A 72,089-nucleotide genomic window follows, 5' to 3' on the forward strand; every position below is an offset into this window, starting at 1 on the left:
CTTCGGATGCCATTTGAATTTGATTGTAGCCTGCAAAAGCATCTATAAAACTCAAAAGTCAATGTCTCGATGTCACATCGATTAGTTGGTCAATTTTTGAGAAGAGAAAGCTATCCTTTGGACAAGCCTCGTTCAGGTTAGTGTAGTCGATGCAATTCATCATTTTTCATTGACTTTTCTCACCATCATGATATTGGTGAGCCAATCGAGATAGTTGGCCTCTCTTATAAAACTAGCTGCGAGGAGCTTATCAACTTCTTTGTCGATGACCTTCTATCTTTCAGGGATAAAAGATCTTTTCTTTTGCCTCATCAGTTTAATTTTGAGGTCAATGTTTAACTGATGAGTTATCACTTCCGGAGGAATCCCTGGCATGTCGATCGCCGACCAAGCAAAAATGTTGATGTTTGCTCTTAGTAAGTCCTCCAGTTGTTTTTACTCCGGATCATGTAATTGCGACCCAATTTGAATTATCTTTGTAAGATCATCTTCCCTTAACAGGATCAAAATCAGTTGTTCAGTTGGCTCACCTCTTTCTTCATTTTTTTTTGATCCAGTTTATCAACTGACAGAGGGTCTTCAGGCTTACTGCTTTCGATAGAAATCATAAAGCAACATCAGACCAGTTGTTGATCTCCACATATTTCTCTGACTCCGCTCTTTGTCAGGAATCAAACCAGTAGATAATATGTCGGCAACACCACTCTCAATGCATTAAGTCTCAATCGTCCGAGTATTGCATTGTAAGCTGAAGGAATTTGAACAACTGTGAATATCAAGAGGATGGTGTTTTATTGTGAATTTATTCTGATGGTTAGTGGGAGAGTAATTTTTTCTTCCATACTAACTGCATCTCCAGTAAAATTGACTAACGGTATTGAGACTTTTCTAAGTTGATCAGTCAGTAGTCGCATTCGAGAGAAAGTCAAGTAAAACAAAATATCATTTGAACTTTCATTATCTATCAATATTCTTTTTACATCATAGTTTGCTATCATCACTGAGACACGACAGCATTATCATGGAGAATCTATATTCTCCGAGTATCATCATCCGAAAAAAAATTATATTATTATCAAGTCATTACTTTTTTATAAACTCTTCTTCGAAAGTTGCCCCCCAGTTTTTTGGTCGCCCAGAAATCATGTTGATAACTCTCACCGTTGGTCGATTATCGATCGTTTCCTCAGATTGTGGCTGAGGTTGTTAGTCGGCAAGAGGTTGAGTCGGACGGTCTCATCGAAATTTTTCAAGGTAGCCTCGTCGAATTAATACTTCTATATCATTCCTGAGTTGAATTTATTATTTGATATCGTGACCATAATCATGGTAGAAGCGACAATACTTTTTCTTATCGCGGCTCCTCGGTGGTGCCTTCATTGGGGGGTGATGGAGGTACTCCTTTCTCTCAATCTCTATCAGAATCTATACATGGGAAGCAGAAAGAGGAGTGTAGGAGTCATACCTGCTACCATAATTGTTTGGCTTTGGACTCCATCGGCAGGGTAAAGCTCCCTTGTTGGTTGTTGGCGACTTGGTTCGACCAGAGCTCTACTTTTTTTATTTTTTTTTCTGATCTTTTTCTTTTGTTTGATGCGGGTCAATAGTGCCTTCATCCGTGCGAATGTATTTGTATGTGTGCTCGAAAAGTTCAGCATAAGTTCGAAGGAGAATTTTATCCAGGGAGTAAGTGAATCTGGATCTCCTCAGACCTCTCTTCAAGGTCGAGATGGCCATATCTTCATTGAGGTCCTGAACCTCAAGTATGACGGTGTTAAATCGCGCCATAAAATCTCTCAGTGTCTCTCCTTCACTTTGCTTGATAGAGAAGAGACTATCGAATATTCGTGGTACCTTACGGCTGGTGCTGAAGTAAGCTATGAATGATTGTTCTAGCTGCTGAAAAGAGTAGATGCTTTTCGACTGAAGCCCAAAGTATCATGCTCGAGCAGCTTTCCGAATGATAGCCGGAAAGTCAATGTATAAAAAGATGTCGATTGCCCCCTAGATCATCATGAGAGCCTTATAGCTCTCCATATAATCAATCGGATCGGTGGAGCAATCATATGGCTCCATCTGCGGCATCTTAAATCTTAATGGAATCGGCTCATTCAAGATGCACTGGGAGAAAATTGGAACGGTATGGATGCCAAGGTCGTTGGAAGACCCTCGGCCATCCATTTGAAGTCGGATGAGTTATCGATCGATTTCTTTAAATTTGCACTCATAGTCGTTGAGCCGCAATTGTTGTGATAATCTAGGAATAGAGTCTCCTGAAGAACTCGAGGATTGAGAAGTCGAAGGTGAGCATGGTCTCTTTTCTTTCTTGATGCTATGTCGGCACGAAAGAGAAGGAGACCATCGCGAGTGGCAGGCAGCACGGTGAGAATGCCAAGAAGGTGGTGGCTCGATATGGTGAGAATATCGAGAAGGTCTTCATTTTGGGGACGGAGAAAGAGATCATCGTGGAGCATGACAGTTGTGCCTGGATGGCACTGTATGCGCCGCTGGCTCCTCTGCCATTGATTGCTGCTGCTACTGTGTTTGTTGCTATTGGAAGCTATGCACTACCTCCGTTAGCACTTTCATTTACTGTATTAAAGCAGTGAGTCGGACGTCCGTTGTGATAACGGGATGTGAAGAACTGGGCTCTGCCATTGAAGGTAGAGGAGGGAGGTCTTTTTGACGGGAAGATTGTTTGGCGAAACCGATGAAATTGTTTTGAGCTCTTATTTTCACCATTATTGGATTCGTTTTTTCCTACCTAGCACGCCAATCTGTTATGATCAATCTCTTGTTGCACCTAGCTCCGATAAAGAGCAATCTGTAAAAGAAGTCCATAGATCGAAATTGTCTGACGAAGACCCTCCAATATTTAAGTTAGTGGGGAGTGGTGAACAGCAGATAGAATATTCATAATAAAAACTCAGTCCAGAAGCGTCTTACCAATGTTGTTCGTTTACCTCCCTTTTATAGACGAGTTATTGGTAACCGTTTGTAACGGTTAGGCACGTGGATCTCACTTATTCCAAAATTATGTGTTCGTGGGATGGATGCTTAGTATCCACTGATAATCGTGTATGTAGCCATTATGCGCCTTCCATACTGATAGTTTCCAATATGTTGACTATATATTGGTACATATGGTATATCGGCTGATCGTCGGTTGGTTATTCTGACATACCGACTAGTCAGCGGTCATCGTAGTTGACTTGATTCTAGATGGAAGTTGATCGAGAATCTCCGACTATGTATCGATGTAATCGATTGATAGTCGAATGTTCCACTTATTATACCGATTGAGAGTCAGGTGACATGTTGTGATCGATCCGAAACTCATTCCATGGTATGGTTTTGATGGTCTATTGCCGGTTATCGATATATGATTTGTTAGCCAACTATGAATTGAATTTGCCGATTATAAACCGGGGGGAATAGATTCAATTACCCCAACAAGCCTAATTCTCTGGAGGTCGTGGTCCAAGCTCCCATAAACATTATACCCTCGCTCCAGCTCTTCGTTCCACGACGCAATCCCAGGTGCTATTGGACATCTATGGCGTGTGCGCGTGCCTCTGCGTGTGCTTGTAAGTGCATGCCCGCATGCACACAGACGTTGCGCCCATGTGGCGTGTTTGTTTGTTTGTTATGCATGTATATGAGCCTAACACCTGAACTGATTCTGGTTTTAGCTTTCATGCAAAAGAATGATCGATCATTTCTTTGCGACACGCACAGCTCTCAAAGCATTTTGAACTTTCTTTTGTATCTATCTGCATAGCTATTGTGTGATCTAACAATGCATATCGGAAAAATAAATAAATAAATAAATCATTTTCTCACATAAAAAAAAAAATACAATCCCCACACCACCTGAAGAGCACCCTGATTCAACCTTTTCCCATGAGGTTCTTCTATCCGTCGTTTGAAGACACTGCGAAATGCTTTTCGATGATGGACTACGTCAAGGTCGTCTATGCTTTCAGAGAAGCCGATCAACCAATTGATCTACTTGCTGCGACGTCCACTAGAATGGTGTTTCATTTCTTGTCTCTATTTCCTCCCTTTGCCCATATGGCGGCTCTTGTCGACATGGTAGATTTGTTCTTCCTACATCCTTAGTTTACTGTTTGTTTTTCTTCTTGGGAGTTACGGCCCCCTCTATAACAAAAAAATAAAAATAAAAATAAAAGCATATCCCCAAAGGATATGCCATTGATAGTCCACTCCATCAGCATGCAATGCAAAAATTCCAAACCACTAAAACCGGTGGAACCCATTAACGGAGCATGCACTTGGAACGCACAAACTATGAGTTCAAGACATCGTCGTCACAAATAGCCACATAATTTTAATTATTTCGATTTTAATCAGGGTATATCAAATTCTCTGATTATAAGATAAGGAAGTGGGGATATTTCTTTTTCAAAAATAAAACAACCCTTGAAACATATTGAGATCCTGTAACCTGTATCCCGTTACAGGCTCCGTGTACAAACCTGCTCCTTATATGACGTAATCCGACCACGAGGTGTGGTCCATCGTCAGAGAGGCCCTCCTCCCGAGACGGACCGGGTTCTCTTTTCCACCGACCAGCCTCGCCGGGTTCCCCACCGCCGTCGTCCTCGCCGGCACCGCCCGCAGCACCACCGACCCCGCCCCGATCTTCGCCCCCTCTCCGACCTCCACGTTCCCCAGTATCTGCGTCCCCGCACCCACCAAGACCCCGTCGCCGATCTTCGGATGCCGGTCGCCTCTCTCCTTCCCGGTGCCACCCAGCGTCACGCCGTGGAGGATCGACACGTCGTCGCCGACCACCGCCGTCTCGCCGATGACCACCCCTGTCGCATGGTCCAGCAGCACACCTGACCCAATCCTCGCCCCCGGGTGGATGTCGACGGCGAACACCTCCGACGTCCGGCTCTGCAGCAGCAGCGCCGCCGCCGCCCGCCCCTCCGCCCACAGCCGGTGCGCCACCCGGTGGGCCTGCAACGCCAAGAACCCTTTGTAGTAAAGAAAGCAGTGAACCATCTTCGCGCACGCCGGATCCCGGTCCCTCGCCGCCCGAAGATCGGCCCTCACCGACCAGCCGATCTCGGGATCCTTGGAAAAGATGCTCAAGAGCAATTCTTGGAGACTGTTGGTCGGCATGAGATTTGAAAGACTTAGCCTGTTAGCAAGATGCGCTGCGAGGGCAGACTCGAGGGAATTGTGGGAGAGGATGAGATCAACATAGTAATTCTGGAGGACTGGCTCTTCTTCAACGTCCGACCGGGCTTCTTCTTGGATCCTTGCCCAAACGTCGTCGCCGGCGGCATCGCTGGAGTCGTTGGCAGGGATGGTGCAGTTAGAACGGTTAGCGACATCAGGCTGGGGGATGTTGATTACATACTTGGAGAAGAGAGCTCTGGCTCGGCAATTCTCGACGCAGGTGGCCATGTTTGATTACCTTTGAGTACACCAAAAGGTAAGGGACGAAGAAGGAACAACAGATGCTCGGAATTGGTGTTAGATGGCTGAGTGAAGAGTGGTTATATACACTTATAAGGCTTGAGAGTAGAAGGATCCGCGAAAAATGAGAGAAGAGGTGGTGTGTGAGGGAGGTTTTTCTTTATCTATTAATTGTTTTTTTATTTGGAAATATATTCCATGGGAAATGGCTGGTCTTTACGAGGGGCACGGTGGAGGGAGCATATGGTCAGAAATTGATGTATTTTTGGTGCACTCATTCAAAAGGAATAGGATAGAAAAAACCAGAGAATTTTAGGGACTTGGGATTCCCTGCGGCCAAGTTTGGTGCACAGCTTGGGACCCACAGCTTGGCAGATCTTGTGTGGCCACGGGGTTTTGCTTGCAGAGGATCCAGAAGGGATTAGAATGGTGACGTTTAGAGTGACGCCGCGGTCATATAATTAATCATTAGAATATTGTTGACTCAACGGAGGAGTTGCTGCTTGGAGTCTTGTCAAAAAAGTAACTAGTGTTTTGACTTGGAACTTGTTCTAAACTTTAGCTCTAAGAAAGAGCGAAGGGACATAACCGACAAACAGATCAGAATCTAATCACAAGTCTTTAATCTAATAGAAAAACGCTTAAACAACAACTCAATAATACTTAAATGCATGGCTAGGGAGTTATCCAAAAAAAAAGAAACATAGTTAAGGTTAGGCAAACGTAAAAGTTACCTTTGCCATCTCATAGTTCAACCAACATTTCTGCACCATAACTTTCGTCCGAAGTATTGAAACATTCAACGTTCTCGCTACACACATTTCTTCGATCCACCGTTTAGTAATCTCAAAGAATGTTATAATTAACAATAGCTCCTAGTATAACTTTCTACTCATAGTACAATCACAAAAAAGAATAAGAAAATAGTTTCAAAATCTGAAGGCCCTGAACAAAAAACCAGGCTGCACAAAAGGGCTTGGATCGTATAACAGGACTAACCCACGTATTCTTAGCCATGCAATAGTTGAAAGAGCAATTCTTTATGCACCGCACATGGTGATTCGCTCACGCACGAACCTGAAGATGTCGGCAAGAAAAAAAAAAAAAAAACTTAATTAACCCTATGCGAAAGCGAATCACCGCACGCAGTGCACAAAGAATTTCGCTAGTTGAAATACCAACCTGAGACTCAAGAAGGTGACATCCAAAGATCCGTTAAGCCAACAGAAAACACATTAACCAAAATTAAGAACCAGATACATCTCAAATCCAACTACTCAAGTGAATGGCGTGCTTTGCATTGTCACTTGCCTGTCATCTCTAGTGAGAACAGAGTGACAAACCCAAGTATAAAAAAAATTTACATTCTCCCTATAGATTTTACATTCAATTTAAAATGGAAAAAGAACTGGTCCTTTAGTTTCTAAAGAGGTTTCTGCTAGATGCAAATTAAAATCATTACCGAAAGCATAGAAGATAAAGAAGGCAAATGTATAATACAAGTACAACTGATATCAAAGCATGACCTCCACATCAACGCCTGCAGGAAGATCAAGCTGCATCAGTGAATGGCAGTAGGATACAAGATATCAATCAGCCGCTGGTGGGTCTGGATCTCAAAATGGAAGCGTGCGTCCTCATGCACATGTGGTGAATTGAGAATGCAATAGACTCGTCGCTTGGTGGGTGGAGGGACAGGACCTATTGTTTTGGCAATGGTGGTTCAAGCAGCTTCCAGCATCTGCTTGCATGAGTCCTCAATCAGGGGGTACCCAACAGGACCGTAGCTTGATTCTTATTTTCTGCTTTGGTGGCATCTGATAGTAAAAATATCTGAGTTAATGCTAAAGACTGAACACCAGAAAGCATTTAAGGCACAAACATGCATGCGCACTTGAGTTTCTGAGACTCTGAAAATTGCCAACTGAGTCCCTCCTTAAATGCATAAAAGGTGTACAAAACACATGCGCGCACGCGTGCGCGCACCCACGCACACATGCATGCACACACACACACACAGGAGTGCTATCTAAACAAATTATAACACGAACAAACCAAATCTTCCAGTGATTATGTTTATATATGATAGACCACTAAAAAGACCTAGCAAGGTGTAAACAGATACAAGAAATTCATGGACATCGCAGACCGAAACCAGCATTATTCAAAAATAATGATGCATCTTTTGTGTTATTTACTTTACCATATATTACACAAGGAATCACTGAATCAACAACAAACTCATTATTTATGCCAGCAGCTGCACATCACTGGGAATAGTATTGGGAATGCTGGTGCGCTAAAGAATCTAAACTACCAGATGCACAGGAAAAAAACAATTAAATGGATCAGAATTTATCCATTCAAATGACTTGCTAAAGAGATAAATATAAAGATAAATAATAATTATCTTCATATATGGTCACTACAATATACACTTCACAAGGTGGAAAGATGCTAGAGGCTGCCGAGAAAAGAGAAGGGGGAACAGGCATAGAATTTGTACTGTTGTAATTAGCCCAAGCAGGATTAAGGCTGACAATCCAAAAGGGCATACAATTTCTACTGCCCATGCATTCAAATTATAATTTCTGCTTACCACAAGGTAGTAATATGGTCCTGAATCTGACATGCTCTGTGATCCCCCAGCCATTAAATAAATCTTACAAGTTCCATTGAAACAGGTGGGACAGATATCTATGGTCAGCTCCTAAAATATGCAATCTGTAATTAGTTATCAACTTGGCAAAATCCAGAGCATCTTTAGATGGTACAATTTCATCCTCTGAACCATGAACAGTCAAGATCCTGCAGTTTTGGTCAATTGAAAGGTATGCAGCATGCATATCAGTTCCTATGTGATCCAATAGACATTTTCAGTCACACGGTGAATTATTCTCCCCATTTTGTCCCTTACATCAATGAACCATCCTCTTTTAATCTATGCATAAAGTCCTTTTCTAGGCATTGTTCAATGCCTCTTTCCGCATAAAAGTGACCAGAGATACTAATTACTTTTGATATATCATGATATTTAGAAGCATATAGAAGGACCAGCTTGATCCCTTCACAACGCCCAATAATAGCTCCCGTTTCATGCTTCTGCCTGAAAAAATAAAAAATCATAGCAAACAAGTCCTCATCATCTCTCAAATAATTACCATTATCAGATAATCCTTCACTGTCTCATTTCAAGCAAAATCAAAATGAAAGACACTGATATTTCCAATTGTTAGTACATCAGACAAATTCAATATGGTTTTGCTTTCCTTAGATGATTGGAATGTGAAGTTCCCACCAGATTCTCAAGTGTTCCTTATTACTATATTCTGTTGAGAAATACTGGAATTTGTGTGTGGGGATGAACATATCTGGGTAATAGGCCTTCTAAGCAGGACAGGTGAATAGAAGATGTTCAAGGAATATAAGAATCTGAATGGAATTGTATTGTGGCAAGCAGAAAGAGGGAAATGATGCAGTAGTCACATTTAGCGATTCTAAATAGCATGGCTTAGTTAATGAAAGATTCCTTGATGAATAATTGCAGGATGTGTTTCAGCTGGAAGCCCAACCATTGGTGCTATGAAGCCAAGGTATCGGCCCATGAAAGATTGCTGTTACATATTAACACTGCCTTCTCCAAGGTGCTACAGATCATTCAGAGACTTAGCTAGATTCTTGGAGTAGATAAGTTGCTTAAGGCAAAATACCAAGTTGAAATTTTAAGCATGATCGATGTCTACTTGCAAAATATAAAATAGTCTCCAAGGAGGCATCTTTAAGCTACAGAGATTAATATGAGACATACAACTTTAGAAGAAAATGTAGCCACTTATGCTTCAAGCAAGCAGCAACAGTAGAAAGCTTACAATTTGAAAGATCATTACGACAAATCTTACACCTGCCAACCATTTTTCTTGTTTTCTTTTATGAAACGAAAGGGGAAAAGATATAATTTGTCTATAATTCCACTACAATATATAAACCAAAGGGTTTGAGTCTGGTCATGCATGGAATCAAATGCTGTCACAAATTTAATTTTTAAAGAAGCATTAATGCTAAAGCCTTTTGCAGGTGCTCTTTCTTTTGAAGCCAGACTCCCTTCCATTGATCGACTCCCCAGAACAGTGGGAGTGCCAGTCATCCTGGAAAATTGCAGCAAAAACATATGTGTGTATATATATATGTATATAGGAATTATGAGTCTGGGTCCTGCCATGCATGTTGTTGGATGTTTCTCCTATTTCAGATTTTAAATAAATACTTAAATTCCAATGCCTCTTATAGGTGGACTCTATCTTCTGCAGCTGCTACCCTTCATAGATGGACTTCAAGGAAAAGCAGGACTGTCGGTTGTCCTTAAAAATTGTATAGAACAATGGAGATTAAAGGAACTATGTGGTAACAGTAGGAATGAAAGTCCATCCTTCTCTCCCTGTGAGATGATTGCATCTATCTTTATGTATTATTCCCCAATCTTTAATAAACGAATAGATCTTTGCCCTGCTCTCTTTTAAGATGGAAGCAAAAGAGGTGCTAGGGGGGTGCAAGGGGGTCCAACCTCCTTGTGTAGGGATCCCATGTGTCAAACAAGTGGTACACACGATCGCAATGATTTGGATGCTAGTATTTCGATGTAGTTCAAAATTATCCTACACAATGCAGTTTTCATTATATCAAAAGGCCCAAGAAAAAGTATATACTGATGCATCTATGGGTCGCAGATCATCAAAATCAAGAATAGTATATCTAGTTTTTTTTTTCTGTAGTTTCTGATATATTTAATCATTTATTGGTCTTTGTAGTCTATAGCTGAGTTAAAAGATCTGAAGACTTGGTAGATAATTAAAATAAGTCTAGATGCTGTGGCAGTAACACTCCACTACTCTTCATATAGTACCCATGAATAGTAACTGGGTGCTTATGGAGTGTATCATGAAGATTTAAGTTTAGGTTAGAGTTTCTTTATCATAAATAGGGTCCTTTGAGTCAATGTAATGAGTTTTTGTTATTTGGGAGGAAAAAAAAAGAGATTTTCTTCTTCTCCCATGAAAGTTGGTGAGCTATTCCCCCTCCCCCCTCTCTCTTCCTTATTTCTTGTCCTTCCTCTTCATTCTGTTTTATTATTTTACATATTTATATTGATTTGATTGACTGCTAACATAGTTGTAAAAACTGGCCCATGGCCAACTTGGCCAAGGGCTCGAGTCGCCGAGTCATTAATCCAACCACTATGTCAATCAATCAAACTAGCTTATGATTTGAAAATATTTAAAAAACTAGCTTATAACCCTATGCCATGCATGGGATGCAATTTTCTTTCTTGAAAAAATATTTTATTTTATTGATTTATTAATACCTTCTATTTATATTTCAAAAATAATTAAAATAATGAGAAAAAAGTATTTTGTGCATAATATAATTTATATTTTATATATAAATCAAATAGAGTCTCAACTTCGCTTTGGAGGCCCGCATCATCTCTGAGGGCATGATCAGCCAACAGTCCGACCACAAAGCCTCTGATCTCATCCTCCAGCTCATCCGCGAGGGCAAGATTGCAGGTTGCACCATCCTCCTCGCCAGCCAGTCCAACATCGCTAAGACCGTCATTACCATGGGCCTCACCAAGTCTCTTGGCCAGGAGACCTTCTTTGCCACCATCTCCGACTCCGAGCTCTTCTCCCTCGAAATGTCCACGATCGAGGCCCACACCCCGCAACAGTAGAAAGCTTACAATTTGAAAGATCATTAGCGACAAATCTTACACCTGCCAACCATTTTTCTTGTTTTCTTCTATGAAATGAAAGGGGAAAAGATATAATTTGTCTATAATTCCACTACAATATATAAACCAAAGGGTTTGAGTCTGGTCATGCATGGAATCGAATGCTGTCACAAATTTAATTTTTAAAGAAGCATTAATGCTAAAGCCTTTTGCAAGTGCTCTTTCTTTTGAAGCCAGACTCCCTTCCATGATCGACTCCCCAGAACAGTAGGAGTGCCAGTCATCCTGGAAAATTGCAGCAAAAACATGTGTGTGTGTATATATATATATAGGAATAATGAGTCTGGGTCCTGCCATGCATGTTGTTGGATGTTTCTCCTATTTCAGATTTTAAATAAATACTTAAATTCCAATGCCTCTTATAGGTGGACTCTATCTTCTGCAGCTGCTACCCTTCATAGATGGACTTCAAGGAAAAGCAGGACTGTCGGTTGTCCTTAAAAATTGTATAGAACAATGGAGATTAAAGGAACTATGTGGTAACAGTAGGAATGAAAGTCCATCCTTCTCTCCCTGTGAGATGATTGCATCTATCTTTATGTATTATTCCCCAATCTTTAATAAACGAATAGATCTTTGCCCTGCTCTCTTTTAAGATGGAAGCAAAAGAGTGCAAGAGGGGTGCAAGGGGGTCCAATCTCCTTGTGTAGGGATCCCATGTGTCAAACAAGTAGTACACATGATCGCAATGATTTGGATGCTAGCATTTCGATGTAGTTCAAAATTATCCTACATAATGCAGTTTTCATTATATCAAAAGGCCCAAGAAAAAGTATATACTGATGCATCTATGGGTCACAGATCATCAAAATCAAGAATAGTATATCTAGTTTTTTTTTTTCTGTAATTTCTGATATATTTAATCATTTATTGGTTTTTGTAGTCTATAGCTGAGTTAAAAGATCTGAAGACTTGGTAGATAATTAAAATAAGTCTAGATGCTGTGGCAGTAACACTCACACTACTCTTCATATAGTACCCATGAATAGTAACTGGGTGCTTATGGAGTGTATCATGAAGATTTAAGTTTAGGTTAGAGTTTCTTTATCATAAATAGGGTCCTTTGAGTCAATGTAATGAGTTTTTGTTATTTGGGAGGAAAAAAAAAAGATTTTCTTCTTCTCCCATGAAAGTTGGTGAGCTATATTCCCCCTCCCCCCTCCCTCTTCCTATTTCTTGTCCTTCCTCTTCATTCTGTTTTATTATTTTACATATCTATATTGATTTGATTGACTGCTAGCATAGTTGTAAAAACTGGCCCATGGCGGCCAAGGGCTCGAGTCGCCGAGTCATTAATCCAACCACTATGTCAATCAATCAAACTAGCTTATGATTTGAAAATATTTAAAAAACTAGCTTATAACCCCATGCCATGCATGGGATGCAATTTTTTTTCTTGAAAAAATATTTTATTTTATTGATTTATTAATACCTTCTATTTGTATTTCAAAAATAATTAAAATAATGAGAAAAAAGTATTTTGTGCATAGTATGATTTATATTTTATTTATAAATCAAATAGAGTCTCAACTTCGCTCTGGAGGCCCGCGTCATCTCTGAGGGCATGATCAGCCAACAGTTCGACCACAAAGCCTCTGACCTCATCCTCCAGCTCATCCGCGAGGGCAAGATTGCAAGTTGCACCTAGGGATGGCAAAATTAACCCGACCCGATGGGTATACACCCTACCCGAATCCGGTCAAACCCGAAAAATAGGGTTTGACTGGGTTTGGGTTCGGGTTTGGGTAAAACCCGAAAACTATAGTACGGGTATGGGTAGGGTATGGGTAGTGCTATTTTCTACCCGAACCCGACCCGAACCTATGGATATGGATAATATCCGAACCCATATCCGAATATATATATATATATATATATATATATATATATATATATATATATATATATATATATATACATATATATATATATATATACATATACATATATACATATCCGAATATATATATACATATACATATACATATATACATATCGGAATATATATACATATACATATACATATACATATATATATATATATATATATATATATATACACACACACACACATATATACACACACACACACATATACACACACACATATATATGATCTCTCTCTCTTTCTCTCTCTCTCTCTATATATATATATAATTATATATATGTATGTATGTATATGTATGCATGCATATATGTATGCATGTATGTATGTGTGTGTGTGTTAGAAGTGTGTATGTGCGTATGTATGTATGTATATATATATAATTGGTAATTCTATTTTTGATTGATAATATGCATAAAATTATTTTATTTTTTTTTTGGTATAGAATGGATGGGTATGGGTTGGGTATGGGGTGGGTATGGATTGGGTATGGGAAAATGGGTTATCCACGGGTATCCCCGAACCCGTTGGGTATGGGGATGGGTATTTCTTTTCTTACCCGATTGGGTATCGGGTAGGGTTTGGGTATAGAGTATTAAGTTCGGGTTTGGGGATGGGTAGTATACTACCCGACCCAAACCCTACCCATTGCCATCCCTAGTTGCACCATCCTCCTCGCCAGCCAGCCCGACACCGGTAAGACCGTCATTACCATGGGCCTCACCAAGTCTCTTGGTCAGGAGACCCTCTTCGCCACCATCTCCAACTCCGAGCTCTTCTCCCTCGAAATATCCACGATCGAGGCCCACACCCAAGCTTTCCGCCTGCTTTGCTCTTCTCCTCCGGAGCTTGCCTCCTCTTCTCCTTTTTCACTATCATGGCAGAACTCAAGATGCTCTCAAAGAACCGGGATCTCATCCAGATCAAGCATATCAACACCTACTCACGCATCCACGATATGGGCGTCGATTCCGCTTTGGAGGCTCATGCCATCCCCAAGGGTATGGTCAGCTAGCAGTCCGCCTACAAAGCCACTGACTGCATCCTTCAACTCATCCGCAAAATAAATACACATGTCACTCATCAAGAAAATAATAATATTATGATTTAAAAATTATTTATCCTCCTAAGCAACATCCCTTTTTTCAAGCAAATAAATCCCATGCCCAAGCACTCCCACATCCCTTGGTTTTCATGGTGGGGCCTAGCCACATAAAGTGCACCCAATTACCCATTGTTTTCCTCATAAACAAAGAAATCCCTCCCGCTTCCTTGTAAATAAAGATCCCTCCCGCTTGGACACATGTCAAATAGAGATTTTTGCATTTTAACACATGTCAAATGGAGGCTAGAGCCTCTATTTATATATATATATATATATTAGATTAAAAAATTAAAAATAATTAAATATAATATAAAAAATAACTATCTATAAATATTTTATTTTTCAATGAAAAATATTTACAATTTTTACATTAAATACCACTCTATAAAACACATTGATCTACATTCTACACTACTCTTTTATTGCATCAAAAATAGAAGAAATTATGATACAATTAATTTTTAAGATATGTTATTCAAGTTGTAAATAGCAATTTTTTTATATTTTTAAAATAGCAAAGTTTTAAAAATATTCAAACACATAAAATAAGGCATAAATTTTTCTTTATTTTTCATCAAAGAGAAAAAAGATTTATTTATCCTTTTTTTATTGGAAAAAATTGATTATTAAAATAGTGAATAAATGCCATTTTCCGAATGAAAGATATGACTTATATTGCTTGATAATTTATCAACAAGCAAAGGTTGTCCTAGTGGCTGAGAGTTTTGTGAATCAACTCGAGGATATGTGTTTGAATCCTAATTCATATGTTTTGTTCCCAAAACTTCTGCCGACCAGTTTACCCACTATCCACTGGCCTGGTTGACCAGGTTTTGGAGAAAACAGGCCAGGTCACCAGCTCTCATGAGGTTCCATTGCATTTCTTGTCTTGTATGAAAACCGAACTATCCTGGTATTCGGTTCGCAGGTTTTCCAGTTTTTATAACTATGTTTGCTAGTTTATTGATTAGCTCACTGGAAGTCCCGGACAACACAGAGAAATCTTCTGGAACCCTAGTAAAACCTCTTAAAGGGCCTCCAAACCATTTACAATAGAGCTACATCAGATACACTGTGACACTAATAGAAGTAATTTTTTGTTGATTGACAGTTGCACAGCGAAGCCTGGACCATGCAGCTAAAGAAGCTAAAGAAACTAAACATAGAATTCGATCCAAATCCACCATGCATCAGAAAGTAGGTTTATACAACCACTGACTGTCTTAATTCAACTGGCTCACCAAGACCATGTATTCAGGTTTAGATCATCATGCATTGGTCATTTTAGTAAAGTTTGGTTCAGCATTTCCATCATTGAAAAGTTATACTTCAGGGTCATGCCAAAATAGGATGATTCCCCCATTGCATCCATTATCAAAATCATACATTAATAAATTAATGAAAGCGCATAGGGAGCGATGATAATTTTGCAAGTTCTTTAATTACTCAAATCATCAATTAGGAATTAGAATACAGAAAAATTATTAATTAATTTATGGACCTCCAATCTTGAATATTCTCAGATCTGCCTTTGACTTCAACTTTTTGATTGGTCCATTATTTCCCCAATGCACATCATGTACATAATTCTTAGGTTTATGAGGCATTAATTAAAACCCCACATTGTGTAGTTATAAATTTAGCAGAAACATCTTGACAACAACAAAAAAGAAATAAGTTCCAACTTCCAAGGCTCCATATGATAGGCATCAAAAAATAATCTCAAAAGCTTGAACCTTGAAGTGCAGATAAACACATTCTATTTTACTCCATGATGAAATATTGCAATTTCCATATTAACAACGCTGGAGACTCTATACCAAAAGAGACCACTGAAAAAAGACAGTTCGCATGTCAAGACGCATATACAAAAAATACTATGGCAAAAACCAAGGTTTATGGTGCTGGTACCAAGACCCGAATCAAACGACCGGCAGCACAATTTGGTATGCTCCTGTGCCGTTTCATATCGGGCACAAACTAACACAGCAGAGAGGATGGGGGATAGGGAGAACGGAAGAGAGGAAAAGAGAGATAGGAGGGGTTGGGAAGGAAAGGAAAGGAGGGAGAGAGATGAAGGCTAGTGGAGCCCATACCAGCATAGTAGTGAGGGCGAGGGAGAGGAAGCATGTGAGAGAGGAAAAGAGAGAGAGAATGAGAGGGAAAGGGGGGGTGACTTCATTGGAAATCGGCAAAATAAAAAAAGAAACAGAGGCTTCCGCCCCTATTTTGATTGGGAGGAGGTAGAAACCCCTCCTCCAACCCTCTGACAGCCTCGACCCTCTCTCTCCTTCCCTCCCCCTCTCTCTCTTTTCCTCTCTTTCATTCTTCCTCTTCTCCTCTTTCGTCGCTTTCTCTTTTCGAATGGTGGAACCGTCTCAATCCACCACCAACATAGCTCAATATGCCTCAAACAAGCAGTTCCAGATGGTTCCACAATCTTTGGCAAGAAGAATCATGACTAGAAATGTGTCCTTCTACCTAAATATGTCAAAGTGAGAGATAAATTAGACTTCCTAAATGAAACTAACATTAGTAATTGTCTTATTTGGGCTCCAAAATGAAATAGTTGCTTATTTTTGATAACCCCTATAGAAAATTTCTTTGTGCCATAATATACTCCTATTTAAGGAACTCAATGGACCATAATTTCCAAATCTCTTAATTCCTCCTATGGCATCTCTAGAATGGTATCATCTTTTAGTTGTAGTCTCCCTAGTATGTACAGCTACAATGAAATGAAATGTCCAAGAATCTATATATATATATATGGTTGTCCAACTAAAAAAATATGTACTCTACATGGAATCTTGCAATGATCAAACCCTAAAGACCAAAATGCAACTAAAAAGACTAACCCCACTAGCAAAAACAAAGGCAAATGTCTATTGACAAGCTTGGAGGGAACATCAAATAGGTATATATAAGCTTGTTTATCACAAAGCGTGATCCGGGTTTGGCACATAAGATATATGGGAATCAATGGTTTAAATCCCGACGGGACGGAGGCATCCTGGCCATCCCGTCTCGTTCTTTTGGAATTCTGACATCAAGGATGAATGCAGAATGCCAAAAGGCTGAAACCCACTCCGACCTCAGTCCCGGCCCTCCCATTTTCATCCCGATCGAATCAGGCACCGGCACGGCCACCCTAATGGTGCCCTTCTTTTTTGGTCGAATGCCAATGCCTGATGATGCTTCGAATAGGTCATTCGTCTTCATGAGGAGAAGAATGAAGGAGAAAGGATACTAACCTCTTCTTTTTTTCGCTAGCGAGTCGGAGTCAACATCATCACCGAAGGGAGCATGATCTTCTCCCTTCGATTCCGCTTTTCCAAGAGGAGAGCACTCCGGGAGGGAGGATAACTCGGGAAGGAAAAGGAAGGAGAGAGAGGAGAAAAGAGGGAGACCGTCGGATTTTTCGATGAAGAGCCAAGCCAACCGAGAGGTCGGACAGGGAGGAGGGAAGAGAGAGGACCGGAGACGACGGCGGAAGGGCAGGAAATAGGGTTTGGAGCCTTCGGGCTCTTACGAGGCCACTCAAGATTCAGGTCAAATCCCGAAGCATATGCACGATGGATAGTGCACAATCGAGAATCGATGAAAATCGTAGGGTAGCATGGTGTGTTAACAGGAGTGGGATTTGACGCGGTCCAATTGCACCAAATGTGTGCAATAGGAAGGCCGCGTCAAAGGCCTCGTCCTCATCTTACAAAAAAAAAGCTCGTCCTCGCACCTGTGACTCCATTTCGCGCCAACACACTGGACTAATTTTATCATAACCGTGACTTTACTTGATCTTCACGCCCATGTACCCGATTGTGACATTTTTATCGGCATATGAATTCGGCCGACATACAAACAAAAGTTTAAAAAATAATGGAACTCTCGCATGATCAACAGTCCGATATTCGATATAATTAAAATAATAATTTATCTATTCATGCATAAGCTGTTTAGGAATTTTGTCGCATCCATGCTTGTGATATCACATGACTAATTTTGTTGGTCATGTGAATTCGATTGACATACAAAGACGAGTTGAAAAAAAATAATGGAATTCTCACATGGTCGATAGCCTGATGCTCGATATAATTCAAATAATAATCTATCTATTCATGCACGAGCGATTTAGGTTGGGGCTGCTCTTCAAATTAGGCAAACAATTTCACCTACAAATGCCTTACCTTAGAAGTGGGAGGAAGGAAAAAGACTTAAAGAATCGCTCAAATCAGATTCCAGTCTCCAGCCATTATTTTCAGTGAAACCGTTGGGACTCATAGCGGTATTCCCCTACCCAAGTGCTCTTTTAATCTGTTTCTTTGAAATTTTTAGATCTCCAAAGTTAAGCATATTTATTTTATTAAGTCTTATCATGTTTCATAATACATCATAGGCCTTGGTATTAAATAGAACCGATCTATTATAAATATATTACTTTTGAGATTCAGATATATTTAAAGAATAAATAAATCAGTAAAACTTCAAGATAAATTCAAAATAATAATAATTATATATATAAAAGGACATCCCAAGTATATACCGAGACGCCCGATTAGGACGGCCATAGGGATGGGGCGGGACACGGGGCATCCTGTTCTAAGCAACAATCGGAACGCCCCAATCCCAGAGATTTAAAACTTTATCCTAAACCAACTTTTGACCTCGGTCCCGACCGTCCCATCTTCATCCCGACTAGTTCAGACACCAGCATGGCCGTCCCGATTGTGCTCCTTTTTTTGGCCGAATGCTGATGCTCGATGATGCTTCGAATGGGCCATTCATTGTCGAAGGGAAAAGAATGAAGAAGGGATACTAACATCTATTTTTCGCTGGCGAGTCGGCATCGGTGTTATCGCCGGAGGGAGCACAGTCTTCTCCCTTCGATTCCGCTTTTCTACGAGAAGAGCATGCCGAGAGGGAGCACAACACGGAAAGGAGGAGAGAGAGAGAGGAGAGAGGCCGTCAGATTTTTCGATGACGAGCCAAGCCAACCAAGAGATCGAAGAGGGAGGGAGGAGAGAGGACCGAAGGCGACAGTAGAGGGGAAGGAAATAGGGCTTGGAGCCTTCGGGCTCTCGTGAGGCCGTTCAAGATTCAGGGCAAATCTTGGAGCATATGCACGGTGGATAGCATGCCATCAGGAATCGATGAAAATCATGGGGTAGCATGGCGTGTTAACGGGCATGGGATTTGACGTGGTCCAATTGCACCAAATGCATGCAACAGGAAGGCCGTGCCAAAGGCCTCGTTCTCGTCTTACCAGAAAAAAAAGCTCGTCCTCACACCCGTGACTCCATTACGCGCCAACACACTAGACTAATTTTATCATACCCGTAACTTTACTTGATCTTTATGCCCATGCACTCGATTGTGACATTTTTATCGACATATGAATTCGGCCGACATACGAACAAAAGTTCAAAAAATAATGAAACTCTCGCATGACCAACAGCCCGATATTCGATATAATTAAAATAATAATTTATCTATTCACGCATGAGCTGTTTAGAAATTTTGTTGCGTCCATGCCCGTGATATCACATGACTGACTTTGTCAATCACGTGAATTCGAGTGACACACAAAGATGAGTTAAAAAAAGGTGATGGAACTCTCGCATGGCCGACAACCCAATGCTCGATATAATTCAAATAATAATCTATCTATTCATGCATGAGTGATTTAGGTCGGGGTTGCTCTTCAAATTGGGCAAACAATTTCACCCGCAAGTGCCTTACCTTAGAAATGGGAGGAAGAGGACTTAGAGGATCGCTCAAATCAAGACTCCAGTCACCAGCCATTATTCCCAACGAAATCGTTGGGACTCGTAGAGGTATGCCCCTGCCCAAGTGCTCTTCTAATCTATTTTCTTTGAAATTTTTAGATCTCCAAAGTTAAGCATATTGGTTTTATTAAGTCTTGTTATGTTTCATAATGCATCATAGGTGTTAGTATTAAATAGAACCGATCTATTATAAATATATTACTTTTGAAGTTCAAATATATTTAAAGAATAAATAAATTAATAAAACTTTAAGATAAATTTAAAAAAATAATAATTATATATATAAAAGGGCATCCCAAGTATGTACCGGGATGTCCGATCGGAACGGCCATGGGGATGGGGCGGGATGCGGGACATCCCGTTTTGGGCAAAAATCGGGACACCCCATCCCACAGGATTTAAAACCTTGATGAGAATATTTCAAGACAAACACTTTGACCATGAATAGGGGCACCTTGGGTACAAGAAGGTCATATATCTGCCAGAAAAGTGCCTGGGCAGGCTAGCTAATGGCATGAACTTGAGGTGTTTACAGGTTTCCAACTTTTCAATCTCCCACAAGCCCAATATGGGGATGGTTCCATACAGCGTAATATACAACAATAAAAATGTCTAAGGATATGAAAAAGTGCTGAACAACTAGTAAATGACCTTTTTTTTTAATTGAAGGAAGCTCGCATTAATGAAACAATATTAATAAAGAAAATGAAGAAAAAGGTGTGACACTTCCACAGAAATAAGTGGGCACTTTAGAGTACTGTTGTTTAAAAATAAAACAATTTAGGGCTTATTTTTCTGTTTCCATGGAACACCGTGTCATAACATGTTGTATAAGAGCATCAAAAAATGTTGGCATCTCAGAATTTCCCATAATCTAAAGTATCCAGTTAATACTTCAAGCTAATTTACACTTTTTATTTTGTATTTGTTTTGGACCCTCTGCCTTATTGCCTCACTAGGGTCCAACAAAGGATGAGATTCTACTATTTACACTTCCCCTTTCACCATATTTCAGATAAAATTTCTTATTATTTTTGTTTTTAAAAAAACACTTGAGGCTCTCCATGTTGAGGTAGTGTGGGTGCAACGGAATTTAGACAAAGGCAAAAATAGAAGCAAAAGACAAAAATATCAAGGAATGCAACAAAAGGAAAGCAAAAGAGTCAAATTGATTAAGATAGCTTCAGATCAGCTCAAGCTTGAATAAACTTCTGCGGTGGACAATAACCTCTACCTAAATTTACCAATTGAGAATCAGGTTATTCATCTCATACCAAAGGACCAACTAGCAATCAAGCTTTCCAAACAAAAATACGATCCATGTTTCGAAGGGATTCCACAGGTAACCAAACATCAGAAATGACCAATGGAGTGACCCAGAATCTTTATACTCCTATGCAAGATTTTCCAAGCAAGCTACAACCCAAATCAAGTTTTTCAAATATTTAGCTATATACAAGGAGACTCATCAACATGCAAAAGTTCTTGCCAGACAAAATCAATGATGGAGGATATTTACCATAATCTCTTTCGAGCTATATTATTTTAAGAAAAGTATTTAACTTTAAAGAGGCATGATCCAAGTTTTCAAATATTAATGGTTCTTGAAAACATTTTCTTCATTCTCCATCTTTTCTATTGATAAAGTCCCATTCCGAGAAAAAGGAAAATGAAAAAATGTAACAGTCTGGTACTTTGCAAAGAATTCTATTACCTCAGCCATCTTGAAATTTTAATAGCTGGATTAACTCCAAATTTGTCAAACTATAATCAGTACATAAACTGTTAATGATCAATAGCAAAATTAATATATGTCATTGATCCACGCCTCAAAATTGATGTTGCTTAGTATAGGACAATGCATTCCAACCTGTCAAGGAAAAGAAAGTGCATCTCTATTCTCTCCAAAAGACACCAATGTTTACAAATATATCTAGTCAGCTATTCTTGGAGCCCCTTTCGTTGAAAGCAGCCAACTCTACATATCTTCTGATTAATCTATATAAACTTTGAAGTAAAGTTTAATTCAAGAGATATTTGAAGTAGCTAGTGTTAACAGCAAACCCAAGCATAACTAATAGAATATTAGGTCCTCAGGTTTTAAAAGTGTAATCTATATAAGCCAACCTACATTTTCAGATCAATGCATCTAGTGGATCTGCATTATTATCATAAATAAGGTGTACTCATAGTTTGAATTGAAGAATAATAGTAATGGCAATCCCAAGTTTTCAAGCATTCAGCTTCCTCTAATGAGGTGACTTGCCCATGGTATTAAGTAAAACCCCATACATGCTTCTCATACAAATGTTTAATTCAAAAATTTTGCATTATAACTGAACATATAAAAGTCAAAAGAGAATGGTCAACGACATGATATTACAATCTACCACAAAAAAGTGGGAAAAGAAAAAGAATGCAGATAGACCTGGTGATAGGCTGACATGTATTAACCAATCTGAGCTTGTCAAATGTATTCTGAAGCAGAGGTTTACTTGAGATGTCATGAAACATATAAACTCATCCCATTCAGTCCAGATGCCAAACTAATATGCTTAATTCTCAGAAAGCGCTCAAATGAAATCTGAATTGCTCCTGAGCCACAGACGTCCTATTCTACAAGTCGCAAAATCATAATCACAGCAGATGACTAATCTAGTTCATATTTCTCATACTCCAATGTCCAACAATATTAACCCCCAATTGCCAAGCAGAAACCTCACACTTCATGTAATGCACTAGTTTAAAATTCAAATAGACCACTCCGTACATTCCAAGAAGGCAAGAACAAAAATTTACCAACCAAATATCTCAATTTCATCGAAAAACTAAAAAATAAAGAAGTCAGCATTTATTTTAGGAAAAAAAAAAAAAGCAAAATTGAACATTCTCTAAGCCATAAAACTAACAGCAAAGCAGCGAGACCAAGAAGCAGAATGACTTCATTTCATGCATTTAAAGGAAAAATTAGACACAGATACCTTCTCAGCATCATCTCTAACAGCAAGAGGTGAAGGCCCAGAACCCTCGGATTTCTCCTCGACCTCCAAACCATTTGCAACCAAACAAATGATAAATTATCACACTCTTTAGTCTTGAACAAAGGCAAAGTCGAGAGAAAGGTCACCACCCGAATATTTTGCTTCAAGAATAATGCTTGACTGGAAATATATGCTGCAGATTATCAGTCACATCTACAATTTAAGCTTGCCAAAAAAGATTTATGATAAGTTACTGCTTCCACAAAGCTACCTATAACGAAGATAGTATACTTATTATTGTAAATGACAATAAAAAGTTCTTGTTCATGCTTCATGATAAGTTAACTATTTATATACTCCTTATTAACATCATCTACAAAGTGCCAAATAACATAGAAAAAGTATAGATATCTTTAATAGAGTAAATAAACACATGAAGGAAAGAAGATGCTGACCTCAGTGAAATCATTAAGTTAACTGCAGCTCTAGGGGTAGCAGCAGATTAAACTCAAATCCCCTACAGAGTTCATTGGAATAGGCTTGTCATCCAACAAGATCAGCAGAGCTGCTCTCAGCAAAATATAAATAGCATCCAAACACAACAATAGGATATTGGCTGCTTTCCACAACAAATCATGCCAAGAACATAATCCCTCAAGCAAATTCCACAAAGTCCAACAACTTTTAATAAGAATTACTTTCTCACATGCTGTCTATGCAAAATAGAGGCAAAGAATACTGCCTAGTCACAGTACAAGATGCATTAAGTTCCCGCAACAAATGTATAAAAGATGTGGAGGCAATTGTCAAAACCCTATCCACAAAAATAAATCCATGTTTAGCTCTTCTAATCTCTCCAATTGTACAATGTTAGACTTGATGTTTTGTGGGCCCTCAGCAACAGTCTAGCCATACCATCTTTTCTTTCTTCTTCCGCATTTCTCATTTCTCAACAATGTTCATTAGCTTCTTAACTCAAATTGATTGGAACTAAATAAACTATCAAAATATACCTCCGGAATAAGCCTTCCCCTAGCAGCCCCCAATTGCAACCTATTGGCCAAGTAGCTCTTTCCAGATAAAAGAAGCCCCTCAAAAAGTTCAGCCAATAAATCCTCATCAGGAGCCATCCATATCTCCAACATGTCCATCAGCACTTCAATTGCCCCTTCAAAGTCTTTGTTCTTGCAAAAGGTAGATATCAACAGCTTGAACGTATCATAATTTGGATGACAACCACTCCTTTTCATGGCCTTATACATCTGAAATGCCCTCTCTGAATTTTGCCTCTTGCACTGCCCAGATATAAGAGCAAAAAAAGTCGATGCATTTGGAACAAGGTTCTCTTTGTCAAGCTCCTTCACAAAGTAGGCAGCCTTCTTTGTCTTCCCTTCATTACAGAGACCCATAATTAGAGCATTGTATGTTATTATATCAGCCTCCACCCCACTTTTTAACATCTCCTCATAAAGCCTCATACCCATCTCACTGTTGTTAATCGGACTATAACCATTGATCAAAGTATTGTAAGTCACAGTGTTCGGGCTCACATTGGCGGCTTTCATCTCATTGAAAACTTTATTGGCGTCTTGCAATTTCCTTTCCTTACAGAACCCATGAATGAGTGTATTGTAGGTCACCACATTTGGTTCTAAACCCTTCTTCCCCATACCATTCTTGACCTTCGTAGCAGCACCCATAAGCCCATTCTTACAGTGTGCGGCGACCAAAATATTGAACGAAGAAACGGTGGGACTAAACCCCAGAGTCTCCATTTTCCCAAACAGCTCCAAAGCCTTCTCTAAGTTCCCCAAGTTACAGAGAGCACACATGACCATGTTCAGAGTATAGACATTCGGTGACATCCGGCACCGCTGCATCTCCCGATAGAAAGCCAAAACGATGTCGGACCGACCCAAATCAAGCAGCGAGCTCATGAAAGCATTGCAAGATCGGATATTTGGAAGGAATCCATAGTCCCTCATCCGGAAAAACGTGTCGGTGGCGTTTCTGAACTTCTTCAGGTGGGCGTAGGCTTTGAATATCGAATCGAAGACGCCCGGCGTCGAATCACAAAGGCGGTACGAGTAGAGTATGGCATCGAAGAGCTCCTGACTGGAATTTTGGGTTCTGGGGATGAGCAATTCTCGGAGAATCGACTCGGCAGACTTGAATTTCTTGGCCTTGGTGAGGATGTGGAGGATTATGGAGTGAGTGTCTAGGTTTTGTGAGCTGGGTTGGTGGAGGGCGGCCCAGTCATAGAATTCGAGGGAGAGGACGGGGTCACGCTGGATTCGGAGGAGGAGGTGGTTGGTCCGAAAGGGGGTGAGGCCAGCGGCAAGGGCAGCGAGCTTGGGCCACTCACCGTGGACAAGGTGGCTGTGGGCGATGGCGACAAAGTCATGGTCCTGGCCCCGTGGCTCTGGGATTGTTCGGTGGGGGATTGGGAGGAAGCTAGAGCTCGTCGCGCGATTGGATCTACAGTTCCTATTAGCATGATCAAAGGAGGTGTAGAAGCGGCGAAAGGTGAGATTTTTCATACCAGATCCTGGAGGGCTTTTGGTTGAGCGGAGGAAGGAGCAGGATATGCGTATGCTTTGAACCTTAAGCCTGGTTTAACCCTGCCGACCCAACAGATAATAAAATTATGTCCTCTCCTACCCAAAATCCTTCTCTATTCTCTCTTGAACTTTAATTTAATACGATTGGATCATCAAACTTCCAAACTTATTCAATTCAGATCACAGTCCTGAATTCCAACCCCCCCAAAACACCCTCTTTTTACTGAGGTTTCACTTCCTAGTTTCATTCCTCCTTCCCTTCTATCAATTAGAGATCGGCGATGGCTGCGGCACGTATGGATCATACATAAAGATCAGCGGCTGATCATGCATGTTGTTGGGATATACCGATTAACCCCCATACGCCGACTTACCCTCGGATCGGTCTGACCGACGACCGACGGATGACTCCGACCGACGCCGACTCTACCGACCGTACTGATCGACGACTGCCGATAGTAGCTGCCGACATTGTCCGACTGAAAGAGTATCGGCCGAACCGACTCATGCTGTTCCCGACCAATCGAGCGGCCGAACCCATATTGCCGACTCACTGTCGGGGATTGTAGCCGACGTCCGACTTAAGCAAGATACCTGACCAGCCGACGGTGCCTCCGGATCATCACCCAACATCCCACAACCAAATACCGATGTATGGTCGGTCGGTTTCCTCAAACGCCGTACGACTACTGGGGGCCGCCGTCCTGACAAAGGCATGCGGCATAGCTGCCCTGGGACATTGTCCTGCCGAAGACATGGGTTCGTTCTGACAACCTGCGACGATTTGACAGCCCACGGCGACTCTGACAGCCTCCGACGATTTGACAACTCCTCCCATTGTCTGCGCCATTAATGACGGTGCCATGCCACGCTCTACTATAAAATGAAAAAGGCAACAGCGCTGGGAGAGGTTCTTTCGAAACCCCTGAACTCCCCCCTCTCTAGCTCTCTCTTTCTCTCTCGCTGAGCTCCTTGATTCTTTTCTATTGTTGCCTAGTCTCCTCTCTGACTTGACCGTCGGAGGGTCCCCACCGGAGTCACTTCCGATCAGTGCGGACTTCTTTTGCAGGCGCTCGTTCCCGACGACCAGGCGACGAGGGGATTGGCCGCAACAGGTTTTGGCGCGCCAGGTAGGGGGGATCACGACCTCCATAGCACTCGAAATATCCTTTCGAAATGACAAGAACCAGAGCTCAGCGATCGAGGGCTACCGGGTCGGCGAGGCACTCTTCCCACCGGAAAGAGGCCTCTCCACCCTCCATAGCGGAACCCAGCTCTCCGCATCCGGTGGCAACTACGGAGGTGCAAATCGCGGCGATCGTGCGGCAAATGATCGTTCTGACGGACACAGTCAAAAGCCTCCAATAGCAACCGACTCAGTTGCCGCAACCGCCGGCAGAACAACCGGCGATGCACCCTATGCCGTCCAAAAGCAGCCGCCGACGCCTGCGTCAGCTCCCGTCTCCTCCTCAAGAGCAACCGCCTCAGCACTCCCGTCGAGAAGGAGCAAGGCGGCCACGGCGTGACCCTCACCGGTCTCGGCGTCTCTCTCCTTCCCAACTGGAGCGGGCAAAGAAGGGGAAGCGGCCGAGGACACCGTCTGCCTCACCCTCACATTCTTCGGGAGGTTCGACTCCTGGGGTTTCTCAACACCGACGGTTGGACGACTACGAATGCAGGTTCGAAGAAATCGACCGTCGGCTCGCTCAACTCCAGGTGGATGGCCAGAAGTCTTCGAACGACGTCGACTTTCGGACCACCCAACCTCTCTCCCGACTCATCCTCGACGAGCCGATCCCTAGTCGGTTCAAGGTGCCGCACGTGGAGCCTTACGACGGCTCCGCCGACCCAGTTGACCACCTGGAGAGCTACAAGGCTCTCATGACGATCCAAGGGGCGACCGATGCTCTTCTTTGCATCGGCTTCCCCGCCACACTTCGCAAAGCTGCCAGGGCCTGGTACTTCGGTCTTCGATCCGGAAGTATTCACTCCTTTGGACAGCTTGAGCACTCTTTCGTGGCCCACTTCAGCACCAGCTGGAAGCCACCACGAACCTTGGACAGCCTTTTCTCCCTCAAAAAGGGAGAAAATGAGATGCTCTGATACTTCGTGGTGCGATTTAACGCGGCCACGCTTGAGGTCCGGGACCTCAATGAAGACATGGCCATCTCGACCATGAAGCGGGGGTTGAGGGCATCCCGATTCACATACTCCTTGGACAAGACCCTCCCCCGGACGTACGCCGAACTGCTGGAGCGCTCATATAAGTACATGCGTGCAGACGAAGGAGCTTCCGACCGGCGCCTGATCGAGTTTAAGGGCTCGAAGGAGAAGCAAAGGAAGGGTCGGGCCCCTGCCGAGCCTAGCAAGCCCCCGACCGACAGTCGGATTTCACCCCCGCGACGGAACCAGAGGTCCCCTCGACGACGAAGTTCGAGGCCAACGTGCCCCAGGTATGACTCCTATACTCCTCTCTCTGCTCCTCGTACGCAGATCTTGATGAAGATCGAAGGAGAAGAATATCTGCGACAGCCTCGACCTCTGAAGGCAAAAGGCCCCGACCAACATGGCTCGATCGCCGATCACGAATCAACGGCTCGATCATCGATCGCCGAATCAACAGCTCGATCACCGATCATCGAACCGACGGCCTCAGCCTCTGAAGGCAAAAGGCCCCGACCATCATGGCTCGATCGTCGATCGTCGAATCAACGGCTCGATCATCGATCGCCGAACCAATGGCCTCGACCTCTGAAGGCAAAAGGCCCCGACCAACATGGCTCGATTGTCGATCGTCGAATCAACGACTCGATCGTCGATCGTCGAACCGACGGCCTCAGCCTCTGAAGGCAAAAGGCCCCGACCAACATGGCTCGATTGTCGATCATCGAATCAATGGCTCGATCGTCGATCGCCGAACCGACGGCCTCGGCCTCTGAAGGCAAAAGGCCCCGACCAACATGGCTCGATCGTCGATCGCCGAATCAACGGCTCGATCACCGATCGCCAAACCGATGGCCTCGGCCTCTGAAGGCAAAAGGCCCCGACCAACACGGCTCGATCGTCGATCGCCGAATCAACGGCTCGATCACCGAACCGACGGCCTCGACCTCTGAAGGCAAAAGGCCCCGACCAACACAGCTCGATTGTCGATCGTCGAATCAACGGCTCGATCGTTGATCGCCGAACCGACGGCCTCAGCCTCTGAAGGCAAAAGGCCCCGACCAACACAGCTCGATCGTCGATCATCGAATCAACGGCTCGATCATCAATTGCCGAACCGATGGCCTCGGCCTCTGCAAGCAAAAGGCCCCGACCAACACGGCTCGATCGCCGATCGTCGAATCAACGGCTCGATCACCGATCGCTGAACCGACGACCTCGATCTCTAAAGGCAAAAGGCCTCGACCAACATGGCTCGATCGTCGATCGCCGATCGTCGAATCAACAGCTCGATCATCGATCGTCGAATCAACGGCTCGATCATCGATCGTCGAACCGATGGCCTCAACCTCTGAAGGCAAAAGGCCTCGACCAACTTGGCTCGATCGTCGATCATCGAATCAACGGCTCAATCACCGATCGTCGAACCGATGGCCCCACCTCTGAAGGCAAAGGGCTTCGACCGATGCGGCTGGCTAACTTGACAACTTAGCTTCGACTAAGAAAGGGCAAAATGCCAAGACAACCGCGACATACTCGCCCGATCAAGGTCTGGGCAACAGGTATTCAACTTGCGACATACCGACCCGGTCACGATCGGTCGAAGGATATTCGGCTTGCCACCGTTTATCATACGCCCTGACGCACATGCCCGACCAAGGGCCGAATAACGGATATTCGACTTGCCATCGTTATCCTATCCGAATACGTCGGACGTTACTCGACTATCAGATACGTCGGATGCTACTCAACTATCAGACTCTACGGGATGATCGTGTCTACTACGTTTAGAGGTCGACCGACCTCCGACCCAACGTGCGTGCTCGACCTGCAATCGGGACGACCGACATTGGATCGTTCGTTGATGCGATCGCCAGAGTCAGGGCAAGACATGACGGAAAACCACTCCTTTCGCCCGAAGCCGTCGCCCACGTGTCCAAGCGAGCCAACACGACATCAGACTCAGGAGTGGGGGGGGGGGCAACTGTTGGGATATACCGACTGACCCCCATACGCCGACTTACCCTCGGATCGGTCTGACCGACGACCGACGGATGACTCCGACCGACGTCCGACTCTACCGACTGTACTGATCGACGACTGCCGATAGTAGCTGCCGACATTGTCCGACTGAAGGAGTGTCGGCCGAACCGACCCATGCTGTTCCCGACCAATCGAGCGGCCGAACCCATATTGCCGACTCACTGTCGGGGGTGGCAGCCGACGTCCGACTTAAGCAAGACACCTGACCAGCCGACGGTGCCTCTGGATCATCACCCGACATCCCACAACCAAATGCCGACGTATGGTCGGTCAGCTTCCTCAAATGCTGTACAACTACTGAGGGCCGTCATCCTGACAAAGGCATGCGGCATAGCTGCCCTGGGACATTGTCCTGCCGAAGACATGGATTCGTTCTGACAACCCGCGGCGATTTGACTGCCTACGGTGACTTTGACAGCCTCCGACGATTTGACAACTCCTTCCATTGTCTGCGCCATTAATGACGGCGCTATGCCGTGCTCTACTATAAAACGGGGAAGGCAACAGCGCTGGGAGAGGTTCTTTCGAAACCCCTGAATTTTCCTCTCTCTAGCTCTCTCTCTCTCGCTGAGCTCCTTGATTCTTTTCTACTGTTGCCTAGTCTCCTCTCTGACTTGACCGTCGGAGGGTCTCCGTTGGAGTCATCTCCGATCAGTGCGGACTTCTTTTGCAGGCGCTCGTTCCCGACGACCAGACGACGAGGGGATTGACCGCAACACATGTGTTCCTCCAATCTTGTGTAGTGAGACCTAACACGGTCTTCATTGCCGATCAAAGTCACTTTACCTGCATATCAAACATCCTGTGACAAATTATGCATCAAATATAGCCTATTTATTTCATGATACCTACTACTCAGATAAATAGTCTATCAACATATGCAATTAAGCTGAACCAACAAGCAAATGGTCACTAAACATCACAACCATCATGTATAGTGCTTGCATCTATATATGAAATCAAATAGTAAAATACATGGCCAATAAATACATAGCTAGACAGAGCTAAATACATGTCCACATATCCCATCTGAAAAGCACGGAACCAGAGAAAGTACAATGTTGATAACATGCAGACTATGAGACGACCAGCTAGTCAAACCAACAGAAAGATAAGGAGATATCAAACACAACCATGATCAAGGAGAGTGCATATAGAAATAGAGAAAGTCTCTATACACCACATTCAATGCAATAAAAATGACGCGGAGTGAACCATTTAATCATCTTATAATATATAATTATTATTTTTTAATATATATTTAATAGTACATTTAATATCTGCAGTTCTATTTTTTTGTTTAAAATTTTGAATGATAAAAATATTTTTCTTCTTTTGAAAAAATTATGACATTCTCTGCTCATATTATGATATTTTACGGTCAAATTATAATTTTTTACACACAAAAAGTCATAAATATTTTTTAAAAATTATAAAAAAAAATATTATCGTTATTAAAAATTTATGAAATTTTTAAATAATGAAAATATCTCTTTTTTTTATGACATTCTGTAGTCCAATTATGAATAGAAAATCATAATTTAATAATAAAATATTATAATATAATTATATTATATTTTTTTTTTAAAAATAAAATATTTTTATTATTAAAAAATAATGATTGAAATGATGTATTTTTTCTGTACAGCATGCAATGTACAAAGAATTGCTCACGGAAAATATCTCACAGCCCATGAGAAAGAGGAGCAACAGTAATGGTCTTCTCCTCCAAGAATTGAAAGTCACAAGGAGAAATACGAGCAAAATGCGAACTCGGAACGAAGAGTTGGAGACCATCAGTAACAAATGCTTCCACTAACGCAAATCAATCTCCCAATATGCACGCACAAGAGGATTATAAACATCAAAAAAAAGAAAGAAAAAAGAAAACCAAGCAAAAACAACAGCTTTACTCTGCTCACAGAACCAGTTTGAAGCACAACTGAAAAAGAAAACTGTTGGAATATATCGACTGACCTCTGTACACTGACTTATCCTCGGACCGGTCCGACCGACGTCCGACTCTACCGATCAGACCGACGAACGATCCCGACGGACGACCCCAACGGACGACCCCGACAATGACTGCCGACAATGGCTACCGACAGTATCCGACCGAAGATATGTCGGCTGAACAGACCCATACTGTTTCCGACCGGCCGAGCGGCCGACCCGTATCACCGACTCACTGTCGGAGGTGGCAGCCGACGTCCGACTTCCACAAGACATCAGATCAGCCGACGGTATTCTCGAGTCATCATCCGACGTCCCGGTAGCCGAATACCGACATATAGTCAGCCAGCCCGCCCAAACGTCGTACAACCGCTATGGGCAGTTGTCTTGTCAAGGACATGCGGCATGGCCGTCTTGGAGCATTGTCTTGCCAAGAACATAGATTGATCCCAGTGACTTGACAGCCCACGGCGATTTGACAGTCCACGGTGATTTGACAGTCTCGGCGATTTGACAACTCCCCAGTTGTCTGCACCATTAATAGCGGGACCATATCGCGTTCTACTATAAAACAGGGTAAGGCAACAGTATTGGTAAGTTTTAAGTCCTAAGTTTTGAACAAGCTCTCTAAAGCGCTTCTAAGTTCTTGAGCTCTCTTTCTCTCCCCCGCTGAGTCCCTGATTTTCCACTGTTGCCTAGTCTCCTCTCTGACTGACCGTCGGAGGGTCCCCGCCGGAGGCATCTCCGGTCTGTGAGGACTTTTCTTGCAGGTGCGCGACACCGACGATCAGACGATGAGGAGATTGGCCGCAACAGAAATCATGAGCTGATGTCATCTGATCACAACCAGACAGGTAGTTGCTACCCCCTGACCTGCTCTCACCTGCAAAATCAATGAAAAATGGATCCAAAAAATGTAAACCTAGGAGCTTAGATTCCCTTGTCAATTGACTTCCCAACCTTCAATACGCAGGCTATAGCTCAAGAGCACTTAGATGGAGTTGGGATTCATGGCCATTTACCTTCGACAATGGCGGATGAGGAGAAGGCAAGGAAGAAGTCCCCAAGGACCGGACTAAATAGACGTCATAGCGCTAACGAGCAGTAGCGGAGTAAAGGGACAATCAACTATACATCAAAGCGAATAGGCCGGATGGATCGTAGATCAGGGTGGTTGTAACTAAAGTAAAGAGGAGCCGAAGGAGGAGGTAAAGAGGGTAATGAGAAATGAACGAGGGCACTATCGGACATTGGAGAAATTACTCTTCATAAACACCCTTCCATCTCTGTCGAAACAGGGTTTCCTCAAAGTCCTTGGATCGCCCCCCGGCCCATCCCTTTTGTTGATTGAACCATTGGGGAAGGAAAGCTAGGCTGGATTACCAAAACAGAAAATCTGCTTGGGTGTTATCCCAGGAGGGAAATTCTTTGTGCACCGCGTGCTGCGTAAAAAATCAGATGCGAAGTGTATTATTTTGTTCGGTTGGTATACATAATCCTTATTTTTTAATTTATTTAAAATTTTAAATAATAAAAATATTTTTTAAAAAATTTTGATATTTTATATTAAATTATAATTTTTTGCATATAGAATGTGATAATATGGTCCAAAAAATTATGACATACTGTGGCATATTATGACATTCTACTCAAATTATGACTTTTTACGCGCAAGATGTCATAATATGGAAGGGGCATATTTGTCCAATAGCTTTCCAACGTGCATTTAATAGATGTAGATCTCTTTTTTCATTTAAAAATTTTAAATAATAAAAATATTTCTATTTTTAAAAAAAATTTATGACATTCTGTGGCATATCATGACATCCTGTGTCAAATTATAACTTTTTGTATGTAAGATGTCATAATATGAATATAAAATATTATTTTTTTTAAAAAAGCAAAAATATTTTCATCATTCAAAATTTTAAATAAAAAAATAAATTATCAATACTAAATATATATTAAAAAGTGATGACTATATGGACCAAACATATAAAATAGTGTACTCCATATTAAATTTTCTACATCGATGCACAGAGAATTTCTCTATCCCAGGAATAGGTATGGATAAAGCCACCCCTACCCATTCCCAAACTAGGCCTAAATGACTTTTGGGCAACGAAGGTGGCAACGGTAAGCACATGAAGACATGGCTTGCCTAGGATCACATGTGGCAGGTATGCTGGTGGGTTCAGGAAGGATAGAGACAATTGGACAAAAGAAAGATAACCAAGATTTTTCCATATATATTCTCATCTTTATTCTTCCCTTATCCAATGACAATATGGGAGTAGGATTTACATAGGAAAGAGGGGCACAAACAACATTAAAGGAATTAGTAGAAAGAGGAAAGAAGAAACCAGAATCTAGCAAAGGTCTAGAGAAGTAGCATCACTATTATCATAGTGGAAGACAAGTAAATTGAGAAGATCCACCACAAAGATAACTTTTGGCCAAATTTTGGGATAAATCAATTCCACAAGTTGTTATCTACACAAAAAAAAAAAAAAAAAAAAAGGAGGTAATGGTATTTTTCAAAATGCCAACTCTTCCCCTAAAGATTACAGGGATATGTATGAGCTTTTGCAGTTCACACTAGCAGGAAAAAATCCCACTATCGTTAACTTATCCATCAATTGAACTGGCCTAAAGATTCCCACCTTCTATCGACTTCGAGGTGTTGAGGGTCTTCTAGGCCCTAGCTTTAATTCAAGCTGGAACTGAGCTTGAGTCAAGTCTGAAAAGCTAGCTTGAATCTAGCTTAAGACTAACTAACTTCAGTCAAGCTCGAGGCAAGATCAAATTAGTTCCAGTCTGAATTAAGGTTATCAAGTCAAAATAGGCTCATGCTCAACTTGGATGAAAATAAGGATCCATTAGGTTCAATCTTAATCTTGACCCTAACATCATATAAAATCAGCTATCTTTCCCAACTTTTATACTTCCGTTACAACTCTAATTAAAATTCTCCTTTGGAGACCCATATCATGCTAAAATCCTATAAGAGAAAGATCCCAACATTGCTAGACTCTGAGAAGCAAGTCTAATTGGGGCTCCTTTAGTCGGGATGTCCATGATTCTATGCATAATTAGAGTCCAACATCCTCAGAAATCCATATTCATAGTGATTTGTTGGTCATAGCTAAAGGAAAAAAAGGCTTATCTATATTAAGAACATGATATATCTTGAAGAATTTCACAAGGGAGGCATATTTATAACCAATCCATGTTAAAATTTTTATACTTTATCCCATATCTATAAAATATTTAAAAGTAAGCGCATGCATTTGCACGTAAATTATAACTAGAAAAGTAATAAATGAGCCAAGCTTGATCTCAGGATCTCGACCTTCAAATTTGAAACTAATTTCCAGCTGATGTTGATCAAGCCAATGCTCAATCAAGCTCAGCTCAATGACAACCCAAGTTTACATTGCAAGGGCTTTTAGAAAAGGGTCAACCACTACTATAATCCATTGCTACACCAGCTATAACCAGTGGTCCCCTTCTTTTACATGGGCGTGAGATGATTTGGGTGGCTATCTCTTAGGCCAACCAAGAGACAGATGAAACTCCCTAGTTGGCCTATCCCTCTTATTTCTTCTCCTCTTGAGTATAGGTCTCAAGTATAATTTCTATATTGCTTTCCTCTTTCTTTTAGAGAAAATACGGAAATTCCTATTTCTACAAGTCTAAGATTAAAAAGAGTAGGTGAGGCATTTTAGGATCTTAAAGGCTGTATCTACATTGAAATTTGACTTATTATTTGTGGAAAATAAATTGAAAGATTTTTTCTGATGTTTTGTCCTCTTTATAAGTCGGTGGATCAATTTTGGTCCGTCAAATGTGCACCTAGTCCTGGACTATAAGAATCAAAGAAAAAAAGAAATTATTTTTCTTGTTATTCTCAGTCCAAATAAATTTCAGATTCATACAAATGTAGGTCACTTTTCTCAAAATTAGAGGTGGCAATAGAGAGAATACCCATGCCCAGAGGAGATTGCTATACGGATCGCCTCCCCCACCTCTCCCACCCTTTTTTTCGTAATAACGAAAAAAAAAAAGATAAGGCACCCACAAAATTTTCCCTACCTATATCCGAACCCATTTAAAATTTCCTACCCAAACTTGATTACAAACTTAATCAAAAATTCCAAACTCATCCCATTTAAAATTGGTATTTCCATCAGGTACCCGAACCTGAACTTGCTCGATTATCCTTCATTCGGGCCGGATTATTCAGGTACTCAAACTTGCCCGACCAAAGAATCCTTTCCATAAAAAATCCCCAACCCCACTTGAGGAAAAGAAAAAAAAGGAAACTTGGAGTCTATTTGGTTGGGGGTAATGTGGCATGGAAAAGTGAAACCTATATCAAATTATCATACTTGGTATAAAAATAAAAAAGAGAGATAGTAAAAAATTTGATGGACCCCATGTTTATTTTTCGAAGAAAAAAAGTAAAACAAATATTATGGAGGATTGATATTTGATAAATTCTAAATGGTGGTTGTTGTGAATCTGTACCTCAATCTCGACTGAGACATCCTCGAGTATGGCCAAGCTATTCGAGATGAACGTTCGATAGGGATGCAGATGTGACAGAAAGTCAGACACTCTGTCAACATCGGTTCTCAAATCTTTGGCCTTGAACAATCTATCTTAGATCATCCTCGGCCAACCTATTTTAGATCACTTGAAGATCAATGTGCACACTACAGTCTCCATGACCTCAGCTTTGGACAACCTATTTTAGCTCGTACCTAGCCGACCAATCTCAGCCAGTGTGAAGACAAGTGCCTACTTCACGAACTTCAATACCTCGGCCACGGATAATCTATCGTAGCTCATCCATAGTCGAGCTAATCTCCACATCAGATTTGGCTCCCTTTCAAACTAGAAAAGTTCAGATAGAATAGAACTCCTCCACCATCAAGTCTCCCATAAAAGAAAAATATCTTTTTCGAATCAATCTATACGATAAATTTGAAAATCATCAGGACTCTAAGATGGATACGACTCAAACTCCTTTATAAATTAAGGCTCCGGGATCCTCTAAGGTATGCAATCGACTCTTTGCTCTCTCCTCTCATTGTTCTCTAATCTTCTGACTTGAGTGTCAGAGAGTCTTCATCGAAGAACGCCACCCCCAGTGAGAACTTATTTTGCAGGTGTTCGGATGAAGCTCTAGTTGTGGTTTCAGCTCAGCCACATCAACCTCGGCTATCGACCTTCGGTGGGGAGATCGACAGCAACACTAGGTGCTAGAGTAAGGACCTCGATCAATTTCGAGGTCTTATTTCGAGAGGAGAGAACTCACCACCAGCCATCATGAGGATGCAAAGGGGTGCATCAAATGCATCACAATGCTCCAACAGCCAATAGGCCAACAACACTCAACCGACCAACGCACCACTGCCACCAATTCAGGATCCACCAACAGCACCAGCAATCTCTCAAGATCAGTGCAACAGTCTCGTCCAATAGTTGCAGGGACTTTTGACTACGGTCAGAGGAATGCAACAGAATTGTGAACCCCATCCAACTTCCAAAAATTCAAAACTAGCCAGAAGAAGATCTGTGGACCGAGCTCCCCATAGCCCAAGGGCAGAGGCCAATCGTCATAGTCGATCTAACAATCCACCTCATCACCGACTGAGGCGGTCTCTTACTTCGATCTCTAGAAGGAACTCTACTTCGGGTTATGCTTCTCCTCGATGCCGACCAACTCGAGAAGATGAGATGGAAAGAAAGCTCCAAGAAATGCAACAATGGATTGATGCACTTCAAGCGTCGAAGCAACTAGACGATGATCTGAGGTTCAACGTCGACCCGCTGTTTACCCAAAAAGTCATGGATGAGTCCCTTCCATCTTAATTCAAGATATCCCAGATGGAGCCTTATGATGGAACTACCAATCCAGTTGATCATCTAAAAAATTTTCGGACTCTGATGCTTCTGCAAGGAGCCAGCGATGCGACTCTTTGCTAAGCTTTTCCTTCAACTCTGAGGAAGGTGGCTCGCCATTGGTACTCCAACCTATAGCCGAACTCTATAAACTCCTTCCATCGGTTGAGTCGACAGTTTGTTACACACTTCATCAGCGGCCGCCATCAATGACATAACTCAAACTTCCTCGTTAGCATCAAGCAGAGGGAGAACAAGCCACTCCAAGACTATATAAGCCGATTCAATGCTGCATCTCTGGAAGTTTGAAATTTGGATCAGTCTATGGTGATGACCGTGTTAAAGGCCGAGCTTCAACAAAATAATCTCCTCTTATCACTTAACTTGAACTACCCGAGGGACTTTACCAAAATATTGGAGTGGGTAGAAAACTAAGCTCAAGCCGAGGAAGCTTGGGATCAATAGGAAGAGAACCTTGATGGGGGATCACAGCAGAAAGCTGAGCAGGAGAAGAAAAAGGATCAGCGGTGAGTACAGCATTGGCATGTAGAGTCAAAGCCTCATCATTCTCGAACCCCACCTCGAAATAACCAGCCTAGATCCCTTGCAGTGCCACACCAATCTAGGACTCTTCTGTCGGGATTTCATTACTTCACTCCGCTAAACACCCCCCGAGCCCAAATTTTTATGGAGATAGAGCGACAAGAAGAGCTCCCCCAACTGACGAGAATGCTACCCCCAGTATAAGCAAGCCCAAGGAAGTATTATAGATACCACAAAAATCATAGGCAGGATACAGAGGAATGCTGGCAGTTCATGGAGGAGATAGAAGTACTCATCCGATGTGGATACCTTCGTCGGTATGTTGATGAACGATGGATCCCGAGGAACCAACGCAATCAACCTCATTGATAGGAAGATCCTCGTAGAGACCAACTAGTAGTAGGAGAGATTTGCATAATCTCTGTAGGGTAGCTCAGTCTTCGTACCTCAGATCCGAGCTAAGCTGAGGATAAGGAGTCGAAGAAGATGAAGATCGGCGATGAAATTACTTTCTCTAAGGCTGACCTAGATGGAATAAAATGTCCACATGATGATCCTGCGGCTATTTCTTTAAATATTGTTAATTATGATGTACATTGGATCCTAGTTGATAGTGAAAGTTCAGTTGATATTTTATTTTATGATGTTTTGTTCGTATGAACCTGTATTTTGAGCTGCTGACAAAGAGGAGCCATCTCTTTGACCACAATAGCCGGACGAGCTCCAAAACAAGCTGTCATAAAAAAAATTACTTTATAGTCAAGAGCCTGTTCGTATATAATACCATCTTGGGTCGGCCTGGATTGAACACTCTCTGAGTTATTGTGTCGACCTATCACTTGATGGTGAAATTTTCTACTCCACATAGAGTCAGTGAGCTCCAAGAAAACTAGCAGCTTGCAAAAGAATACTATATGGCAACTTTGCATGGAGCGGCACCTACGAAACAGCCGATGGATGAGCTGACCAAACAAAAAGGTCATTCGGTAGAAGATCTTGTCCTAGTAACGATAGATGAGGATCCGATCAAAGTGGTGAAGATTGGCTCAAACTTATGTTGTCCAAGTATGGCAACCTAAGAGGGAGGATGAATTGGGTATGTTATAAAATTTTAAATCAAATTAAAATTTTAAATAAATATGTGCTTCTAACTTAATTGATTATGTGATGATTATAATATATAGCAGTAAAAATAAAGTATATAAGTTGCTATGTAAGAAATGAAAATAAGTAAAGCAAGAAACTAAAGCAAGAGAGCAAGCACAATACAACCACACAAGATTTATAGTAGTTCAGAGCAATCCGCTCTTACGTCAACTCTCAAAGTTTTTCTTGAAAATTTCACTATAATCTCTTGACTATAGTGTATTTATCTTTTCGGACTCACAAACAAACCCAATTGATTTTCTCGAACTCACCAACCACAATCCTACACTGATAGTTATTCGGGCTCACTATCAATTCAGTTAGTTTTAACCTTGGCTCACCAACCACAACCATACAACAATTATTTTTTTGAGCTAACAATCAATCCCAAGTTTCTTTCTCGAAAAAAAACTTACAAAAAAATAAAAAATACAATTCAACACAAAATAAAAAGAAAAAAAAATTCTTTTGGAGCGTAATGAAGAGGCCAAAGAATTGCTCTTTGATGCTTGGCTTTCTCTTTCCTTGAAGCCGAGAGAATGTTGAAGATGATGTTGAAGATAGCTCTTGAATGTCCTCTGAAATCTGTGCTTGAATCTCTCTTTTTTTCTCTCTTTTTTTTGGATATTCAATGAAGCTCTCAAACTTAAATGATTTCTTCTTTCAATTTACTTTTTATTTTTTTTTTATTCTCTATCTTTAAATAAACTTGACAGAAGCTGGAGAAAGTGTTTTAGCCATTAGAAAGACTGAAGTAGCCATTATGAGATAATAGGTATAAAAAGTTGCAAAATAAAGAACTAGCTGTTACAGGTCACTGGGTCAGCTCAGTTTTCTCTAAGTCAGCTCAGTTCCTCACTGGATCGACTCAATCTTGAACTGGGTCAACTCAGTGGCATCAGGCTGAAAATACTACTTTCTATCTTTTATTTTTTCTCAGACTAAATCGGCTCAGATTTTTACTGGGTCGACTCAACTGGCGTGCCAAGTGTGCCAAATGTTATTTTTCAGCCTTTCTTTTCCAAATTAATTTTTAGCGTGCCAAATGCTATTTTTCACTCTTTCTTTTTCAAATTAATTTCTAGACTAGACTTGTCTTCTAAAATTGATTTAATCCTCATTAAAACTCTTTAAATTTGAATTACTCAAAACTTATACTCAAAACTCTTTGTCATCATCAAAATCAATCTTTGGGTCAAGAATCTCTTCTCTTTTGATGATAACAAAATTTTTGAGTATATGCAAAATAATATATAGTGGATTTCTAAAAAATCACATATTTATAAAGTATGAAATTACTAAATAATACAAACATACTTTATTCAAATTTAAGCTCAAGCATATACTCACCATCTCTCTTCCTTTTGCAATCATCAAAAAGAATAACTTAAATGAAATAATCAATAAGATTAAGAGAGTATTTTTTTAAATAATCCAAAAACATTAAACTCCTCCTTAATATCATAAATAATTGAGTTCAATTCTTATTCAAAATTTGCTCCCCCTTACTATATGCCAAATTTCTTAGTCTTATTTCTTGCTTATTCTTGATACAACTAAATTAATTCTTATTCTTATTAAATTTTGTATCTCATATTCAAATTGATAATATATAATAAAAAATATCACATTATGACAAGATTGCAATGTCAAATTCATTTTCTTTAATTACCAAATTTTCTCCTCCTTTCTTTTGCAAATAAAGTCATTCAAAATCAAGTAAAATTTATCAACTAAGCAAATACCAAACACACATAATATTTACTCAAATAAGCACCAAATTAATTTTTAAAAATATTTATATAAAATATTTACAATAAAAATAATCATCCAAAAATCCAATAAGTATAACATACGCATATAGCATACACTTCAATCAAGCATATAATCTTTTATGAATGTATGTCTTATCTTTGATATGCAACTTTTAATATTTCTTACAAGCATATTAGAAAACTAATTTATAAGTTTTATATCCAAACAAGATCTTATACAATCAACCTTATCTTAGATTTCTCAAATGATTAACAATCAAAAGAATATGATATAAAATATTAAGATAGCATACAAATAAGCAATACATTCAAAATATTTAACTCATATAATAAGTTTATTACACATATTGACAAATCATCAAAATCAATTAATAATTAATAATGACATGATGTAAAGAAGGTTTAGCTTTTACCAAACATCATCATCTATTTTTTTTTCAATTCCAAGCCATCCATCCATAAGAATTAGCTTCTTTCTCCTAATTGGATGCTTGATCAACCCGTAAAACTTATTTTCTAACTTTTGATAGCCAACTCATCTTGGATCCATGGGTGTTAGTGTTTATGATTCCTTTTGGAATCTAAATCTTCTTTACTAATTTACCATCAGATTTTTTGAAATTACATGCATGTACTTTATGTCCTATCCTTCCACAATAAAAATATGTAATATGTGATGTAATATGAGATGATTTGCTAATGAAAAAGTTTTTCAAGAATTTTTGCTTATTGTTAGGTTTATAACCAAGTCTAGCTTTATCATAAACACCTTTTTGATTATTCAAAATCAATTAAAGCTTTTGTGAACCAAAAGTAAACTTTTCAAGTATAGACTTTAAGTTATCAATCTTTTTTCTTACTTTAGCATTATCTTCTAAAAGAGATTTCTTTTTTTTCACTAATTTTTCAGATTCTTCTTTCAATTTTTTATTTTCTTCAACTAAAAAATTTTCAAATTCAAAAAACATATCTTTTTCTTTAGCTAAAGTATTCTTTTCATTTAAGATATCTTTTTTTCTTTTAATAATTTACTCTTTTCATTATCTAAAAGAAGATTAAATTTTTTTAAGTTTTTTATTTTTTAGCTCTATTTTTTTAAACTCATCAATTAAATCATTAAAGGCATCAAATAATTCATCAAATATAAAATCATTGGCTTGAATTGAGTTTACTGCTTCATTATGAGCCATCAAATATATGCTTATTTCTTTTTCACTTGAGGATGACTCTTTTGAAGGGGAAGCGTGGTGGAGTTCGTGCATGTATTTTTAAAAATTTACAACGGAATATACATAGATTAAATAATTTAATCTACAATGCATGTATAGATTAAATCTAAAATCACCATACAGAATCCATGACATGAACTAATATGCATGTATGTAAATCTAAAATCTAAAATTCAGCAAGTATAGATGACATCTATATATAATTAGATCATATCTAAATTATATTTAGATCATATCTAAATATTAATTGAGATCAAAACTTCATACCTGAGCATGGATAGCAGATCACTACATCCAAAATTTATAATAATTGATTTTTCATGATACTCGACAGTCGCACATATATCCGACCTTTACGGGTATCCACACGAAGTTCTTGTACCGATTGATCTCTCCGAGAGTGCTAGCTCACGAAAACATCATGCTTTGATGATCTAAGAAGAATCATAAAGATCAAGAATAAGAAGACCCTCTCTTTTGTCTTTTTGGATTCATGCATCAGATCTATACAATAGAGATCAAGAAAAGAACCCTTTTTTTTCAATTTTTTCACACACAAGAGAGAACTTTTCTCTTTTCCTTTCGTACCTTTTAGAAGAATTTTTCTTCTCTAATTTTTTATGATAAAAATCAGATCTAATCTGATTTCTCATGCTGAAAATTATATAGACTTTTGAGCCCTAAAAAAATTCAAAAGAGAGATCCAAAGAAAAAATCATTCTTCTCTCTTCTTCTCTCCTTTTCTCCTTGATCTAGAACTCTAGGAAGCCCCAAACACCCAACCAAATTTTTTTAATATTTTTTCTTTAAATTCTTATGTTAAAAATCATATCCAATCTGATTTTTATCTTGGAGAAAAATAAAAAAAATATCTGAAAGAAGAACTCCTCCTCTAAGACTGCGTACAAGAAAAAAGATCCTTCTTCTTCCTTCTCTTTCTCTCATTGGGAAGATCTTTTCTTCTCTAATTTTTTGCTGTAAAACTAATAGAGAAGTCTCTCTTTGATGCCCAAAACCTAGCAAGAAAACTCTCACAAAATTACATAAAGATGAAAGGAGAGGAGGGGTGGGCGTGTGGAGTTTGGGGTGTCCAACTCTTGGATGCCCCACCCCTCTTTTCTTTTTACGACAAGGGAGAAGGAAGGATGCCTCTTTTTCTTGGAAGGAAGAGAGGAGAGGAGCACACATTTGGTGGGGCATGAGATCCTTTTTCACATAAAGAGGGAGTGGGGCGTGGAGATTAAATAGCACATGGGGTTTGGGTTTAGTCCTATTCCAAATAGGATTCAAGAATCTTGGTCAAACTCTAACTAATTTTTGGACCCAATCCTAATCAATTTAGGAATTAGTTATAACAAACTAACTAATTAGATTCTAGCCCAATTATAAAACCAATTAGGCCCCAATCCAATTGAAAATTAGTTAGATTAAAATCCCATTGATCCAAAAATTGATTCTTAATGGATATCAGAGAAGTTTTTGATAATAGGGCTTGATCCAATCAAGCCTATTATCCAATAGGATTTGATCCAATCCAAGCCTATATAAAACTAATTGAATCATATTCAATTTAGAATTTGATTTTCATCCCTGTGATCAATTGGAACAAGCCCTATTATCAAATAGGGATGCATCCAATAAATCCAAAGCCAATATAATTGAATCTAATTTAGTTAGATCTGATCCAAGCCTCATTGCTCAATCGAATTGAGCCAATTATCAATCATATTGTTAATTAATTGTTCTTCTAATTTACCAACCATTAGTGAATAATTTATTGCAACCTTTGCATAGATTAATCATCAATCAAATTGATAATTAAATTCTTCAACGATTCATAATCATCGATCAACCATTTGATCAAATAGGTACTTCTATGTGTGTGACCCCATAGGCTCAAACCTAAATCGGTAGCACAAGAATAATTTCTGTACTAATTGATGTAACCATCTAGTAATGAGATGCAATGTTTAGATAGGCTGAATGTATGTCCAGCTACACTCTAGAACCCATGTGGATATAGTTACCGTAAAATTCATCCCTTTGGCACTTGATGCTCAAGGATGATTAAGGGTTCAACTGTCAATCCAGGAAGAGTGGTCCATATTATATCTCAATCTTAAAAATCCTGTAACGCCTCACTAGGACTACTTTGATTAAAATTTTACTGAATTGAAACACGATGATGCATCATTTTTAATTTTACTTGGAGCGATCAATCCCATCTTGACTCACATTCAGACTTCATAAGCACTTGACTATACCGAAAAATCTTCCGTCATTGACTTAAAAATTTGGATAGTCTGACACCAAAGCACAGTGAGTTGCTTGTAAATCATCAAGACAGTCTCAGATCAGAGGGACACATATACCCATATCCCATCAAAACAACCTTTGACAGCAGAGTACTCCAAAAGTGATCACGCTCAGTGAAATGTACTCCTCCAAATCATCCATATGCCATATCCGTGTTACCACACACCTTGGTTAAGAGGATAACCAACCAATATGACATACAACGACCTACACTCAATATAATTATTGTCCTTATAACAATTGTATCATTTGATTGCGAGTAGGATTTAAGAACTATATGATAAATTTTCTTTTATCGTTTTGAAAGTAGTTCTAAAAACTTCATCATAATATATAAGTTCTATTTTGAAAGATGTATTTCTTATGATAAATCTGTCAGATAATATTTATCATTTTATAATTCAAATACTTGTATGGAGCACAATCATCTACAATCTAGATGATTGACTTTAGGATAAATTTTTCAACAACTCTCACTTAGACTAAAGCCAATCAGATCGGTATCAAATATCCATCTTTCATTTTAGATCATTGAACACTTTAGATCCGATTGCTCTAATCAATGAGTCGATCAAGTTCTCCTTTCAGTCGATCTTCCTAAGGTCGATTTTATTTTGATCTTATCAAACAAGATGATTGCAATGCAAAAAATATTTGATTCTCAAATGAAACATTAGTTCTTCAATTTGAGCTATGGATCCAATACTGTTGTCAAGATAGGTCATCAGAGATTTTAATGAAGTAGTAAGCCCTCTTCTGGCACTCATGTTCATGAGTGTAAATATATCAATATGTATCAAACTCAAAACATCACTGACTCATTCACCCTTTCTAATAAAAGGTGAGTAAGTCAACAATACCAAAGACAGGCTTCAGTGACATTATCTAATCTAGGGTGCTAGTCAGATGTGTACATTACACTAATAGGCTATAGTACTGAGTTTATGTTATTTTCAATTGTCCACTCATTATTGTAGTATCATTCACAATGATATTACAATAATCATACTTATTGATATCATCAATAAGATTGGATAATAATGACAATCATTTAAAATGACATCTTTAGGGTTAAAAATAAGTTCGATGATTTCTAATGTTAAGACTAGAATAGACTTCCATCTCCTACATTTAGGAGTCTCTTGTCATTTTTAAATTTTCTACTATTCTGAAGTCTTTTATAATTATTTACAAATATGACTTATACTATCGGTATCCTATACCTAGATAGTAGTATTATCAATAGAGAAACTTCAAGGAGTTATCATATAACTATCTTGACCAGCAATCATTTGCTGATTTTTCTTTTAAGTTTATTTGGGTTAGCCTGAGACTTCTTGATTAATTTATCCAAAAACTATACTCAACTTCTGATACTGGCTATCAAAGTTAGGTCTGATAATATTTTCACTATCTAACAGTGAAGAGAGCGATAATTTTCTAATCATTTCTAAAAAGAAAATAATTAACCTATTAGTATATGAACTATTTTAAGCCTAAAGATTTAGACTTTAGTCTAAAGGTTCTCCCACTATTTTCTATGAATTGGTAGCCTCTACCTTCAATTTGAAAAATTATCTTAATTTTTTAACGGGTACTAGAATCCATACAGACTGCATATAAGCTCTAGAATAGCTCGGTCAACCCATATGCATCTATGGGTAGGTTCTCAACCAATTATTTCTTCAAACAACTTCTAGTGTTTAATTTCGTCCTAAGTTTCATTTCAGTAGACGATGGGCCTCCACTGAAAGTTTCAGTTAGATCCAACCATTAAGATGAACCTACTTAGTGATTCTAACCAAAGAATGATTAAGTCCAAGGATGGCTCGATCAACGCAACCATTTATTAGATAGTTCAACAGAGTCATCACATGACGAATGATAATTCCATCATTCAGAGAGAACACCAGACGGATGGTGCCTGCAATGTCAATCTAAAATAATGGACCCATTATCATTTATCTTAATGGAAGGCTATGATCTAGTTATCTCCATAACTAGCTCATTTTATGGACCTAATAATTTAGAGGATTTGATCAAATCTTTTAGAAGATATCAGTCGATCTGTATGTCATAAATTCTCACACTGACTTCACCAAGTCATGTAAAGGACTAGAGACTAGCTGGTCCAATCGATACATCGTAAATCCTCCCATTGACTTTACCAAGTCATAAGAAGGATTAGAGATAAGTCGGTCCAACCGACAAGTCGATCCAAGATACCTAAATTAGTCATACTGATTAACCTTAACAATATGGATAAACTCGAGTCACCTAACGATCTAATCAGCCTAATAACTCGGGCTCAACCGTTGAGCCTCAATCAAGGTCTATTTGGTTTAATCAAAGATATGAACTCTTTCATTTACAACTATTATTTTTGATCCAGTGTACCTTTGATCTAATCTAAATCAACTATTGATTAGATTGGATCAACTACTCATTTTAGTCTATTAAGTCTTTGATTCTAACCTTAGGTCTAATCCAATTAAAAAGACCTGATTTGAGATATCCCATGCCCCATATTTTATACAATGTCATTAGATCTTTAATCATAATTTTAGATCTAAAATATATTTTTTAATTCTCAATTAAGTATAGCATTAACATGGGTTAAGATTATTAATTGAAATCATTTCAATTTTGTAAAATAATTTTACATCATTTTTATGCAAAATTTTTTATTCTGAAAATTAGATTGGCTCACCCTTGAACTGAGTTGGCTCACTTCAGTGAGTCGACTAAGTCTGATACTTGATCGACTAACTGATCATGAATAGTAACTATTACTGTTTGGCCTGAGATAATTGGATCAGATCAGTCAACACTAAATCGATTAAAATAGGAGAGTGGGTCGACTCAGTTCAAAACTAGTCAGCTCAGTTGGCATGCCAATAGGTATCACATAGTTTCAGATCTAAAAATTCTCGTATAAAGTAAAATAAAATCAATCATAATAAACTTTAGATCATATCTAAATATTTTATGATTTCAAATTTTATTTTTATGATTAAAATAATTTTAATCATATAGATTAGATATTTTACTTTTCATACAATTCATACTTTGTACCACATACAACAAATCCTAAGGTTTTAACATCTAGAATTTTGCAAAAAAGTAAGTTCTTCTTTTTGTGTTCTTCTTTATGGGACTTCACAGTGGCACCCCTACATGCCATGAAGAGCACCCCATTGAATGGGAAAAGAGGATCATGTAACCCTACTTGCTCTTATGACCAGATGTTGCCCAGCTATGCAACCCAAGAGGGGGGGGTGAATTGGGTTTTTAAAAATTTTAAGCTTAACTAATTACTTATGAAAAGTATTTGTTAAAAGCTTGATGAATGAGAAGAAAGACTTTAATTCAAGATTAATTACCTAAAGCAAGAATGCAAGGATATAATAATGAAATAAAGAGAAACAATAAAGCACACCACAAACACAAGGATTTATAGTGGTTCGGTGCCAACCTTGCACCTACATCCACTCCCCAAGCTCCTACTTGGGAATTCCAATCCACTATACTTGTATTCAACCCGAATACAAACATCGAAAACTCCGACACTAGCTATCCCAAGCTAGTCCACTTATTTTTCGGGTACAAGCCAACCCAAAAACACTCTGATTTCAGGTTCGGATCAACCTTCCCTTGTTTTGGAAACCCTCCAAAAACAAGAACAATTACTCACAAAGAGTAAGACAGTTTAGAGCATAAATAAGTACAAGAATAGCTCCTTAAATGAGCGAATATAACATTAAATACACTTTACTCAAATGAAGAAGCCCCTTTTGGATTTCCTCAAGGTGGATGAAGAGTTGAATGAACGCTTGAGGAGAAGGTGAACTTTGATTGAAGACTTCTTGAAGGCTTTGAAAGAGCTCTTGATCAAGGTTGAAAAATTGGCTTGAAAAACCCTCTCTTTGAATGCTCTTGAATGTCCTTTTGAATGCTCTTGCTTTTCTCTTTCACAATCTCTCGTGTATATCGTAGATTCCTTGTCTCTCTCGTGTATATTGTGGATTCCCTTTCTTTTTCTCTCGTGTATATCGTTGATCCCCTTTTCTTTCACCTTTTGAAACCTTTTATAGCTTTAAGAAACAAGGGAAAATATTTTAGACAGAAAAAGAGCCGTTAGAGCATTTTAAGGGAGCATTAAAGGCAATTAAAACGGGCAAAAAACTAGCCGTTGTGGATAATTTCCGTCGCAGGGGTCGACTCATGAGTCGACCTCTATTGCAAAGACCAGAGATTTGGGTTTTTGGATTTTTTGGCCCAAAACAGCAGAAGTCGACTAATGAGTCGACTCATGCCTTGTGGGTCGACTCATGAGTCGACTCACAGGTCGTGCCAAGCCAAAAAACCAGCATGCCAAGGGAAATTTTTGCGTGCCAATCAGCTCATTATGCCATGAGTTGACTCATGAGTCGACTCATGCACTTCAAACATTCATAACTTCAAAAATATAAGTCCAAAAATAATGAAATTTTCATCAATAAATTACAAATCATTTGTTCTACCAAATGGTACTATCAAATCAAGATTTTAGTAAAATTATTATTTTGCCCCTGAAGAGCATAAAGACTTTTTCAAATAAAAATATTTGTATCCCTTCAATCTGCTTCGTAATCATCAAAATCAATCTAGGAGCAACAATCTCTCCCTTTTTGATGATGACAAAACACTTGAACAAAAGCATTTATGTGAATGCATTATAGATGCTTGAAAAGAGTATGATTCTTTTGGCATGTGATATAAATGATCATATGCAAGAATAGTTTGCCCATTTGCTTAAAGATTTGAAGATATGCTCATTGGATTATGTGATTTTGGTGATAGAGCAGAAAACATATTTTTGTTATCAGAGCAAGCTGTATTTTAAAAATTTGCTCATTTTCATTTGATTTTAGTTTTAGCATCAGAGCAAAAAATAATTATGTGCTTTAATTGCTTTTGATACAAAAAATAATTATGTGTGCCAAAGCATGTTTAAGAGTTGATTTGAAAAGTGTATTAGATCATTTTGAGTTTAAGATGTATCTGAGCAAAAGAAAAATAAATTTTGCAATGTATCAGAGCAAGAAAAATAATTTTACAATGTTATCAGGAAAAATTTTATAATGTATCAGAGAAAATTTTACAATGTATCAGAGCAAGTTAAAAAAAATTTTAAGATATATCAGAGTAAGTTAAATTTCTTAAGATGTATCAAGGTAAATAAAATTTCAAAAGATATATCAGTGCAAGTTGGAATTTATAAGTATATCAGAGCATATTTAAATTTTTAAAGCAAATCAGAGCATATGTAAAGAAGTAATTTAAAAGTTACTTATTTGCATTGTACTTAGCATTGTACTTTTGATATTGTTCTTTAAATTCTCCAATTCATTCATTAATTTCTCATAATTTGTAGTTTTGCTTTTGATGGGTTGCTTTTTCTTTAATTGCTCATAATTTATGGTTTTGCTTTTGATGGATTGCTTTTTCTTTAATTTTTGTTTAATTTCTCCTCCTTTTTGACATCATCAAACATGGTTAACTTTTCCTTTTTCTGAAACATTCTTTAATTTCTCTCCCTTTAGAGTTTATCACAGATGTTTGCTCCCCCTTAATACAGCAATTATTAATAGCAAACAATAACAAAGAGAAGACAATATTTCAACAAGGAGAATATATATAACCAAAATATGATCGACATCATTACAAAAGGTAGAAATATAAGATGATACCATAAAACCATAATTGTTTCAATACATAGTTTATAATATAAAAGTCAACCAGCTAATTGTCAATACATGGCCCCAAAATACAGATCCTAGAACAAGACACTAACACCTAGGATCTAGTAATGATCATGACAAGTCATGGATCGGAGTCATCAGATATGGGATGAGAAGCTGATGGATCTCGATCAGAAGTGCGTCCTCTACCCCGTCTGCCTCTGGCACGAGCAGGAGAGCGAGATGAACTGGGTGGCTGAGAATGCTGAGAGGCTAAGGACTGAATAGAAAGGGTGAGTCTGATGGAATCAAGTACGTTCAGTGCTCTGGAAACAGACTGAAGTAGAGCAGTAAACTGTGTGGATGCATGCTCACTCGATCCTCGGATCTCTCTCCTCAGTAACTCATATCCACCCTCCAGTGCTCCTCTGAGCCTGCCAGCCTCTGCAGTGAGGTCTGTGACCTCAATAGTGGACTCCTTTGGCTGAGGATGGGCCAAAGCAAGGACTTGCCCCTGCAAGTCAAGAACTCTACCAGTCAGTCTCCAGACGGTGTCCTCAAGTTGCTGAATCTGGATGGACTGATCTGATATCATCTGAAACACAGTGGAGATGTGGGGAGTCATGGTCTGATCAGAAGAAGTGGCTCCTGGTGCAAAAGTAGTACTGCTCCACTGACTAGATAGCAAAGAAGCCACACGCTGTGATATTTGCTCGATCTGATCGTTAGCCAGTCTGAACTCTGATTGAGGTGCTCTGCTCTCTGGCTGATACACTGGTGTGGGCATCCTAGTAAACTCTGAAGGGCCAGCCTCTGTATCAGGAATGAACTGGATATTTGGTGATGCTGCCCTGAAGTCATGGACAGGAGATGATGGACCTTCTTCTTCAGCTCTGTCTTCAGTTCTGTCTTCAGCTCTCTCCTCAGATCCCTTGATCCAACCACCATCAGTCTTTGTAAATTCCATTCGGTGCATGGTGTGTTGGTTAAAAGTGTCCACATGAGAGAGCTTAGTAGAAGCCTCCCCCTCACAGCTAACTCCAAACCTCCTAAATACTCGAGTAAGGGCCATACCATAAGGCAAGTGTGCCTTGGATCTGTTCAAAGTCTCTCTCATGGCCTCTATCATAAGTGCAGGGAGGTTCAGGGGGGTCTGAGTGATGACATGAAACATGATACAAACATCTCTGCTGGAAAGTAAATCATGCCTACCACTCCTAGGAAAGAAGAGCTTCATTACCATCTGATGCAGGATCCTCATCTCAATAGACAAAATCTTTGCTTCCAAGTTGCTTAAACTTCCTGAGTAAGTTCCCCCTAGTATAACACTGATCCCCTCTTCTTTTACTGGGAGTTCCATATAAGAGTAACCCTCACTAGGCAACTGAAGTATTTCTCCCAATATACTAGAATCCAAGCAAATATCAATACCCTTGACTGTTGAAGTCACTGACCCATTTCCATAATGTAGATTCTGGTAGAATTCTCTAACTAGGTCAACATAGGTGACTTCCTTAAGGGAGCAGTAGAAACCCCATCCTTGGTTTTTAATCTTAGTTGCAAATATAAAACCCTCTTTTTCAAAGAACCGAAAATCTATATTTTTTTCGATTTCAACTTTTCTATCAGATAGAGGATTCTTACTGGGGCTTAGGGAGGATTGAGGGGGACCTTGAGCAGATACTGAAGCTGGAGTGGGAGCAGTGGAAGACTGAGCAGCTTGCCTTTTCTTTCGGACAATTTCTTCAAGCTCACGGACTGACTTTCTTCTTTGGGGAAGCTTCATCTTCGGAGCCATATTCACTACAGTAGCAGACAAGAAGACTTGGAGGAACAAGTGAATGAGTGGAGGAGGGATCACAAGAGAGTGAAGAGAGATTTTGGTGGAGAAAAGAGGTGGATTTGGGAAGAACGGTGGAGTGCTAGGGCACGCTCCAACCGTGCCAAACAATGGAAGAAAGCACAAAAATCCCTTTTCAAGGTGGCGATTTTTGGTGGAGAGGAGGAGGGAGAAATGCCTCGAGCTAGATCCTTGGATTTGGAGCAAAAAGAATTGGAGAAGTCGGTTTTTGGAAGGAGAAAGATGAAAGAATGAGTCGGCTCACGAACAGGATCCCGTATAAAAAACAATGAGCCCGTGGGAAGTTTGAGGAAATAACAAGTTTGCCATTGAGTCGACTCATGGGGGTCGACTCATAAAGTTCAGAAATTCAGAAAAAATGTGAATAAATTCCAAAAAAATTTGAAATTTTGGGAGAAAGAGTTTTGCTCAAAGATAAGTTTTTAGAATGATAAACTTGAGCTTTTGGGACCAGGATAGATGTTGAAAATTAAGCTCTAAAAATTTTTGACATCAATTCTTGAAAATTGAGAAAAATTTAGGCATATGGATCTAGAATTCCTAGATTTCTCCTAATTTCACAGAATCTATCCTCACTAAGGGCCTTTGTAAAGATATCAGCTAATTGATTTTCAGTGCAAACATATTCAAGAATTATATTTTTGTTTTGAACATGTTCTCTTATAAAATGATGTCTTATTTCAATATGTTTGGATCTTGAGTGTTGAATTGGATTTTTAGATAGATTTATGGCACTTGTGTTGTCACATCTTATTGGTGTTTCATTAAGTTTGATTCCAAAGTCTTCGAGTTGTTGCTTAATCCACAAGATTTGAGCACAACAACTTCCGGCTGTAATGTATTCGGCCTCAGCCATAGACAGTGCCACCGAATTTTATTTCTTGCTAAACCATGAGATTAGATTAACTCCAAGAAATTGGCAAGTTCCACTTGTGCTTTTTCTATCTAATTTACATCCAGCAAAATCAGCGTCTGAATATCCTAATAAATCAATTTGTGAGTCCTTAGAGTACCATAACCCTAGAGTTTGAGTACCATTTAAGTATCTAAGGATTCTTTTAACAGAATTCAAATGAGATTCTTTAGGATTAGATTGATATCTAGTACATAAACAAACACTAAACATGATATCAGGCCTACTTGCAGTTAAATATAATAATGAGCCAATCATACCTCTATAGTATTTTAAGTCTACACATTTACCTTCATCATCCTTGTCAAGCTTACATGAGGGACTCATTGGTGTGCCAATTGGTTTGCAGTTCTCCATTCTAAATCTTTTGAGTAGTTCCTTGGTGTACTTGCTTTGGGTGATGGAGATTTCCTCTTTTGATTGTTTGATTTGGAGTCCGAGGAAGAAGGTGAGTTCTCCCATCATGCTCATCTCGAACTCCCCCTGCATAAGCTTAGCAAAGTCTTGACAAAGGGATTCATTAGTAGACCCAAAAATTATGTCATCAACATAAATTTGTATAACTAGCATATCATTTTGATTTCTTTTAATAAAGAGGGTTGTATCTACATTACCTCTTGAAAAACCATTATTTAGTAGAAATTTGCTTAGCCTATCATACCATGCTCTAGGTGCTTGTTTTAATCCATATAAAGCTTTATTTAATCTAAAGACATGATTAGGAAAAGCATGATTTTCAAATCCAGGGGGTTGTTCTATATATACTTCTTCAGCAATATATCCATTTAAAAATATACTTTTAACATCCATTTTGAATTTCATAAAGCAAGCATAAGCAAGTAGAAATCTAATAGCTTCTAATCTAGCAACAGGTGCAAAGGTTTCATCAAAATCAATTCCTTCTTCTTGATTATATCCCTTAGCTACCAGTCTTGCTTTATTTCTAATTACATTTCCATGCTCATCTAATTTGTTTCTAAAGACCCATTTTATCCCAATTATTGAATAATTTTTAGGTCTTGATACTAAGGTCCAAACATTATTTCTTTCAAATTGATTAAGTTCCTCTTGCATTGCATTAATCCAATTATGATCATTTTCAGCTTCTTCAAAAGTTTTAGGTTCAAGATGAGATACAAAAGCACAATGATTAACTACATCTCTAAGTGAAGAACGGGTTTTTACCCCATGCATAGGATCACCAATAATTAACTCCTCAGGGTGGTTGTGAACATACCTCCATTCCTTGGGTAGGTTATTTGTACCTTGAGGTTGTTCTTGAATTTCTTCACCTATCTCATCTTGTTTGTCTTCTTGATCCTTGTCTTCTGGAGTTGCTGAATCTTTCAGAGTGATCTCCTTCATACCTTCTATTAGTGGATCTGCATCATCAACACCCTCATTCTTTCTTGAAGGAAGATCGTTAGATTCATCAAAAACAACATGTATGGACTCCTCAACTACTAAAGTTCTTTTGTTGAAAACTCTAAATGTTTTACTAGTGGAGGAGTAACCTAGAAAGATTGCTTCATCTGATTTTGCATCAAATTTACCAAGTTTTTCTTTGCCATTATTTAATACAAAACATCGGCAACCAAAAATATGAAAATATGCAATATTTGGTTTTCTTCCTTTCCAAAGTTCATAGGGGGTTTTCTTTAAAAATTGTCTAATCAAAGCACGATTTAAAATGTAACATGCTGTGTTAATTGCTTCCGCCCAAAAATATCTTGGAAGGTTGCTTTCACAAAGTATGGTACGGGCCATTTCTTCTAAGGTTCTATTTTTTCTTTCAACTACCCCATTCTGTTGGGGTGTCCTAGGAGCAGAGAAGTTATGGCCAATTCCATTTTCATCACAAAAATTTTCAAAGTCTTGATTTTCAAATTCAGTTCCATGATCACTTCTAATATTTTGAATTGAAAACCCTTTTTCATTAGTGACTTTTCGGTGAAATTTAGTGAAAATATGAAAAGTTTCATTTTTGTGTGCCAAAAAGAAAACCCAAGTAAAACGAGAGTAATCATCTATAATTACAAAGCCATATCGTTTTTCTCCTAGACTAGTGGTTCTAGTTGGTCCAAATAAGTCCATATGCAAGAGCTCTAAAGGTCTAGAAGTTGAAACAGTATTTTTGGATTTAAATGAAACTCTAGTTTGTTTACCTAATTGGCATGCATCACAAATTCTATCCTTTTCAAAATTCAGTTTTGGCAAACCAAGAACTAATTCTTTCTTAATTAATTTTGAAAGAGAATGCATGCTAATATGTGCAAGTCTACGATGCCACAGCCAACTAGTCTCATTAACTTTAGCATTCAAGGATACTAGGCATTGCATGTCTAATTTGGCTAAATCATTCAAATCTACCATATAAACATTGACATGCCTATGTCCTATAAATTTAATGCCATCGTTAATAGGACTAGTCACAATGCAAATAGATGATTCAAAAAAAACTTTATACCCTTTATCACAAAATTGACTAATGCTAAGTAAGTTATGTTTTAAACCTTTAACTAACAAAACATTTTCAATGTATTTGGAGGGAGTGATACCAATGTTACCTATCCCGATGATCTTTCCTTTGCCATTATCTCCAAAGGTGACCATCCCTCCATCCTTAGCATCAAGCGTGATGAATTGTGATTCATCACCAGTCATGTGTCTCGAGCATCCACTGTCAAGATACCATTTCCTGTTTCCTCCTTGGGATGCTAGACACACCTGCAAGCAAAGGTCAAGTTTCTGTCTTAGGTACCCAAGCTTTCTTGGGTCCTTTTAGGTTAGTCAAAATGGTTCCTTTTGGAACCCATATTTTCTTTATAGTTGTGTTTGCAGATTTGTTAATAAGGCATGTGTATGATTTATGTCCTATTCTACCACATTTGAAACAAGTAATATTTGTAGACTTGTTACTTGAATAATTTACATAAATATTCTTCAAAAATTTTTGTTTCTTCAAGGGATTATAGCCAAGTCCAGCCTTATCATATACAGCTTTTTGATTATCAAGAATCATATTTAGTTTGTTTGAACTTAAGGTGAACTTATCTACTATTGGTTTCAGCTTGTTAATTTCATTCTTTAAGCTTTGATTTTCTTGAATCAAGGTGGATTTTTCAATTGAAAGATTTTCAGCTTGTTTCACTAAGGACTGATTTTTCAATTTTAGTTCTTTGTTTTTCATCCCTAGTTTCTTTAATTCATCAATTAAATCATAGAATGCTTCATGCAATTCTTCAAAAGTAAATTCACTAGGGGATTCAGAAGTTACCTCATTTTCGTGTGCCATAAGGCACAGGTTGGCTTGTTCTGTTGAGGTTTCCTCATCAGAGCTTGAGTCATCACTCGCACTCCAAGTCGCCATCATTGCTTTCTTTTTGAACTTTTTGGGACCTTTCAGTAGTTGTGGACATTCGGATTTGAAATGTCCCGGCTTCTTGCACTCGTAGCATATAAGGGGTTGATCTTTCTCTTTCTCTTTGCTTTGTTCCCCTTTTGTGAATGACTTCTTTCTCATTCCCTGTTTTCTTTTTCTTAGAAACTTCTTAAATCTCCGGGTGATGAGTGCCATCTCTTCATCTTCAGTGTCATCCGTTTCATCATCAGGCGAAGCTGTGGATTTGAGGGCAGTGGTTCTTTTCTTTTTGACTTCATCCTCTTGATGTTGCTTCATGCTAAGTTCATGAGTCATCAAGGATCCAAGAAGCTCTTCTAGAGGTAGAGTGTTCAAGTCCTTTGCTTCTTGGATGGCAGTCACCTTGGCTTCTCAAGTTCTTGGCAATGACCTGAGAATCTTCCTTACAAGCTCACTGTTAGTATAAGATTTGCCAAGACTCTTCAAACCATTAATTATATCAGTAAAATGAGTAAACATAGCAGTTATGGACTCATCATGCTCTATTTTAAACAATTCATATTTATGCACAAGCATGTTTATTTTAGACTCTTTTACTTGATTTGTTCCCTCATGGGTTACTTCTAACCTATCTCATATTTCTTTAGCAGATGCACAAGTAGAAATGTGATTAAATTCATTTGCATCAAGTGCACAATAAAGAACATTCATAGTTTTAGCATTTAATTGTGCCAATTTCTTATCAACCTCATCCCATTCTTTCTCGGGTTTGGTTGACTCCTCACCATCTATAATCTTGGTGAGTGTGTGAGGACCGTTCACTATGATACTCCACATATCATAGTCGAGTGCTTGTATGAATATCTTCATCCGAGCTTTTCAGTAGGTGTAATTAGACCCATTGAAAAGTGGAGGTCGGTTGGTAGATTGCCCCTCGGCTAGAGAAGTACCGACATGGGTTGCCATAGATCTTTGGCTCTTTGATTGTTAGATCAAAGAAGGGCTAGAGCACCGGGCTCTGATACCACTTGTTGCCCAGCTATGCAACCCAAGAGGGGGGGGTGAATTGGGTTTTTAAAAATTTTAAGCTTAACTAATTACTTATGAAAAGTATTTGTTAAAAGCTTGATGAATGAGAAGAAAGACTTTAATTCAAGATTAATTACCTAAAGCAAGAATGCAAGGATATAATAACGAAATAAAGAGAAACAATAAAGCACACCACAAACACAAGGATTTATAGTGGTTCGGTGCCAACCTTGCACCTACATCCACTCCCCAAGCTCCTACTTGGGAATTCCAATCCACTATACTTGTATTCAACCCGAATACAAACGTCGGAAACTTTGACACTAGCTATCCCAAGCTAGTCCACTTATTTTCCGGGTACAAGCCAACCCAAAAACACTCCGATTTCAGGTTCAGATCAACCTTCTCTAGTTTTGAAAACCCTCCAAAAATAAGAACAATTACTCACAAAGAGTAAGACAGTTTAGAGCATAAATAAGTACAAGAATAGCTCCTTCAATGAGCGAATATAATATTAAATACACTTTACTCAAATGAAGAAGCTCCTTTTGGATTTCCTCAAGGTGGATGAAGAGTTGAATGAACGCTTGAGGAGAAGGTGAACTTTGATTGAAGACTTCTTGAAGGTTTTGAAAGAGCTCTTGATCAAGGTTGAAAAATTGGCTTGAAAAACCCTCTCTTTGAATGCTCTTGAATACCCTTTTGAACGCTCTTGCTTTTCTCTTTCACAATCTCTCGTGTATATCGTAGATTCCTTGTCTCTCTCGTGTATATTGTGGATCCCCTTTCTTTTTCTCTTGTGTATATCGTTGATCCCCTTTTCTTTCACCTTTTGAAACCTTTTATAGCTTTAAGAAACAAGGGAAAACATTTTAGGCAGAAAAAGAGCCGTTAGAACATTTTAAGGGAGCATTAAAGGCAATTAAAACGGGCAAAAAACTAGCCGTTGCGGATAATTTTCGTCGCAGGGGTCGACTCATGAGTCGACTCATGCTTCAGGGGTCGACTCATGAGTCGACCTCTGTTGCAAAGACCAGAAATTTGGGTTTCTGGATTTTTTGGCCCAAAACAGCAGAAGTCGACTCATGAGTCGACTCATGCCTTGTGGGTCGACTCATAAGTCGACTCACAGGTCGTGCCAAGCCAAAAAAACCAGCGTGCCAAGGGAAATTTTTGCGTGCCAATCAGCTCATTGTGCCATGAGTTGACTCATGAGTCGACTCATGCACTTCAAACATTCATAACTTCAAAAATATAAGTCCAAAAATAATAAAATTTTCACCAATAGATTACAAATCATTTATTCTACCAAATGGTACTATCAAATCAGGATTTTAGTAAAATTATGATTTTGCCCCTGAAGAGCATAAAGACTTTTTCAAATAAAAATATTTGTATCCCTTCAATCTGCTTTGTAATCATCAAAATCAATCTAGGAGCAATACCAGACGGCCTGGTGATTACCCAATCCGAGTACTTTGCTACTCAGAACATCTAATCTAATTCACATATCATATATACAAAAAATTAGATCTAATCTAAATTATGTTAGATCTAATTTTTACATTAAATTATATTTAAAATCAGATCATAATACATCTCATGCATTGCTAAATCTAGATTTCAACTCTACATGCATATATGTTTATGTCATAATGAACCTTCGCTCTGATAGCATTTGAAGGGCAAGCGTGGCGGGGTTCATGCATGTATTTTTAAAAATTTACAATGGAATATATATAGATTAAATAATTTGATCTACAATGCATGTATAGATTAAATCTAAAATCACAGTATAGGATCTATGATATGAACTAATATGCATGTATGTAAATCTGAAATCTAAAATTTAACAAGTATAGATCACATCTATATATAATTAGAACATATCTAAATTATATTTAGATCATACCTAAATATTAATTGAGATCAAAACTTTATACCTAAGCGTAGATAGTAGATCACTACATCCAAAATCTATAGTAATTGATTCTTCATGATGCTCGACAGCCGCACACGTATCTGACCTTTATGGATATCCACATGAAGCCTTTGTGCTGATCGATCTCTCCGAGAGTGCTAGCTCATGAAGATACCATACTTTGACTGATCTAAGAGAAATCACAAAGATCAAGAATAAGAAAACCCTCTCTTTTTTCTTTCTGGATCCATTCATCAGATCTCTACAATAGAGATCAAGAAAAGAACCCTTTCTTCTCAATTTTTTCACGCACAAGAGAATATTTCTCTCTTCTTTTCACTCCTTTAAGAAAAATTTTTCTTCTCTAATTTTTCATGATGAAAATTAGATCTAATCTAATTTTTCATACTAAAAATCATATAGATTTCTGAGCTCTAGAAAAATCCCAAAGAGAGATCCAAGAGAAGAACCGTTCTTCTCTCTTCTTCTCCTTTTTTCTCCTTGATCTAGAACTCTAGGACGCTCCAAATGCCCAATCAATTTTTTTTAATATTTTTTCTATAAATTCATATATTAGAAATTATATCTAATTTAATTTTTATCTTAAAAAAAATAGAAAAAAAATTTAGAAGAAGAACTCCTTCTTCTCCAAGACTGCGCACAAGAAAGAAGACCCTTCTTCTTCCTTCTCTTTCTCTCATTGGAAAGATCTTTTCTTCTCTAATTTTTTGTTGTAAAACCAGTAGAGAAACCTCTCTTTGATGCCGAAGAACAAACAAAGAAACTCTCACAAAATCACACAAAGATGGAAGGAGAGAAGGGGTGGGTGTGTGGAGTTTGGGGCATCCAACTCTTGGTTGGACGTCCCAACCCTCTTTTCTTTTTACGACAAGGGAGAAGGGAGGATGCCTCTTTTTCATGGAAGGAAGAGAGGAGAGGGGCGCACATCTGGTGGGGCATGAGATCTTTTTTCACGTAAAGAGGGAGTGGGGTGTGGAGATTAAATAGCACATGGGGTTTGGGTTTAGTCCTATTCTAAATAGGATTCAAGAATCTTGGTCAAACTCTAACTAATTCTTGGACTCAATCCTAACCAATTTAAGAATTAGTTATAACAAACTAACTACTTGGGTCCTAGCCCAATTATGAAACCAATTAGGCTCCAATCCAATTGAGAATTAGTTAGATTAAAATCGCATTGATCCAGGGATTGATTCTTAATGGATATCAAGGAAGTTTTTGATAATAAAGTTTGATCCAATCAAATCTATTATCCAATAAGATTTGATCTAATTCAAGTCTATATAAAATTAATTAAATCATATTCAATTTAGAATTTGATTTTCATCCCTGAGATCAATTAGAACAAGTCCTGTTATCAAATAGGGATGCATCCAATCAATCCAAAGTCAATATATTGAATCTAATTCCATTAGATCTGATCCAATCCATATTGTTCAATCAAATTGAGCCAATTAACAATCATATTATTAATTAATTATTTTTTAATTTATCAATCATTAGTAAATAATTTATTATAATTTTTACATAAGATTAATCATCAATCAAATTGATAATTAAACCTTTCAACAATTCATAATTATCGATCAGCCATTTGATCAGATAGGTACTTCTATGTGTGTGACCTCATAGGTTCAAACCTAAGCTGGTAGCACAAGAATAATTTTCGTACTAATCGATGTAACCATCTAGCAATGAGATCTAATGTTCGGATAAGCTGAATGTATTCCCAGCAACACTCTAGAATCTATGTGGATATAGTTACCGTATAATTCATCCCTTTGACACTTGATGCTCAAGGATGATTAAGGGTTAAACTGTCAACCCAGGAAGAGTGGTCCATATTTTATCTCAACCTTAAAAATTCTGTGACTCCTCACTAGAACTACTTTGACCAAAGTTTTGCTGAACTAAAATACAGTGATGCATCATCTCCAATTTTACTTGGAGTGGTCAATCCCAACTTGACTCGCACTCAGACTTCATAAGTACTTGACTGTACCTAAAAATCTTCCATCATCGAATTAGAAATTCGGATAGTCTGGCACCAAAGCACAGTGAGTTGTTTGCAAGTCACCAAGGCAGTCTCAGGTCAAAGAGACACATATACCCATATCCAATCAGAGCAATCTTTGACAGTAGAGTACTCCGAAAGTGGTCATGCTCAGTGAAATATACTCCTACAAATCACCCATATGCCATACCCATATCACCACACGTCTTGATTAAGAGGACAACCAACCAATATGACATACAACGGCCTACACTCGATATAATTATCGTCCTTATAATAATTATATTATTTGGTCACGAGTAGGATTCAAGAACTACACAATAAATATTTCTTTATCATTTTGAAAGTAGCTCTAAGGACTTCATCATAATATATGAGTTTTATTTTGAAAGATGTATTCCTTATAATGAATTTATCAGATAATATTTATCATTTTATAACTCATATACTTGTATGGAGCACGATCATCTATAATCTAGATGATTGACTTTAGGACATATTTTTCAATATCTTCTTCTAAATTTGAGCTCTCACTACTACTTCAATTACCCAATATAGCTTTTTTTCTTAATTTCTTCGAATTCTTTTTCAGCAAGGATAGTCCTTTCTATATTTTCTATGTTGACTCATTTCTTTTTTTTCTATTCTTGATTCAAAATTTTTCTTCTTTCTCATGAATCTCATGAACCTTTTTGTAATCACCACCATTTCTTCATCATCTTCCAAATCCTCGATGGAATCACTTGAACTTTCTTCAATGACCAATGACTTGAGAGCAACAGTCTTCCTTTTAGGCTCATTTTCTTCTTCCTTTTGTGTTATGCTCAACTCATATGTCATGAGTGAACCAATAAGCTCTTCTATGGATAGCTTGATAAGATTTTTAGCTTCTTGAATTGTCGGCACCTTTGCTTCCTATTCTTTTGATAAAAATCTCAAAATCTTACACACAAGTTCATGATTAGTATAGATTTTACCAAGACCATTTAAAATATTAATAATATTCATAAATCTTATGAATATATCAAAAATAGACTCATGTGGTTCCATTTTTAACATTTCATATTTGTGAACAAGCAAATTAATTTTAGATTTTTTTAACTTGGCTTATTTCCTTATGAGTTACTTCTAATTTATCTTAAATCTCTTTAGTTGATATGTAAATTGATATTCTATTAAACTGATGCACATCTAAAGAATAATAAAGAATATTGATGGCTTTAGCATTTAATTGAGCCATCTTTTTATCATTTACATTTCAATCTTTTTCGAATTTAGGCACACATATATTATTAAAAATTATTGTAGGTGTGTGAGAATCATTAAGTCTGACACTCCACATGTCATAGTCTTATACTTGAATAAAAATTTTTATCTTAATTTTTTAGTAAGTGTAATTAGTATCATTGAAAAGAGGAGGTCTAATAGCTGAGTGTCCTTCATCTAACAAACAATCAAATAGATTAGCCATGAGATCTTTAATTCTAAAAAATCAGAGCACCCACTCTGATACCAATTATTGTCCAGATATGGCTACCCAAGAGAGAGGATGAATTAAATATTTTATAAAATTTTAAGTCAAATTAAAACTCCAAATAAATATGTGCTTCTAACTTAAGTGATTATGTGGTGATTATAATATATAGCAGTGAAAATAAAGTATATAAGTTGCTATACAAGAAATAAAAATAAGTAAAGTAAGAAATTAGGGTAAGAGAGTAAGCACAATACAAACACACAAGATTTATAGTAGTTCGGAGCAATCCGCTCCTACGTCCACTCTCCAAGCTTTTCTTGAGAATTCTACTATAATCTCTTGACTACAGTGTATTTATTTTTTCGGACTTACAAACAAACTCAGTTAGTTTTTTTGAACTCACCAACCACAACCCTACACCGATAGTTTTTCAGACTCACTATCAATCCAGTTAATTTTAATCTTAGCTCATCAACCATAATCATACAGTGATTATTTTTCGAACTAACAATCAACCCCAAATTTTTTTCTTCGAAAGAAACTTACAAAAAAATAAAAAATACAATTTAGCACAAAATAAAAAGAAAAAAAATCTTTTTGAGCGCGATGAAGAGGTCGAAGGATTGCTTTTTGATGCTTGACTTTTTCTTCCTTTGAAGCTGAGAGAATGTTGAAAATGATGTTGAAAATAGCTCTTGAATATCCTTTGAAATCTATACTTGAATCTCTCTTTTTTTTCTCTCTTTTTTTTAGATATTCAATGAAGCTCTCAAACTTGAATGATTTCTTCTTTCAATCTACTTTTCTTTTTTTTTCTTGGATTCTTTACCTTTAAATAGGCTTGACAAAGACTGAAGAATGTATTCTAGCCGTTGGAAAGGCTGAAGTAGCCGTTGTGAGATAATGAGGACAAAAAATTGCAAAATAGAAAACTAGCTGTTATAGGTCACTGGGTCAGCTCAGTTTTCTCTGAGTCGACTCAATTTCTCACTGGATCGGCTCAGTCTTGAACTGGGTCAGCTCAGTGGCATCAAACTGAAAATACTGCTTTCTGTCTTTTGTTCTTTCTCATATTGAATTGGCTCAGATTTTTACTGGGCCGACTCAACTGGCGTGCCAAGCATGCTAAATATTATTTTTCAGTTTTTTTTTTAAATTAATTTTTAGGCTAGACTTATCTTCTAAAATTGATTTAATCTTTATTAAAATTTTTTAAATTTGAATTACTCGTAACTTATACTCAAAACTCTTTGTCATCATCAAAATCAATCTTTGGATCAACAACTTATGTGAAGAGGATCGACAACACCTCATCTCCTTCCTATGGGCCAATGCAAACGTAATTGCTTGATCGGCCTCTGATATACCTGACATTGATCTAGAGGTTATAGTTCATCGACTCAATGTAGATCCGAAACATCGTCCAATTAGACAAAAGAAGCACAGTTTTACTTTCGAACAACAAAAGGCCATACAGAAAGAGGTGGACAAGCTTTTAAAGGTGGGATTCGTTCAAAAAGTTTACTACTCAGAGTGGTTGGCCAATGTTGTTTTCATCAAAAAAGCTAATGAAAAATGGCATGCTTGCATTAACTACACCAACCTTAACAAGATGTGCCCAAAGGATAACTATCCTCTATCTTGTATTGATCAGCTGATCGACGCGACCTCGGGTCAATAGCTCTTATCATTTATGGATGCATTCTCCAGATACAACTAGATTCACATGGCCCTCGAGGACTCTTTTGTTACTAACCAAGGTTTTTTTTGCTATAGGGTCATACCATTCAGTCTAAAGAATACGGGTGCGACCTAGCAACGGCTCGTCAATAAAGTCTTCAAGGATGATGTATTCTCTGGATACAACCAGATTCGGATGGCCCTCAAGGACTCTTTTGTTACTGATCAAGATTTTTTTTTCTACAGGGTCATGCCATTCAGCTTAAAGAATATGGATGCGACCTAGCAATGCTCATCCACAAGGGCTTCAAGAAGTAGAATAGTAGAAATATGGAGGTGTATGTCGATGACATGCTTGTCAAAAGTAGAACTGTCGAGCATTACATTACCAACCTTAAGGAGATGTTCGCTATGCTGCAGTACTTTCAAATGAAACTTAACCCCAACAAGTATGTGTTCAATGTCACCTCTGACAAATTCCTCGGCTTCATAATGTCTCAACAGAGGATCGAAGCAAACCCAGAAAAAATCCAACCTCTTCAGAAAATGAAGTCTCCGAGGATGATTAAAGAAGTACAATGCCTAATCAAAAGAATTACAGCTTTGAATAGGTTCCTCTCAAGGTTGGCCGAAAGGAGTCTTTCCTTCTTCAAAGCTCTTAAAGAGACAAAGAACTTCCAATGGTCGAATGATTGCCAAGCTGCATTTGATGACATGAAAAGATATTTCGGCTCACCTCCCCTCCTCAGCAAGCCTGAGCCTAGAGAAGTCCTATATTTATACCTTGCCATCTCACTCTCGACGATCAGCTCAGTTTTTGTCCGATAAGAGGCCAAGGTGCAGAAGCCGATCTATTATGTTAGTTGGATACTCCATGATGTCGAGATCAGATACATGAAGCTTGAGAATGTAGCCTATACTCTCATAATATCTTCAATGAAATTACGCCCATACTTTCAAGTACACACCATTACCATCCTCACCGATCAATCCATCAGATCAATACTTTATCAGCCCGATACCTCAGGATGATTAGCTAGGTGGGCTATTGAACTAAGAGAATTCGATATCAGATATTTACCTCGATTGTCCATCAAAGCTCAAGCATTGGCCAACTTCATCTTGGAGTGTACCATCCCAGATGAGGAACAAAATGCTAAGGAAATAGTTTTGATGATCGATGTGGGTTCTCCACGTAGATGGTTCCTCAAAAACTATAGGTTCAAGAGCAAGATTGATCTTAACAAGCTCAGATGGAATGGTCGCAGAGTATACCTTGCGCTTTGATTTCTCTACTTCCAACAATAAAGCCGAGTATGAGGCACTTGTGATCAGATTAAGAATGATGGAGGATCTGGAGGTTCGGCACCTCAAGATTCATAGTGATTCACAGCTCATCGTCGGCCAAGTTCAGAGAGAATATGAAGCTCAGGAGCCAAACATGATAAAGTATCTACAAAAGGTCAAAGATCTTGCTTCTAACTTTGTCACCATGAGTGTCCAACAAATACCGAGGGTGGAGAATGTGTGGACCGATCTTCTCTCAAAACTCGCAACAATAGATGCGATCGACCTAAAAAGAAGCTCCTATCTTGACACTCTTGAGAAGTCAAGCATTGAAGAGCACGCCATGATACAAACAGATTCTAAGCTAAGCTGGATAGATCCTATTTTATACTATTTATAGAATGGGGTGCTACTCGTCGATCGAGATAAAGTCAAGAAGTTAAGACACCTTGCACCCCAATATCTTATCTATGATGGAAGACTGTACAAAAGATCTCTCACTCTACCCTTGCTTCAGTGCCTCCATCCCTCAAAAGCCGAGCATGCCTTACGAGAAGTCCACGAGGAGATCTACGGCAATCACTTGGGGGGCAAGGTCCTTGCTCATGAGGTGCTGCGACAAGGGTACTTTTGGCTGATCATGCAAAGGGATGCTGCTGACTTGGTAAAAAGATGTGACTAATGCTAGAGGACTTCAAATATCCAATGTCGATCTTCAACCCCTCTGGCACTGATCACCATGCCCTGGCCCTTTGCTCAATGGAGAATGGACATCCTCGAGCCCTTCCCCATCATGGTGGTACAAAAAAAAATTTTGTTCATCGCAATCGACTACTTTACCAAATGGGTGAAAGCGGAAGCGTTGGTGACCATCACTAAGGCAAAGGTCTGTGATTTCATATGGAAGATGATCATCTGCTGTTTTGGCTTACCGCAGGCTATTATCACTGACAATAGACGTCAGTTCGACAATCCAAAGTTCATAGAGTTCTGCAATGGACTGGATATCTCCCACAAGCTGACCTCAATAGCTCATCCTTAGAACAACGGTGAGGTCGAGATTACAAATAGAACCTTGCTATAAGGATTAAAAAGGCTCATCTGGGCTAGGCTAAAGGATTATGGGTCAAAGAACTATATCATGTGCTCTAGATGTATCGGACGATCCAGTGGGTTTCCACGAGAAAGACTCCCTTCAAGCTAGCTTTCAGAACTGAAGCCTTCATATCCCTTGAGATTGGCGTGCCTACACTATGGATGGAGAAGTTCGAGGCAGATAGTAATTTTCTAAGACTGAGAGCAAACCTAGATTTACTGGAAGAGAGCTGAGAGCGAGCACGGATTCAGATGGCCAACTATCAATAGTGAGTAGCCTGATACTACAACTCTTGAGTCAAAGAAAAGTCATTTCTGATTGGATAATTAGTTCTTCGCCGAACTGAAGCATCCCATTTGAATGAACGATCGAAGCTGGCACCGAACTAGAAAGGTCCGTATCGCGTCGTTGAAATAGTTTGATCAAGAGTCTACTGTCTTTGTCGACTTGATAGAACTCTGATCCCCAGGATCTGGAATATCGATAATTTAGGATCTTCCATCCTTAAATTATAATTTTTTATTAAACAATAAAAGATTTCTTTTATTGAACTATATTCTCTCCAAACATATGCTCCTCATCCATGGACGAGGTGCGAAACATGCTCTCCATGTTCTCCATGCGGTTCTCTGGCTCACCACGATCAAGGAGCGATATGCATCTCCGTACGGTTCTCCGACTCACACACCCCTCGACCACGATCGAGAAGCGATACGTGTCTCTATGTGGTTCTCCAACTCATATGCCTCTCGATCACGATCGAGGAGCGATACATATCTCCATGCAGTTCTCCAACTCACATGCCTCTCGACCATGATCGAGGTGTTGGAAATAGTGTCCCAAAGCCAATCGTCAGTCTGTTGACGGTTGTGCTCATTTTTTATATTTGTACATGAATTATGAATTAATAAAAAATTATTTTGATATTTTTTATCACAAAATATTTCATCTTCTAATGAACTCCTATGTTGTGGTGAAGTCCTTAGGACTATTTAGACTCGACAAAGGAGGATTTGTCGTTTAGTCCTTAAATCTGTTTGCGACCAAATGATACGTTGTTACTAAGGATGACAATATTTATCAAGCATAGGTCGTTGTATGTCATATAGGTTGGTTGTCCTCTTAACCAATGAGTGTAGAGATACTGGTATGGCATACAGGTGAGATATAAGGGTACATCTGTACTGAACGTGACCAACTCCGGAGCTATTTCTGCTATCAAGATTTGCTCCGATGGAATATGGGTATAAATATCCCTCCGACCTGAGACCGTCACGGTGACTTGCAAGCAACTCACTGCACTTAGGCACTGGACTACCTGAATTTTTAATTCAGTGACAGAAGGCTGCTGGGTGTAGTCAAGTACTTGACTTGTCGGTGCGTGTGTCAAGATGGGATTGACCACTCCAGTTTAGGAGCTGTGTACAGACGTGTTTCAATTTAGCAAAACTTTAGCCAGGATAGTCCTTGTGAGGAGTCACAGGACTGTTTGAGTTGAGCACGATTCGGATGATCTGATCAGGGTTGACAGTTTAACCCTGAGTCGTCCTAAACACAGGGGTCAAAAGGATAAATTATATAGTAATCATATTCATGTAGGTTCTGAGTATTGCAATTATGACTCTTCGACCTATCCGGACATCGGGTACCATTACTAGATGGTCACTTCGATTAGTACAGGAATTGGTTCCTGTGCTACTGGCTTAGGTTCGAACCTGCGGGGTCACACACATTAGAGGTTCCTATCTGATCTGATGGCTGGTATAGAATCCTACATGTTTGGGACTCAGTGATCGAGAATCAGAATTCTCTGATCATGAGTTCCACACATTATGGATACCGGGGTCAAGAGTCCCACTGATTGGGACTTTTCGATCAGGATTATATATCGATGAATTCTGATGCCCGATTGTCCATCGGATTTGCATAAAGTATTTATGAGAGATTTTATTAGTAATTTGATCACTAATTAACTTAATTTGATTGAGTAATTATTTTTGGATCAAGTCCAATTGAATTGGATTCAGTGGGGTTTGACCCGATTAGGTTAAGAGTTGACCTAATCGTCGAGATGGTTTGGTCCCTGATTTGATCAAGGGTTGGGCTTAGTCAATTCCTGATTTGATTAGGATTTTATTGAGCCAAAATAATCCTAATTAAGTTGGATTTAAATTAGTCTAATTGGACCTAACTTATTTGGTTCAATTAGGTTGGTTTAAATAATGAAACCACCTTGACCCAATCTCCATGCGCCACCTCACTTCCATTGCACCCATTTGACTTCATGAGAAGGAACTTCTCATGAATTTTTTTCTCACGCCAAGCCCTCTCCATGCCCCACTTTAATGTGCCAATTGAATGGATAAGGATGATTGGTTGGCCATTCAAATTCAAAATAAAGTTTGAATTTGAATGGGCAATCAATCTTTATGCCTTATCCCTTTTTTAATGCCTCATTTATTACATGAGAAAAATATTTCTCATGAAATCACTCCATGCATAATTTAAGCCATGCCTCATGCCTTTAGTGGATAAGGGATGAGTTGGTGTCTATTTGAATTCAAATTTGATTTGAATTCAAATGTGTAATTACTCATCTTTATCCTTTCTTTTGGATAAGACGTTTGACGTTGTTATAAAAGGAGGAGAAGAGTGGGGCATGTAGAAAGAAGATTTTTTGGAGAAAAATTTTGGAGTGTGAGGAAGTCTTGTGCATGAGAAGAAAGTCCATATCCTTCCAAGAGAAAAAGAAAGAAAAGAAAGAAAAGTGGGTGCAAGATTTTCGATGAGTTTCCTAGAGTTTTAGCCTGGAGTTTGAGAAGTGAGAAAGTGAGCTACGAGTGTTGTGAGCCCACAAAATCTTAGAAAGATCTTCAACATCCTCTCAAACACATCTGTTGATGATTCGGAGCATCCGAAGAATCGACAGATATCGATCAAAGAAGTTCGATCAGCATCGACCGTCAAAAGGGCTCTACAACGAGCTAGCACTCGTGAGGAGTCGATCAGATCGAGAACTTCACGTGGATGATCCGCAGAGGCCAGACATACTGTGTGGCTGCATCATGATAATTAGACTCTTCCAACGGTGATCAGATTGCGGTGATCTACTACTCGCACAAAGGTATTGTGTTCTGAACACATTACAGTAAAGTATTTACTGTTCGAATTTGAATTTCTAATTTAAATGAATGCATGCTATATATCATATTTAGATTCTAGTGTAGGATAAATTTATGTTAATTAATTAGATTAATTAATATTTTTCTACTGTAAAATCATAATTTTAAAAATATTTTAAAATTATCATTTTACCCCTGCACTGAATTTTGCAACAAATGGTATCAGAGCGGGTTCTTAGATATGATATATATATTTGCATGCGAAGATTAAATCATAATCTAAAAGTTTAAATTTAAAATTTGAAATTAAAAATTAAAAATTTAAATTTTGAAAGTTGTTCGAAATTCAAAATTCAAAAATTTAAAATTCAAAATTTGAAATTTAAATTTTAAAATTTAAATTCAAAATTTAAAATTCAAAATTTTGAAATTCAAAATTCAAAATTTAAAATTTAAAATTTGGTTGAAATTTCAAATCTAAAATTCAAAATTTAAAATTCAAAATTTGAAATTCAAAATTTTAAAATTTGAAATTTGTTTGAATTTTGAAATTCAAAATTTAAAATTTGAAATTTGAAATTTAAATTTTGAAATTGGTATATTTAGATATACTTTATCCAAGTAGCAAGTAATCGAATTGGGTTGGTTGCCATGGCCGTCCGGTCATAGGAGAAAAGTAGGGTTTAAAGGCCCTCTCCTCCCATTCGATGGGGTCTCCTATGGCGGTAGGGGTGCCGCTGTAATTATATCCCATGCAGATGAAGCAGTGAAAGAAATTAATTGTAAAGGTTCAATTATAAAATTTATCATGAATGTGTTAGATTAGATCTAAAGGAATATTCATGATTTATTTTGATTGAGTTATTTTCTGTTATGTAATTAGCAATAGGATTGCTATTTATAAAATATGCTGATCTATTTGTGAAATGAGTCAACATATTTGGTGAACAGAAAATAAAATTTTTCAAAATTTAAAAATTATTTTCGAAATATCAAACCCTGACCCATCAGCCCAAATACTTAATTAAAAGAATTAAGTGTTATCTAGTAGGTCTAGAATTATGAATTAAGACCTAAGACAATTGCATAAACTTGTGGGTCAATAGGTTAGATGGATTAGGTCCATAATTGGGTTAGACCTAAGGTTAGCTTATAAAAATGGATTAAATTAGAGTAATTTGTCAAATCTAATCAAAAGTTAAATTAGATTAGGTCAAGGATACTCTAGACTCAACTTCAATAGTTATAGTTGAATAGGTCCATGTCTTTAACTAAACCAAGATAGACTTAATTCATGGCTACGCGGTGGAACCCTATTTACTAAGTTGATCAAATTAAAACTAATAAATCGGTTGGTGTCTAAAGTAAGTTTGGTAGTTTGACCAGTGGTTTTTAAGCGGAAGCTACTCGCGGTGATTCGATCTCTGACGAGTTAATGGCTTATCCCCACCATTGATCTCACTTACCTAGCCAACTTGGTGAATTAGATTTTGATTAGATCACTTGGTGATTAGGGCTCACCCATGTCATTAGGTAAATCAATTTGACTGATTTAGGTGCTCCTAATGCCAGCTTTAATTAAATCTTTTTTTAATCGGACTTGGTGAAGTCAGTGGGAGGATTGAAATTGGCTGGATATTTTTCTTCTCATCTATCCTTTAATAAAATCCTCAAAAATTATTAGGTCCCTAAAAATGATTAAGTTATATTGATAACTAAGTCATAGCCTCCCATTAATTGAGTGATAATGAGTCTATTAGTTTAATAATTATTGGAGGCCCAAAGGCCTGGTGCTTATTGACTAATGAAATTATCATTCATAATATGATAATTTGGTTTGAGTCTTTCTGATGGTGGTCAGGTTGGCCGGCCAAAGTCGGGCCTGATCATTTATTGGTCCGATTCACCAAATCAAATCATGTTAATGGTTGGACCTAACCAGATCTTTT

General features: G+C 38.6%; 2 protein-coding genes across 7 annotated transcripts; both read right to left on the reverse strand.

Annotated features, from left to right (window-relative positions):
- Positions 1–4,331: 4,331 nt before the first annotated feature.
- On the reverse strand, positions 4,332–5,614 carry LOC105032793 (serine acetyltransferase 1, chloroplastic). The gene has a single exon (XM_010907359.4). The coding sequence runs from the start codon at positions 5,437–5,439 to the stop codon at positions 4,507–4,509; it is 933 nt and encodes a 310-aa protein (XP_010905661.1). The 5' UTR covers positions 5,440–5,614; the 3' UTR covers positions 4,332–4,506.
- Positions 5,615–6,728: 1,114 nt separating this feature from the next.
- Positions 6,729–25,806, reverse strand: LOC105032794 (uncharacterized). 6 transcript variants are annotated; one of them, XM_073247798.1, is made up of 4 exons: positions 23,452–25,806; positions 22,997–23,176; positions 8,051–8,557; positions 6,729–7,268 (listed from the first exon to the last, which is right to left on the reverse strand). In XM_073247798.1, exon 1 carries the CDS (start codon positions 25,534–25,536, stop codon positions 23,959–23,961), a length of 1,578 nt encoding a protein of 525 aa, XP_073103899.1. In that variant the 5' UTR covers positions 25,537–25,806; the 3' UTR covers positions 6,729–7,268; positions 8,051–8,557; positions 22,997–23,176; positions 23,452–23,958. The 6 variants fall into 6 exon arrangements, with proteins under 6 accessions (XP_073103899.1, XP_010905662.1, XP_010905663.1 ...); XM_010907360.4 differs by lacking the exon at positions 8,051–8,557; XM_010907361.4 differs by lacking the exon at positions 8,051–8,557 and having other exon boundaries at positions 22,997–23,189.
- Between the last annotated feature and the right edge of the window lie 46,283 nt (positions 25,807–72,089).

Source organism: Elaeis guineensis, chromosome 13 (genome assembly GCF_000442705.2).
Source record: "Elaeis guineensis isolate ETL-2024a chromosome 13, EG11, whole genome shotgun sequence".
Lineage (NCBI taxonomy): Eukaryota > Viridiplantae > Streptophyta > Magnoliopsida > Arecales > Arecaceae > Elaeis > Elaeis guineensis.

What these genes read in the sequence shown, in the direction of transcription:
- LOC105032793 (XM_010907359.4), bottom strand. Translation starts at nt 5,439, where the DNA reads ATGGCCACCTGCGTCGAGAATTGCCGAGCCAGAGCTCTCTTCTCCAAG.
- LOC105032794 (XM_010907360.4), bottom strand. Translation starts at nt 25,536, where the DNA reads ATGAAAAATCTCACCTTTCGCCGCTTCTACACCTCCTTTGATCATGCT.